We start from the raw sequence: 64,359 nt of genomic DNA on the forward strand, positions 1-64,359 counted from the left end.
GCCTGTTTTTGTCTTCCTTATCGTTTCCATGTTTGACATTTCATTCATAGTTTTTTTTTCCTTATTTTTTTTTTTACGCGCAAGGGCCTCTCTCTACTACGAGTGACGTAAGCGGAGTGACAGGAGCTGCTCAGAGGGATGGCTGTGGTGACTGCAGAGGTGGCAGACATATTGCTTGCCCCCCCCCCCCCCCCCCCCCCCCCCCGCCAACCAGAAAACGAAACGAAAAACCCTCCCCCCCCCCCCCCCCCCCCCCCCCCCCCCCCCCCCCACCACCCCCCGCCCCGACCTTGCGAACAAAAATCCATTAGCAGCTTACAATAGTTAACCTTAGGACCTTTGTGGCCAATGTCGAAAATTTGCTGACACAAAGTGAAAATTGCAAAACGACACACCCCAACTCTTTTCTGCCTCATTGGAAGAGTAGGAAAGGGTTGGGAAAATTCGGATCCAATACACTGCCTTGCTCTATGGGAGGTCTGTGCTTTCTGTGCACACATTCTTTTTTTTTTTTTAGTTTTTTTAAAGTAAGGCTCTTAAAAGACAAACATGTTTTATCTCATCCGTTAACCCTATGAGATCATGGCAAAAATTTTGTCCTTTAGTTTTTTTGTTTTCTTTGACTCTTGTGTTACGAATTTGAGGAGTATTTGTGTTGATCTGGCAATATATTTTTGAAAAAGTCATATTTATTAAATATTTTGTATGAAAAGAGAATTAAAGTGTCTGTTCTGGAGATTGAGTGAGAGTCTGTCTCCCATGCTTAGCGTCTAAACATGTCTCGACATTGCAACAAGGTTTTCCTCAGTCGCCGAAATCGCTGTGGGAACGGCGGCCTGCAGGAACTTCAGACCCAGAGAAGAACCCTCTGTCTAAATGTGTTTACAACTAATTGCGTTGCAGCAAAACAAGCTCCGCATTAATCTTCTGACTGCCAGAGACGAGACATTGTGACAAAAATACCCTTGCTCCTCATGATCCGCCAGACAATGGCGGTCTTGTTGCGCCCCGCTCGACCAGTTGGGCAGAGGAAAAACGAATCTCTCTCTCCCATGCTGCACAACCTGAGAAACCTCGGGTCTAAACGTGTCGTCCAACCAGGTTTCACAGCGTCGGCGACCGCGGGATCGCTTTAAAGGGATTACCACTTAATGCGACAGATTAACGACACCTTCCAGAATGGCTCGGAACACGTTAGGAGTTAAAACACCGGGATCACTTAGCGATAATCCACCATCTTGTCTCTTCCTTGATCAGGATGATGCAGTCGGATCAAGGGACCTCTGGGAAGGGGCCGCGAAGCTGCCGCGCTCGGGTTACACCGGCCTGCCACTTCACTTGAAGCACCGTGGAGCTAATGCACTACAGGGGCCTTTCCTTAACGGTGTCAGGAAGATTTTGCACTCTAGGCCTAGCGGTATTGTGTACCAAGGGTTGCTGTAAACAAATGGCAACGGTATGGGGATCCAGAAAGTCTCAGGGAATCCTTTTAGATGGAAAAACGTAATTATTCAAAACCTTGCAAAAATATTTTCCGTAAAAGAAATACCAAATGTATTGAAAAAAATGTTCACAGGCCCGCCGGGATGACTCATCTAGTGGAACGTCTTAGGTCTTGACTGGAGGCCCCCAGCCAGGACTGAAGTATGCCTTTCTGGCCCCTAGCGGTCCAATGTAGGATATCTTCCTGTGTATCCTTCCATGGGAGCATGGGTTCGCCTATGGAGTCAGTGGCTGTACCAAGGGCTACACCTTAACATCCAGCAGCAGAGCCATCCAGCCATTACCACAAAAACCCCAACTATTCCTTCGCTGCAACTCGCATTTTTGCTGTATTTTCTCGCAAAAAGGTTTCACGTTCTGCCGTTTAAAAAGATCCCCTCGCTCAAGAGTAGAAATAGTACATGAATAAATAAACCACGAAATACAAAAAGGATCGACACAATCCCTGAAAAACAAAGCGGGGTGATGAAGTAAAAAGTGGAAACAGGAATCCTTCTCCCACCACAACGTCAGCGAGGAAACTGGCGGCTTTTCAGACGCGTAGGAGCCAGTGTTTCAGGCGAGGAGCCATGACGCACTGCAGTGGCTCCTGCCTGTCTGTAAACCCCCATCTTTAACACAAAACCAAATACAAACTCCAATTAAAGGTTTTTATTCACTTTAATTCGTAAGCCCCTTCCTGACCACCGCTACATCTGGGTGGAGACAAGAAGCCGTTTCAACTATTTGACAAAAAGGCAAAACTCAGTCACGTATCGATATCCACAAGATGTTTAGCATTTTATTTGTCTGTTTGTGTGTGAGTGCATGTCTGGTTAAGTGTAGGGGCTGGAATGTGAGGAGGGGAGTGTGTCAAATATGTGCGTGTGTACGTGCATAAGAACAGTGATTAGAACAACATGGGAATAAGTGTGTCTGCATGTGTGTCTAAGTAAGTGGGTTCGGCACAAAGCACATGTGTAACGAAAACAAAAATGTAATTATGTCAAGTGTGTGTAGGCTGTGAGAGTTTAGATGTGTGTACACACACACACACACGGTGGAGATAACATCTAACCTGACACCATGTTAACTGCCACAACATACAGAATCAATCAGCGATCCTGTAACCCCACACTCAGGTCCTCTTCAGCCGTCGCAGTCTGGACGTTCGGGGCACATTCTCTCTCCCCTGCTCCCCCCGGAGCGTGGGTCTGGAACTAATAGTGGGGCCCGGGGACACGGGCCTGACAGATAGGCCCCTCAGACTTGCGGCCGGCCTGTTTTGGTCTGTCTGCTCCGTGCCGTTGCTGGTAAGGGGGAGCCTGGAGGTCGGTTTCCCTGGAGTAAGCAGCTCCGCTTCCCCTGTGGTTTCTTCGCTGCGCGCGGAGCCCGGGGAAGCCGTAGACGCTGCCTTGGCTTCCACCGCGGGAGGGGGGGGTGACGGCGGCGGGGGACACGGAGGAGGGAGCAGAGGAGGAGGCGGGAGATGATGGTCACGACTTGAGGTCTGGGAGGAGCCGGCGATGGCGAGCTGCGGTGGTGGAGACACACCTGGAGAGGCTCCAAGACACGTCCTCTTGGCGGTGGGCGTGAGGGGCTCCCCGGTGACGCTGCCGGCCTTGGCCCGTTTGCCGCCTCGGGTCTTCTGAGCTGGCTTCTGCTGGGAGGAGGAGAAGGAGACGGGGGCGCCGTGGGGTCTGGCCCGGGGCTCCTGCTGAGAGGGAGCGTTCCTCCTCTTCCTACTCCGCCTCTCCTCCACCTGGACCCGGGGGTCCACTGGGGAGGTGAGGCGGGTACGCTGCTCTAGGATGGAGATCTCTGCAGGACTGGAGACCTTCTCCTGAGGGACTGATTCAGGCTGGGCCGGCCCAGGACGCTCTACAAGCCCGGGGTGATGACCAGGGCCAGGGCGCTCTACCACCTCAGAGTTCCCACCAACTTCAGGGTGCTGTCCAGGGCGCTCTAGTACCCCAGGGTGCTCTACCACCTCAGGACATCCTCTCACCTCAGGGTTCCTGCCCACCTCAGGGTGCTGTCCCACCCCAGAATGTCCTCCCACATCAGGGTGCTGTCCAGGGCCACCTTCCACCTGAGGGTGCTCTACCACTGTGGGGGGCTTCCCAGGGCCAGGGTCCTCCATCTCCCCAGGATTCCCGCCCTGGCCTTCAGCGGTATCTCCTGTGTGAACCGTCCCCCACCTCCCCGTACCAGGGGTCTCTCTTCTGACACCAGCGTGTCTGGCCCTGAAAGAGAAACACGACAACACCAATGAGAAGAGCTTGAAGAAGGACCTACTAGTCTGTGACCCGATGCACATGCTTCCACTCGGACCGGTGGGGTGGGGGGGGGGGAGGGGGGGGGTTCTGCATTAGATCATTGCTCACATCTTTTGAAGTGCGCTCCTCTTTGTTTTCACGGAGCTGTTGAGGGGCTCTTGGGTTCCTCCCACTCTGGAAAAATACTCTGAGCGGCTTTGTTCGCCCCGTTCGGTCTGGAGAGGACGAGCACAGAATCAGTGTCAACAAAAAAATATTATTCCTGGCGGCCGCCGAGAAAGGTCTTGGCGCTGCAGTGGCCTTGTGTCATCGTCTTGGCTGCGGAGCCCAGAGTGCCACATTACTTGTAATACGACTTAATCTCAGAGAGAAGAAATATAACCGGCAAGATGATAACAATTATAGAATAACAAAGTACGACTGAGAGCCAGGGAACGGCTGGCTCTCAGCCACCTCCCTTTTCAATGACCGGCTACAGCATAGCTGCTCTTGCCCCCGAGTCCACGTCGCAAACCGAGCTACGTTACATGAACCGAGCTGCGCAGTTTAACCACTACACCGAGGCTACGATGAATTACACTGAAATACTTGGGTTCCGTCCTGTCTCCAAAGTCATGCAGCGACACCCCGCCTCTGGCAACAGAGGAGGAATCCTCTGCATGACTGACGTCGCTCTAGAACACCACTTCAAAGCCTCACAAGGGAACCGATCTCCAGACCATCCAGGGAAGGCTCTGTGCCTCAACACTCTCTGCTCTGGGAGTCTGAGAGGGATGTTGGCTCTTGGGGGGAAAAAGTTGCTGTTGACAAGTGAAAACTAAGATTAAGGAATGCACAACGACACATACGTAGTCAATGCAGGGGAAAGGACGCGTAGAAAGAAGGAAGGGGGACTCCATAATAACCACAAATGTAAAGGAGAGTAGGTGTGTGTGTGTGTGTGTGTGTGTGTGTGTGTGTGTGTGTGTGTGTGCGTATATAAACAGTGTTTGTATCCCTGGTCACTGTCATGGAAAGCACTGTTTTAGGTTAACTTTCCCAGTTAAAAGAGGCTAAAAGTTCACTAGACAGACACACATACTTTGAAGTCCCGTTAATATTGGGCCGGCCGGCCTCTGGAGCAGAACAGAGTTAGATTGGATCCCACCAATGTGTGCCTTCAACAGGCCACTAATAAAAGGTTAATCATGTCTCCTTCACTTGGCTGAACCCAAACAGACCGGGGCCTGAACACAGGGGAAGGCCTGCGTTTGTGTGCAAGTGCGTGTGTTTGCACATGCAAGTGTGTGTGTGTGTGTGTGTGTGTGTTTGTGTGTGTGTGTTAAGTAAAGCAAATGCAAATAAGCAGCTATAAAAGCCAATTAGGACTATAATGACGGAACTTAATGAGCACCAGTAAGCTTGGCAAATCAATATAATCCAGTAGCTTAACACTGTGGGAATAGGCTGTTACGGCTGCTATTTCTGTACTCTGGTAACACATTATCGTGTATTTACCAATTCCTACTCAACCGTCCTAACAGACTACTTATATAATAAACAATATGACTGGTAAACTTTACAAACGTCCAGCTCCCGTTACCAGTGCGGCCAGAGCAGTTAGTCCCATATGATGCTGATTAGGCAAAATAATATATCCTTTTGAATTATTTATGACAATACATCAGCACGTTTACAAGGAGCCTGAAGGAAGCGAATGACCCCCGCTCAAAGGCCAAGTTGGGTTACTGTGGCTTGGCAATGGGTGTGTGAACCCCGGGCCAGTACATCAACATGATCTGCAGAACGGAGGAATGGGCGGAGAGAGAGAGAGCGAGAGAGAGAGGCAGAGAGACAGAGAATAAGAGCGAAACTGAGGCTCAGTAAGAGGGCGAGAGAGAGAAAATGAGGGAGTAAGAGGGTGAGAGAGTGAAAGTGAGAGAGAGAAAGCGAGAAAGAGAGAGAGAACGAGAGAACGAGAGAACGAGAGAGAGAGAACGAGAGAACGATAGAGAGAGAGAGAGAGGGCGGGGGGGTTCAGCGTGCCCACAAACACAAGAATCCTTAACACAGGAAGTGTTCCACAGCCTCTCCTTTGTGTGGCAATGGAATCAATGTCAAGAGTGTGGGCTGAATGATCTGTCTCAACTCTGTCTCTTTCCTTACCCTTTCCCTAGCTCCCTCTCTCTCTCGTTTGAGAGAGACACACACACACTCACACACACACACACACCCACCCACCCTTTGTGGGTGCAATCATTAGCATGGTAATGGCCTGTATGTTTGTGAATATGAACTTCAAAGAAGAACCCGACAGCAGAAGAACATTAGGTTGCACTAACAGTTCCTGGCCGGTTCCTGTGCGCATTTCATCACAACACTGAGATGAGGAGAGGGGAGCAGAGGGAAAACAACCATCCATCTGTTTATTTTCCTTCTGCTCCACAACAAAGAGACGGAGCGAGAGGGACATAAAGAGACAGAGAGAGAGAGAAAGAGAGAAGAGAGAGACAGACAGACAGAGAGACAGAGAAAGATCATCTATGAAATGGCTGTGGGAACTGGCCGGCAGGTAAAGTGTGGGAACCGAGGTGGCCTCAGTGGTGTGGTGCAGTGGTGGCCTGTGGTGGTGTCGCCATGGCGATGGTGAATAAGAGTGGGCGGAGCCAAGGGGGCTGGTGGTGAATACAAACCCTGAGCCACCGCCGCAACCGCGTCTCCTTCGGCAACCACTCTTTAACCCCTCTCCTCCCTCCCTCGCTGTCTCCCCCCTCTCCCCCTACCCCACCCCACCCCAGACCCGGCCACCGCCAGCCAGTCTGCAGTCTACTCGCCCCCACACGGGGCTGTGAAACAGCTCTCGTGATGCAACACGTACAGTAGTCTAACCGTGCCCTCCTCCCCGGGCATTCAAACAACATCACGCCGACACACCGGAGACACCCCGGCGAGCACATCTGGACGTCAAATTATAAGGATAACGCTGGGAAATAAGGAATCGGTACTTCTTACAGCACATTGTTTATTCTCCTCTTATACGGCCAGAGATTAAGGGGTCGGTAAAAAATGATCTTCAGATCATATCGGGTTATCTTTCTTTCTAATGCTGCTGCTCTTTAACGTAATAGGGCGGCTCGGGCCTAATAGACCTTGACAGCATGGCACCGTTGAGGAGAGCTCTTGGCGTTCCTGGTTTTGGCTTTGGATACTTAACCTCTTCTCAGAATCTGAACAGTATGTACTTAAGTGTGGGCATATATTTGAGATAAGTAGTCTCCATGTCTACTCCTATATCCACCAGAATTATCCAACGTGTTGAAGAATCAAACGTACGTTCGTCGTTGCCTGCAGTCTGCTAGGGGCATGTTGGCCCCCAGCCTGGTTAGTTGGTTTACATGTCTGGCGTGGGCTCAAGCCACATTCGGACGATAATATTAGTTTCGCTGGGGGAGCTGTGGTCAATTGTATACAAGTGGTTGAGCGGTTATTGGTCGCTGGTGGTCTCACAGGATCAGACTGCATCCACAATCTCATCCCTGTCCCCAAACCCAAAGGAAATAAAATGGGGTATTTGTATTTTTATTGTCACTCTACCATGGGCATCTTAAAATGGTGCAACTGGGTATTTGTCTATTAGTGGTGCGCTATATTGGTTTTCTTTGGAAGGCATTGCAGGAGTTAATATACACTTTTACTATGAAAGTGTGTGTGATAAAAGAGAAACCCTGGAAAACATCCAGGTTCGTTCCATGAAGAAAAAAACTGGCAGACACTTAAGGTTTACCACAGATGAGATATGAACACATGTTATTCTATACAACCCCCCCTGCACACAAACCCACACCATCTGAACAGGGCTTGAAATGTTCCTTGATTGCATGAAGCTAAATCAAGAAGAAGAAGAAGCCATCCTACCTACCATTAGGACTTGCTGGATTTTCAAGTTTTGTAAATGGAATATTAAGTACTTAATTCCTGTATTTGGATTCTTGAGTTATTAAACCTAAGCTTAAGCACAATAGATACACACACGTTTAGTCATTTTACTGTCGGCACTTGCCCTCGTAAAAGGGCAAAAAACGCAAATATCTCTACGCTCCACACACGCCCACAGCAGAAACGAGCGCTATTTGTCTAAGCTCACCGCATCGCCCATGCAACAAAGCCCACAGACATGTAGGGGCACATACTGCTATAAAGAGGAGGAGTGTTATTATCCCTCACAATGAGAAAGTCCTGGCCCCGCCCTGGCTCCATCTATAAGCACCGAGACCGGCCAGCCCTGTAACTTTGCCCCCTCATGCTAAGTACAGCAACCAGGGTGTCAGGTAATAGAGTATAAAGGGAGTCTGAAGTACTGTGTACAGCCATCCATCACATTTTTCAATCTAGACACACACCAGACAGGGAATTTGTTTTATTTGCACGGTAATTTGAAAAGTAACCCAACACAACTATGTCTGGTGGCGGTGCCCAGCTTATTCAAATCCCTTTGTGACTGATCGGCTCATATCGGTGGATTCCAGTGTCTTTGCTGCTTGTGTTTGCAGTTTAATTGTGCTGTAGAGTTTCTTCTTAACACCGCAAAAACTGAACCGGGGGTGGAAGAGAGAAACGAGTAAAGATGTATTTTCTTCGGGGCCATTTTGAGTGAGCTGTTGCCGTGCTGTGGTAAACTGTTGTAGCAGCAGAGGCGTGCTGAGGTCATGAGCAAAAACAGAGTGTTCCAGGTGCCAGAGGGGGAGAGGGAAGTCAGGGTTGCAGCAAGGGAAGGGGGGACAGAATCACATCTGCTCTGCCTTTGATCCAGCCTTCTGCAGCCCAGCAGGGCCCTCACCTTGGCTGCCCACTCTACGCCCTACTACAAAACAACAGCCACAGTCTTTTCCCAACCCCCCCCCCCCCCCTCTCCCTCTTGTGCTGACTCATGAAAGGGGGCGGGTGCATCTCTTTATAAGTCCCTCACACGCTTTAAATGTCAATCGAAATACAAATAGGCTACATTGGGCGCACGGTCCAAAAGAGCTGCCTTTTGCTTTTCATTAGCTGGTTCTCACAGCATCATGCAAACAGTCCAACTATGAAGATTTGCCTTTCAAAAGGCTCTGTGCTGGCTGCTCTGAGTTTTACTGTAAATCCACGACATCCGCAGCCCTGAAGCAGGGCTCAGGATGTCACTAAACTGTACGCACACAATGCGAGAGCTGTTGGGCATGACAGATAAAGAGCTGCATGACTTTAAGAGCCGACTTTCACTGGACTGGGCAAAAGAAGAACCATGATGTCACCCTGGTTCCCTCACACCGTAACCCCCTGACCTTATGAAAAGTGCTAATTTGGTGAGTCTACGTTTCCACTGTGGTCTATGGATTTTGTTCAACAAATTACACACACACACCAAAAAAGTTAGAAAACAAGACATTTTTTTGGTCGGAGCCGGGCAAGGAGCAGCAATGGGCTCGCAATGTCAACAGCCATGGACTCAAAGACCCCCTCTTAAACTGTTGATTACTTCTGACATACATATTCAACGGACTCATTATCCAGATATTAGCCCACTGACAAACAGTTGTGAGTCAATCAGTCTTTTTGTTTTGTTCATTCATGACGTTCAGCTTTCAGACTTTCCTGGCAACGAGCAAAATCAACGAGCAAAAAAAAATACAAAATCTGACAAATGAGTGGAGGAAGTAAACAAATAATTATTTCTGTCATCCGAAATACTTTGAGTCTTGCCGTCTGGTATCTTTCCTCTGCAGACCGCAGCAGTGTGGAGGCTGGGCTGGCTATAGCCCTGCCACAGCACTCCCACCCCTCCAAATCCCTCTGCTCGCGCTGAGCGAGCCCGGAGAACCACATCCTGAGAGGAGGAACGCAATCGACAGCGGTGCCTCCTTGAACTGGAAAACTCAGTTACACCATCTGAACTCTTCACTGACGACTGCGCCGCTCCACTCAGAATATTACAATCGATGCTTTCATTGGACGCCAAATGGTGGATGGAGACTGCGGAGGACTTTCAAAGGGAAACAATAGCAAAAAGCCTCCATAGAAAAACAGAGGGCCACTGATCACGGGATGTGATGGGAGCGATGTCTGCCCTTGATCTCGGTGCCAAGGTGAGAGGCTCCACCATACTTTCCCAGAATACTCCTGGGAGGGAGTGGGTTTAGCCGAGCACTGGTCAACAGATACTTGCCCTTCACATGAATGGAGAGGGAAAAAAAACAAGAGAGCTGCAGTCTAAAGACCCATGACTTGGACATTAGTGCAACATGATATACACATTAAGAGGGGGAAAACACCCAGCGCCCCTCCACCTGAATCCAATCAATCATGGCGCATGATGCCGGACTGCAGACAATCATATCAACAGCCCAGACAAGAATGTACACGTAAACAGGAAGGACAGTTTGTAGGACTGAAGTGACACCGTAAACACTTTGCTTAACAAGCTATATTAGATTTTTAATCACATTAGAAGTGATCCATAAACAAATGCATGGTCAGATGATTAGATGCATGCTTCAATCGATTAGATGTCTGAATTGAAGTTGTAATGTGTAACATCACAACTTGCTCGAAACTTACAGTCAATGCCGATCGATTCAGTTATTTCAATAATGTTATCATTAAAATCCCATCCTATAAAACAGAATTCTGGCCAGCCCGCACCTCTCTTTGTTTGCAGGAATGGTGCTACGGACACTCCCTAGCCCCGCCCACTCACGCCACCCAGCCAGCCGCATTACGCTAGTTAGCGTCACACGGCTGCACGGCCAGAGGTTTTATTTTTTTATCTGAAAGTCTCCGGCATACATTCTGGCAGGCGCTCAACCTTACGCAACTTACGCAACCTAAACGGAGCTAACAGACCCACTCTGACGGATCTCTGCAGTTGTTCTTTTTATTATTACAATTCTAAGCTGCCCCCCCACCCATTCCATCCCGAATGGAAACAAATGAAATCACATTTATTTCACATTGTTACTTTTTATTGCTTCCATTTTTCACGCCACACGAGCGAAAAAATGTGAGATGTGAGATGTGAGATGATTGAAAATGTGACCCACCCACCCCCCGCCCCCCTTCCTCCTCCGTTTACATGCAGTCTGAACACAGCCTCTGACTGCACTGCTGGGCTGACAAGGCAGAATGTTCCCCCTTCCAGTGTGCAAGCGTATCTCCTGGCCGGCGCAGGGGGAGCGCTGGGGGAGCAGTGGGAGGCCTTCTTAAAGGGAAAATAACTTGCACATTTGATGTAATTTTAGATACGTCTGCCTGTTAAAGCCGTCCGCCATTCCCGCTAGGCCCGGGGAGCCAGGGCCTCTGTTGTCTTTAGAGACAAAAGGGGTTTCCGCCTTACCATGTGGAAACTATTCCGGGATGTTTTCCAAATAAGAAATCATTTGTTTTGTTTGTTTGTTTTTCCTGTGCATGTGGCCGGCATTACTGGAACCAAAACACTCAATCGAAATGCATTTTCCAGTTCCGTAAAGAAAAAGAAAAAATACAATATATGCACAAACCTGAACTGTGCAAACGTTGGGCGTAAGTTTCTCAAATCATCAAGTTCCACGCTGGCTGGACGAAGTTTATTATTGTGTAAGCAGATCCCCCGAGATAACACAAGAAGCTTATTTTGCTGACGAGAAGACGTCCTTGTCCTCAAATGTAACGTTGTGCAACCATCCTTGAATCCACGGTTTATTGTCTTTCACTGGTTCACACATCAAATAAAGATAACAACTCCTCCGGAGGAGCGCTTGGTGCCCTCTAACGACCCACTTGATTATTAATTTGCTTACTTATTAAACCCCAGTGAGAGTACCAGGGGCCACACTCCCATGGCGGCGGCGGCAGTGAAACGCAGACGACTCCCGGGGGGGGCCCTAGCTAATCCCTGGCTCTCCCAGCGATACCTTGGCTTCAGAGCCTTCTTCCCCCCTGCTTTTCCCCATGGCTGGGTTCAGGGGGCTTAGCCGCGCGTCATGCCCAGCAGGATGGGAGACCACCGTGTGTAAACAGGTCTAGCGTATATAACGTTGGTGTGGGGGGGGGTTTCGTACAACTTGGCGCGCGGCGTCTCCGTAATAACACACAGAAACCGTGCGGCCGGGTGTGTTTTGGGTTTTTTTTTTCTTTCCCTCTCGCTCTCTCTCTCTCTCTCTATACCAGGCGACTAAAAGAGGAAACGCCGGAGTATAAACAGCACTCACCGCCGCCTGGCTCGGGTTACCGGGCCGCGCCGAGGCATCCTCCGGACGGCTCACACACACCACGCCGCGCTCAGGAAACACACGCAGCTCTGCGGGCCGGGGAGGAGACACAAGACAGAGAGCAAAGCAGGGCTGGTTAATAAGTGCGGGCTCAGACTCCAGGAAGGGGGGTCCGACTTAAGACAGGCAAGGCGGGCGGGTGGGGGGGGGGGGGGTAGTTTTGCGGTGGAGGTTAGTGAGGCCATCGAATGAGCTCCAAGTCTTTACTAGACCTCAGACCGAGGAGAAGATGACAGTTTACAGACCGTTGGCGGCCTTTATGAGCCACGTGAACGGCGTGAATTATTGCAACGTTTTTGACGTTCGACAAAAATGGCCTCACAGGAAGCGATTCCGATGTTTTATCTGCTCCGGGGGTAGGACCGTAGAAGCACTAGGAACTATTTTTATTTTTATATCGTTCACGTCGGCAGCTTGATAATCTATTAGCGGAATAAATCCTTTTTCAGATGAACTAGTCCATATAATAAAAACATAACTTAACTACCCGATGACTGACTGAGATTTGTGACATTGAGAATTGGAACGGCTAATAACATCGTGTGTGGCCCCGATCGTTTCTCTCTAAATATTTGGTTGCCCCAATGTTGTTGTTACGTTGACACATAAATATTTACTAGCGTGAAACACCAGAGCCAAAAAGAGTGTTTTATTTAAGTTGAATTACAAATGGAACATTTATAATTATTTACAGTAGTTGACCGTGTGTCACTTAAAGCGAGGGGGACCTGCTCGCCGAGGTCAAGACCACAGCTCGCAGCAGGTCCGAGCGCTTGAACATCAACATCTCGTGAGAGCAGGAATTAACACCGTCAGGAAGGGGATCACCTTGGGCTCCGGAATAAGGTGGCCTAGGGTCAGTGGCTGTAGATGGACCGGAGAGATGGATTACTGCCCTCTGTAGACCATGGATCCGTCACGCCCCCCCCCCTTACAGAATCACTACACTGGAGAATCACTTAATGGTTGTCTGCTCGCTCCACAACACCCGAGCAGGTAAGGACAGGACGTGGAAATGACAAGGGGGAAGGGAGGTAAACATTCTGACCGTTGCGAGATCAGACAGCACTTTCTTGTGTGAGATGTGGCTAGGGGAGAGCCCGGAGGGAGGGCCCATTAAACAGACATATTGACGGTAAAAGAAAAGCTTAAGTGGTAGCATACCTCCATAGCGATCTTTTACAAGACATCGGAGGTTGAAATGTCTCTTCAGAAAATTTGCCACCAGGTTGAAGCTTGTACCTACGAAAATAAAGGGAAAATGTAGTTAAAAAAACAAGAAAAAAAGATCTTTGACCTACATAATATATCGAGAGCGTGGGACTTCCAATTTCTGCTCCCTTGTCAGATATTGCTACCTAGTGGTTCTGTGCATGCACATATTTATCCATGGTGTAGTATTGGTGTAAAATACACACAGTGTACCCCTGAAATCTCCAATAAAGACATTATAATACAGTATCAGAGTCTATCGAATCATGCTACCCTATCAAAGAGAGCTACCTTATGTGTTTGGTAGCGTATTTAATCTATAGAGCAATTGCCTCTATCAAAAGATGCTCCCACTACAGAATCACGTCATTTTACACCATTACTTGCCCCATGTACACTGTAAGAATATGGGGAGCATATTGTGATACTGTATTATAATGTCTTTATTGGAGATTTCAGGGGTACAGTATGTGTAATTTACACCAATACTCAATAGCGTCGTCATGCGCATGCGCAGAACCAACAAAAGAAAATTGTTGCTACCTACACTAGGTAAAAAACCTGACAAGGGAGCAGAAATTGGCAGAACACCGGATATTCTGTATGAATGGTTGGAATGCTTGCGATCTGATCCATTGCATGAGGCTGCAGTCAGAGAGAGCCTCCACTACTCTGCTGCTGCTGCTATTCAAATCGATGTGTGGCCCATGCAAAACAGGTGGACAAAGCAGATGAATAAAGGAGGCCAACGATGGGACGGGCCAACGCAAATATGATGGCTCCTGTGTAAGCAGGGAATGAGTTTCACTACTGGTTTCACTACTGGTGCACCGTGGCCTCCCATGATGGGAGACAGCCAGACTTGGCTGGAACCAGGAACACACACTTCCAGTTCAAACTGAACAGCAGAGGAGAGAAGCAAAATCTTGTGCTTTACTGTTTTTTTTTTAATTTACTTTATTGGTAATTTTCTGAAAATAAATCAGGGTCGATGTGTTTTTTTTGCATATGTACCATACTATCAAACTGCAACTAATTAAACCGATTACATTGGAAAGTTGCACAAAAGCTGTTGTTGCAGGGAGCCCAAGGATTAGCATTAGCATTAGCATTAGCATTAGCGAGTCCATCCCGCTCTGCGTTCGGCTGGACACCGGGCCGGGCCGTAAGCGGCGTCCTTGGCCTCTACTCTGTTTGTCATTATCTGCGGAATGTGCGATGCGCCGGGCAAAGACGCAGGCCTGTTGCTTAATCTGGTAGGAATTTGTTGACCGAAAGCGGGGCCCCAACGAACACACACAACACAGTTGTTCCTAATAAACAACACAACAGTCCCGGGGGGTAAACAAATCTGAAAGAGGCGCTGCTGCTGCTGCCCTATGGGTGTGCTCTGCTTCGGACGGTTCTAGGGGGCAGTCTGTGTCCGTCCACCTCTGTGGTGGTTCCAATCTGGCAGATGACCTGGAGTCGTGGAGGGTTGGAACCCACAGACTCAGCTATCATCTACACTCAGCCATCAGCTTCTGGAAACTCATTTATATCCAGGGGGCAGCTTTTAAAACCACTGATAATGGTCAGTAAGCCCCTAAATAAATCAGACGATAATGATCACATACCAAGATGGGGTAGCTTAGGAAGGGAGGACAAGATGTGTTGACTGTAATACGTTTAGTAGACAGGACGTGGTTGCATACTGGTCAATTTGGCGTATGTCAATGCCCTCCCTCCCTCCCTTTCACTGTTGGCTAGGGAATTCCCTGTTCAATTGTAGCATCTAATTATCATCTTCGAAGAGGCAGCCATTTTGGGGGGAACAGCAGATAATGACATGGTATTAGAGAAAACGGCTCGCCACAAAACTGTCACAGGTGGACAGAAAGCCCAATGGCTAATGATTGATGGCACCGTCTCTGTCTTTTTCTCTTGGCATGTGGATTGGGCTGCATGGTCAATATCTAAGTGGATGGAATAAACAGTAGCTACTTACCATGAGATATACAAATGTGACTATCAGCAAAAGTGAGATCAAAAGGCTGTGCCATTGTATCCTATAGTGCATTATGTCATACTTTCTTTCAAGTAGAAATAGCACATTATTTATGTTAGGTGAATAAAAGGAAAGATATTCATCCACTGATTAATAGATTTTCTGTCTTTAGTTTCTACACCCTTTGGTCGCATGTACAATCGAGAGGTTTAGGGTACACAGGATGTAATGTTTTAAGATATGTGAAAATAAGTGAGTGAAACAAACATGGGTAAAAAATAAGATCAACCTCTTGTCATCACTTCTTGTTGACCATCCCCTCAACATTACCGGTGCAAGTCTAGACACCTGGGAAACTGAGGCCAGAAATAACTGAAAAGGAAAACGCCTGACATCTCAATACACCTCACTCTAATATTTCATGAATAATACACTGAAGCTATTATCAGTGTGACAGGCTGCTGAACTTGCCGGTCTGGCTCCTGCTGAAGAATGTATTACCCTCCAGGGTGAATCTTTAAAGTGAAATACCACCCTTAAGAAAAACGCCTACTGTTTATTCCTACACTTGTTGACTGCCTATTAATGGTTTGTTAACATGCAAAGCTACAAAGTCTATAATAATGGGCCTAATCTGCGCTGTTGGTAAGGAGGTGAGTTTCGTTTTTTCTGGATGCTGCTACTCTCCTTTGAAGACGGATCGTTTTACAGGAGTGGGCATTCTGTGTGAGAAACTCACATACAGGTTGAAATGTATTCTATTATTGTACAGAGTGCATAACTAAAGCATTGCAAATGCAGGGACTTCAAAAGGCCTCCTGTGGTGCAACCTTATAATAGAGCCATGGTTCTCTGGAAACACTTCTTTATGGTTCCAAATGCGCTTTGATCAGCGGAACCAAATATGGACATCCTGTTCGAGGATAAGCTGTAACTGGTTCGGGTTTTAAGTGTAGGAGAGGACTTCCTCTATAGAAAAGTCCACGGTGCTCCGCGGTGGAGATGGTTGTAGGTGCATTCCATCCTGGTGGGGCCCCTGAGGCGAGGGGTCTCCCAGCAACAGGTGGGTCGTGTGGCAGCTTTGAATGGCTGATATACAGGACGTGTGTGGGGACTGGTTTTCTATAGGTAGCCTAGGTGTTTCTTTGCAGCTAACATATGGGAAAGTTGTTAAACAAGTGTTTAATTGTGCGTTTATGACAAGACACTGTTTTTGCTTCAAGGTACGCTTCTATTGTTTTTTTAGTCTATGCCATGTAAAAAAACATATTTTTCTTCCTTTCCTTCCAATACACTAATGAGTGTCAAATATGGGCCTTTCACCTCGTATTATAGTTCCACTGTTCCAGCTGTAACAATGCATGAATAAAATTCAAAGGACAGGACAGGGGGGCAGGATAGAAGACTTCAACTGGTTCTGATTCAGAACGTCCCAATCCGAAACAGTATGCCTCAATTATCTCCGGTCTGGTGGCATTTACACAACACCGTGGATCAAGCCATTTATTACGCAAAAGGATGTCGACAAACAAACCATACATTACTATAAATACAGATGGCAGGGCACCTTAATTGTCTGGGATCGTTCCTTTATGAGGAAAGAATCCAACGTTTCTCTTTTAGCAGGACGCCCCCACGGTCGTCTATTACCGTGCTAGATGCCTACTCAGAGAGGAATGCAGATCTGGAGAAGGGTACTGTTTTCCCTGCCCATTCTAGGGATGGTGGAGCCACCAGGAAACAAACATCTCTCATTGCCCATGGATGGCGCTCTGTGTTTTTGGAAGAGCTGTTATTCAGTCCATTACACTCTTTTGCCTCATGTCTGTGCTCGACAAGTATTCCAGTTGCCTTTTCCCCTGGTGGGTTGAGCTCGGCCAATTCCCAGGACAAAGTCTGACAGGGACGTCTGGACGAGGACTTGGTTCCCAACTCCATGACGGCCTGACTCAAGACATCAGCTGTTGCTTCAACTTTATAACGTCCTGTGCAGTGCAGAGTTGCTCTTGGCCCCTCGCCCGGGCTTTCTCGTGCTAAGCTTACATTCATGTCTCTCTCTCACAAACAGTTTTGCCGGTGCCTCCTCAGGGAATGGGTGGCCTCTCTCTCTGCGGCCACTCGAACCCGCAGTGCTGCGAGAGAGCGACCGCTGCTCTGTGTGGGGAGAGGACCTTGGAAGATCAGCTCTGATTTCCTGAGTTCCTCGAGGGCGGACGACCCGGCCAGTCTGCTGTTGTGTAAAAACCTGCCGCTGAACAATATTATGACGGATCGAACCGTACAGTAAACAAGCAATGTCACGCAATGGTCTCGGAGACATGCTAGGAAACGCAGAGGGCCTCTGAGCAGAGTTTGCCTCGGCCATCGAGAAACACAACCACAAAGACGACTGCGGAACAAGAACAAGATGCAGGAGAGTATGGGGTCGGCTGCCAAGGGTATTTTACTGTACTTGTGCAGTGAGGCGCGCACGCGCACACACACACACACACACACACACACACACACACACACACACACACACACACACACACACACACACACACACACACACACACACACACACACACACACATCCCCACAGCTTTCACCGCTTCCTGGGAAAACAATGAAGGGAAAGAAAAGTCAACAAACCAAAGGCACCCGGAGTAACTAGCACTGTAAAATGGAACAGAGAGGGGTGAGAGGTATTCAAGCCAGGGTCAAAGGTAAGCCCCCATGGTGCAGACTTCATTAACTCCAGTCATATCCTGAGGAGATCATTAAAAACAGCCACAGAACTGAAAGCCTGGCCCACTACTTTTTTTCTTCTTCTTGTCTCCCCCCCCCCACCCCCAACCAACGGCCCACTGCTGCTGTTGTTGTTCACCGCCCAATGCAATATCTGTGCATACATACGTATGTAGTCCTTTTCCAGAATCCTGTTCTGAGCACAACACAGTGACCCGCCTTGGGGGGGGGGGGGGGGGGGGGGGGGGGCATCTGGGAAAGCAACATCCTTGCTGTATTTGTCAGTGGGCCAGGGGAAGCAGAGTATCGCATTAAATGACACAGGACGAGAAATTGTCCGCCGGGCTGGGCAATATTGTCTAATCAAAAACTCTCCCCTCGTCTTTGACACTGTTGACTGCTCTTGCAGGGGGACGGGGCAGAGTTACATGAGAGCATGAGGAAGCTGCCCGCATGTACGGGAGGGTGGGTGGAAGTGGGGGAGAGGGGGAGTCGGGGGGGGGGGGGGGGGGGGGGGGGGGTTAAGGGGCTTTCCAGGAAGACCAGCGCTCTCCCCCGGTCTCTCCCTCTCCCTCTCCCTCTCTCTCAGCGTGTGTCGTGTCTGAGCGCAGTGCCTTATCATCTGGCTCAACGTCCACCTGAAACAATATTTGCACATGAGCGCTCAATTAAACATTTGGGTGAACCATTGCTCGCGGTTACGAAATGGGACGCAGCGTGTTAGCGTGGGGGCCAGCCCATAATACAGCATGTGACCATGGCAATCGGAGCAGGGGGGGAGGGAGGGGCGGGGGGGGGTTTCAGAGCAAAGGACAATCCTCTTGGGGAAAAATAGAAACATGGCCTGATAAAAGAATCACAAGCCCGTCGCCTTGATCAATCGTTAGGTCCTAATGAGCGCCGGCGGCCATAAAGATTCCTGCAGCAGAGCACCGACCAACAACACAACTCAGGCAAGCAAAACATGCCGCTAATGAAAGTGAGTGTGAAACCGTTCCCCTCTTTTCCTTCTAAGCTACTTTGTATAAATGTTGTCTGATGTTGTGTGTCTGAACCCCTGCCTGAACACCCCCCCCCACCCCCCCCCCCCCCCCCCCCACCCCCCGATCAAGGACCCAGAGTGCCTGTGATTGCCCGTTCCCCTTGAATATCAGCTCACCGGTGCTGATTGTTGACCTAGATGGACGAAGGCTCACAACAGAAAACATGGAGATTTGTTCTGTGTTAAGCCAACGTTGCTTAACAGAAGCAGACATGCCAGGTCACGCGAGGGGTTAAACAAGTGTATAGCCGGTATCCATAATTCATAAATGCTTTTATTTTATGTCTTAAGGGCTGTCGTGACCTTGTACCTGAAAATAAAAGCATAAAGGCCGAATTACACAGTCGGGCAGCTTCGCTTTGATGGAGCCATCTCAGAGCTCAGAGTTTCAGACGGCACAAGGTCGATTTGGCACACTGTGCAGCCATGACACCTGTTCCATTGAAACACACATAAAACACACACACACACACAAGCCCAGAGGAGATCCTATGATATGTAAGAGATATGGCATACTTCTCACTGAAGACATCAACGGACGTGCGTAGGAGGAAAACACAGCCAAACTCAGAGGAAGTTCTGAAACAGCTCTCACTCCGGTAGGACCGGGCGACCGAGCCCCGGTTCAGGAGAGCGAGGGCCGTCACCCTGACCAAGCTGCGGTTGAAATGGGGTGGGGGGGGGGGGAACAGTCACATGAATGTGATCCGTGCTCAGGCTACCATTCCTCTGCCCTAATTATATGGGAAAGAGTGTGGTGTGACAGCCATGACTGGGGCTGCGGTCATGTCCTAAGAGACTGCAGCTGACCCTGTGGGGAGAGGGAGAGAGAGAGAGAGAGAGAGAGAGAGAGAGAGAGAGAGAGAGAGAGAGAGAGAGAGAGAGAGAGAGAGAGAGAGAGAGAGGATAGAGGGAAGATAGACCTTAACAGCAGAACACCAGGAGAAGAGAGGCAGAAATGGAGCAGGAAGGCCAAGTGAATGGGATAGAAACAAAAATAATAGAGTAGATAATAGAGAATGTGTGTGTGTGTGTGTGTGTGTGTGTGTGTGTGTGTGTGTGTGTGTGTGTGTGTTGCAGGCCAGAATGGCGAGAGGGGGTTAGCGCTGGAGTCAGACTGTCCAATGTATAGCTGCTGAGTAAGGCCAGGGGCTTACAGGCAGGATTTGCAGGGCCACGGCAACACCACAAAGCACCAGGGGGCCTGGGTGTGGGGGGGGGGGGGGGTTTTGAATGGAGGTTGGGAGGGCGGGGCGAGTGGGGGGGTGTAAAAGGGGTGGATGGCAGAGGCTGGGGGAGGCTACTCCAATTGGTATCCATTTCCATCCAGGGCCTTGGAATTCCTTTGTTCCTGTCACAGGTCGCCCACCCCCTATCCTCCCACCCCCCTTCCTCCCATGCACCCCGTCCCCCCCCCCCCCCCCCCCCCGTCCCCCCCCACCCCCCCTGTCCACCCCACCCATCCACCCGCCTTGATCCCGGCCAGCCTTGCAGCCGGCAAGGCCGCAGCAAGGGGCAGGTAACCCTGCCACAGGCATGCCTCTCTATTTACAGCCTGCACTCTGCTCTGGGCAGGCAGGCCGCACAGCACACAACGGACACACACGTATTAATAGCAGGGGCTAGCGATGGGGGTGGGGGGGGGGTTGTGGGGGTCTAACCATACAGGTTGTCACACGACACAATACCTTCAGCCCCAGAGTCTCTCAGGCAGACCCACAGAGCGTGGACCCTTTCATCGCCATCAGGGGAGGGAGAATATGTCTTTTAGCGAAATGCCTCGCTGACCGAAACACTCTTGGACACACGTCAACACTGCAGGCCGTTTTTTACGAGCGCCCCGTCAAGAAAGGCAATAAGAAAAGGCAATAATTAACCCGCGCACACACACACACACACACACGCACACACACACACACGGACAGCCCGCCCCCTTCATTTCGGCTCTTCACACATCCTCCGCATTCTTGGTGGGTCATTCGTAAACACGTTCTCACACAAGTAAAGCAATCCGGCAACACTTGTGCTCCGTCCGCAGTGGCCCCGGCCAGGCAGCTTTAAGCCTCCTTGGTAGACGCTGCCAAGGGGAGTCAGTGGTACACTGTGCATGGCTCGCAAAGCTCTCTCCCACGGCTATTAGTGACCATTCATCTGGGGAGCCTGGGAAAATGCCTGCGCTGCCTGCAGTGGCCATGGGGGAACGGGTTGGCAGGTGCTCCCTCCCACTAAAGCCCCACCACCTGTGTGAGAGAGAGGGGAGAGCCAGAGAGAGAGAGGGGACCCGAGCTCTGGCCCTGGCCAGGAAGAGGGAGAGGAGGCTGGGTACCACGGTGGGATCTTTCGCCGTGGCGGCTGGAGGCCGGGGAGGGGTCGGCGCGACAGGGCCAGGGGGAACCGACGCCACAGACGAACCGATGGCGCGGTTGGACTCGCGTGGACGCGAGGCATCTGTTCACGTGTTCATCTGTTCATGTGTTCATGTGGAAGTTTGAAATGGCTGAATCTGTGTTGAATGGGACTCGTCTCGTTTTACGCCCCAATTGGGGACAAGGGAACTTGTCCCCAATCGATCGCTTCCAGACGAAACTAGAACTAGACTTAGAACAAAATAGGTAGTGATATCCTTGAGTCAACTACTTCAGTAAGATAAGATAAGATTAAACAATAAGTAAAGGCAAATAGTTGTTTTATTTCCGTCTACCTGATAATATGCTTTGGGACATTGTTACTCATGGTCCTGATCCGACAAAGAGGGGCTTCCCAGTCATTCCTGCAGGGGCAGATCAGGGCATCTTCACCAACAGAAAACGGGACAGTACGTTCAAACAGTGTAAACCACCAGCTTCCTCCCTTGAATGCCTCTCATATCAAATAACACACGCACGCGAAAAAAAAAAAAAAAAGAGTATTCCTCTAAACACAGAGAACCCACTACCCGCTCATTCTTCCATGTGTAATTACCCTGTAAAAATGTGGGTGTGCTGCAGTCCAGCAGAGAGAATGCAGCGAGCCTCTCCCAAGCTCTCCCCCCGGCTCCCCAGCCTTCTAGGGTCCAGCGTGTCCGTTTGTGCTCGGTCGGAGCCAAGAGGTTTTGGTGGGAAAAGTTCCCCATGTCCAGCACTCTCAAAACATAAATAAATCACATCACTATGAGCTAATCATGAATTCTCAAGTAGCATGCCTTCAAAAAAAAAAAAAAAAAAGGAAGATGAAGATGGAAGAGAAGGAGTGTGGGGGGGGGGGGGGAGGCTGTGGCTGACATTTAAAAAAAGAAATTGGCAGCTGAGATTTAGGGAAATTGGCTGGATTTATCTTCCCAAGAGATAAGGGACTAAACCTCTATGACATGGTCAATGGGTGTTATGTGTGCTGGACATGAAGACAGACACACACGCACGCACACACACACACACACACACACACACACACACACACGCACACACGCGCGCTAAAGCAAACACTGGCGCACAAAAACATGCAACTTAACTAAATAAACCCTGCCAAAAAAAAAAAAAAAAAAAACACAAAGTCCACAAATATCCCATTCCTCGGATGCCTTCAGGACGCGGACGTCGCAGCGCAGCGCGGTGGAATGCTCAGAGCTGTTGATGGCTCATTTGAAGAGCCAACAGCTGAGGCCGTTACGCGGTTCCGCGGGCCGGGTGTGCGGCGGGCGTGGGGCCTGGGGAGCCCACACTGGCACCAGCGTCCTCGCCGCCAACCACCTTACAGGCTGAACCCAGCTCCGCGCCGCCCCGGTCCTATTCCTGGAAGCCAGACATCAATAACGGAACCGCACTTGGCACCTTCGGCGTCAGGCCCCCGCGCGTGTGTGCACACCACGTGGAAAATATACAGACACACACACACGCACGCACACACAGACACACACACACACACGCACGCGCACGGCCTCACTGTGTCTCATCGTCTGACACACATCCTTCCCTCAGGTAGCTCGCAGAGCTCCATGAATAAACACGGGAGGCAAACAGCCAACGCGTTTATTGGGATACCGGCGGAAAGACAATCTTCCACCGGACGGTACGACCCCTATTGAACGTCTCAAAGTTCTGCGAGGATTAGCAGGTTAGCGTTTGACCCTGTCGGAGGAAAAAAAAGAATAAAAGAATGACCCCCATACTTAATACCCACCCTGAGGTCTGCCGGGCTTCCCTCCCAAAGCCAGGAGTCTGTGGTCCGTGTTTTATGGCTCCAACATGCCCGCCGCTCTGCTTCTCACAGGCTCTCTCTCTCTCTCTCTCTCTCTCCCCCTCCTCAGGCTCTGCTCTACCTCGCTCGCTCACGTGGGGCCACGACCGAAAAGCCAAGAATGTCAATACGTTCCCTTAAGACCTTTAAGAGGACCGGGAGCCCGTGGGTTGTGGCGAGGCCGTCGCTGAGGCGCTACTCTGGTTCGTGTCATGAGGAGAGGGAGGAGAGGGGAGGTGGAGAGAGTGAGGGGAGGGGGTGGGGGTGGGGGTGCTCCGATATTGGAATGGAGCTATGTTCCGATAGTTTTGTTCTTGGCAGAGCAGCAGGAAACCTAATCATCTTTGACATGCATATTTTACTATTGCTCATCTCGCCCTTGTTCACACAGATCAGTGTGTGTACGTGTATGTGAGTCATTGTGTGACTGTTGGTGTGCAGTTGAGCATGTGTGTATGCCTGCATGTTTCTAAATGTGTATTTTGTGTGCGACTTCACATGTGAATGTTGATGCGCATCAATGGGTTTCATTTATGCGAATGTGTGTCCGTCTGTATTTCTGTGTGTGGCGTGTGTGCCTGTATCTGTATGTGTGCGTTCGTCTGTGTGTGTGTGTGTGACTCCATGCACAGCATTGTCTGTCTAGCTCTCTTATCCGCCTGCCTGTCTGTCTGTCTGTCTGTCTCACTGTCTTGAGTACAGTCATCCCAACATGAGCCCGTCTGTCCTCAGTCTGTCACTGGGAATACATGTCAGGCTGTTCAGTAACCTTACCCTGTCAGCCTGTTCACACCTAGCCCAAGGGGAGGCTATAACCCAGCAGCACGGTGTCACTCCCTCACGGTCGCTCCCTGTGCGAGTATGTACACACACAATGATGCACAAAGCACCGACCACATACACAGAGAAAGTGTGCAAATAAACCTCGGCCTGTGCGCGCGGGGAGCTTGATGCTAGTGCAAATGCTGACAACATGTTTATACTGTGCCCATGCCGCGGCCTGCACCCTTGTGCATCTGCATACCAACGGGCAGGTGCACATATGCATGTGTGATCGTTTGTGTGTGTGGATAAACACACACACACACACACAAAGACACAGAGACGCAAACACGCAGACGCACATGTGCAGCTGAGGCTAAGGCGTAGCTGGAAAGGGTGTAGCGTGAGAGTCTTGTTCTTTTGCTACAGGAGAAACTTTATGGGGCTGGTTGCCCTGTAATCCCCCTCTGACAGTCAGGCCTGGCCTGCTGAGTGAGCTCTGGTTAACGGCCCTTAACTGCTAGCTGCTAAGGGCTGCTAGCTCCAAATGGTCTTCACTGTTTTTACTTGGACAGGTAATGGCCCAAGGTCAAGAGCTGCAAAGAACGATTAAAGAGCAGTCAAAGATGTGACATAACCATTCGGTAACACTGTGTTGTCCTGTCTTGTGCAACTGCGGTTTCTCAATTTGTTGACAATCCAGACAACGAGAAAATGGTTAACAGCGGCCCCAAATCTGGTTTGTTCTTTTCTTATGAACTGGCAAACGGTGACTATGGCTCCCGGGGGGCCCTCAGCCCTTCACGTGAGTGCTTGGTATGCCGTTCTCACTGGCTTTTGTGTTTTGATGAATTAATTATTTGCCTGACAATAACATTCTTCCTGTCTTTTTTTATTAGGCTGCCTGACAACTCATCAACAAAGGCGTGTCAAAAAAAACACGTTGAGAAGAGGTTAGCGCTGGCTGTGTTTAATGGCCTCCCAGCGTGCATGTGAAACCCTGATGCGAGATGTTCCAAAGCAAACACAGGGCAACACAATAGGAAAAGCACCGTATCAGTGCTAGTCTCCACGGGTCACACCCTGGTTGTCGAAAGCCAACCGTGCCTCAACTAGTCGGGTTGTTTTCTCCTCCCACACTCCTCTCCGGGGCAGTAGGTAGCCATGACACACATTGCTGAATGTTTTGAAACTCCCTTCCCACCCTTCTTGCGGATCTGTGTAACCTGCCCCTGTGTACAGTACAGTCATATCTCTGCAGCTGAGGTTAAATGGAACAAGTGGTGGCGCCGAACAAATAAAAGAGCCAAGTTCAACATGAAAAAAAGAGAAAATAAAAGTCCCTCCAGATCCAACGCCTGGTGACAGACACAGCGAGGAAAGATTGATGGAGGAATAGAAGAAAGGAGAATGAATGACTTGATTGTTGGAGGAATGAGCTGTGGCTTGAATTCAAAGCCGATAAATCATGTGTTCTAATTAGCGTCCTCTGAATATTTCAATGATCGCTATCTGCAATAAAAACAGAATCATCCATGTTCCCTACACTGCAGAACATTTGAGGAGATCTCCTTTTGTGGATGTAGATTACTGCTTTACTGGTGGGTGGGTGTGTGTTAGTGTATGTCGGTGGGTGTGCACGTGTGTGTGTGTGTGTGTGTGTGTGTGTGTGTGTGTGTGTGTGTGTGTGTGTGTGTGTGCGAGTGTCAATGGGTGTGTGTCGGTGGGTATGTGTCGGTTAGTGTATGCGCACACACATGTGCGCACGTACGTGCGTGTGTGTGTGCGTGTGTGTGCACATGTGTGTGCACGTGTGTGCACGTGTGTGTGTGTGTGTGTGTGTGTGTGTGTGTGTGTGTGTGTGTGTGTGTGTGTGCGTTGGTTGGTGTGCACGTGTGTTTCGGTTGGTGTGCACGTGTGCGTGTACACATGCGTGTGTGTGTGGGTGTGTGTGTGTGTGGACTATACCTGTGGCGCTAAAGGCCTTGGCGGGCGGCAGCTCCTTCCTGTGCTTGGCCGGCTTGTGGTGGTTCTCTGCATGCTGCTTCACCCTCTGCTCCACCGCGTCCTGAACCAGCACCGCTACCTCCTACAACACAGCACACAGGGACTCACAATCAGAGAACCGTCATCCCCTTTATCTGCATCAGACACCACTTTCAAATGAGGAACTGTCACTTACATATTTTTTGAGTACTGCTTCGACTGTAGTACGTAAACAGCTCAACTTCTCTGCACATAGTTAAAACGGTGTTGATGTTGCAGACCGCGGTTTGTTCCCCAACACGCGTCTGGAGAGACCAATACTCTCTCTTACGATATCAAATAACGAGGGAGATGGTTTCCCTTAAACGCAAACCCAATCAAAGTTAATCAATTTAATTAATTGATGTAATACTAAGGAAAAATTATGTGGGTATACTATACTACTTTGTCTTGTCAACTAAGGTGTTTTTTCACATGGGGTGTGTGGGGGTTGGGTGCTCCTGTAAAAGGAAAGAGTTTGCATTTCTCCCTGAGAATCCCCGAGAAGAAGAAAGAGAAGGCTTAAAGTCATTTCAGATTCCACGCTGCAGCTTCCTATTGTCAGCGCACCCCCACCCCCGGCCCCTTCCCTAACCCACCGGAACATGAGCTATACATCCACAACCACATTCTCCATCCAAGCCCTCCTCTCTCTCCCCCCCCCCTGCGTGCCCCGTACCTCAAGGTGCTCTGCAGTCAACCAGCTGGTGTCCTCTTCCCGGGAGCCCAGGGGCAGAGCGTGCACGTCCACCAGCACCGCGACGTTCCCACACTGCAACACAAAGACGTGCCGGCGCAGCCACAGGTTGCTGAGGGGCATGTTGGGGGGGGGGGGGGCTCCAGACAACAAAGGGAAATCAGAGTGCGCGTGATTGACAGGGGGAAGACACAAAACCCCACCGACGACCCCCTGCGCGGTATCACCCGAGGGCCTCCCCCTGCCTGCCTCCCTGCCTCCCTTCCTTCCTCTCTCTCTCTCTCTCTCTCTCTCTCGGGGCCCGTCTAGCCGAGTTGATACCTCATCTCTCTCTCTGGTCGCAAAACAATAACGTGAGGCCTAACCGGTTTCCTCTCTTTTACCATCGTAATTACAACAACAGCAACAACAACAAATGATCGTGAGGTCAGGTAGTCGCTCTATGCGGCCCGGGCCCATCACAGAGCCCAGACACGGCCCGCTCTCTGCACACTGGTGACAGCAACACACGCACACGCACACACACACGCACACACACACACACACCGCACATCTGTCCTGACGCATCACACCGCCGCAAGCGTTACACGGCGGTTCCGTAGCAGACCAGGGGTTGTAAATTCCTAGTCTTGCAGAAAGCCCGGCCGGGGGGCCCCCAGCGAGTCGGATTCCCGGCGCTCTACGTCATCATGTCATCGACCACGGGCCACGCGGGACCGACAGGGGGCCCCCCTCCAGACGCCACGGCTGGTTAGGCTGCCGTTACATCTCGTCCGCGGGCGGCCCTGATTATGGTTTACATGAGTACAAAGTGGCGAGAAGCTTCCCGCCCCCCCCCCCCCCCACCCCAACCGCCGTCTCCAGGTCCCCTGGTGCCGAGTACAGGGTGGCGGAGGGGCTCTCTCGTGTGAGCCCTGCGTCCCGCCGGACCCGGAAGTGATGGATGGCGGCGGAGGACCTCCTGCCAAGTGACAACACCTGGCGCGGAGCGACGAGCGGTTCCTTCCCGGGCCGCAGAAGGCGACGACACAGACCCCCCCCCCCCCAACCCCACCCCAACCCCCGGACGGGTACGGGACATGCGGAGAGGCACATATGAAGACAATACCAGACGCACGCACACACACACACACACACACACACATATGGGCTTTCAAGGTCACGGTTCCGGAAGCGGAACGGAGGCCGGACGCTGCGGCCGGGGGGGCGGGCTGTAGTCACTTCATAACAGTGAGTGTTCAGGCCTCATCACAGCAAGGTCTCCACTGAGATGTTATTTCAATCAGGACCACAATACAAACCCAAGCCTTGTATAGACAAGAACGTTCTTTATAGAAGTATTTTCAAACCAAGCCCCTCCATTGTCCACGACATTAACTTTCCTGGCATTCCTGGATAAATTATCGTAAAAAATATGAACGATCCATACGTTTATTAATGATGAATTACGTATTCTAGACACAAGGCTACTTGTTGCAAGATAAGGATATTTTTACCACCTTTGATATTCGTATCTTGGGGAGGGAGGTAGGCAGATACACATACAATACACACTGAAATACACAACATGGGGATGCGATCAGTCCAACTGACATGGCAATTGCTTCAACACTGTCAGTGTTCCCTTGAAGGGGAATATCAACACGGCGGTTGTCTTTATCCAGTGTTTAATGTTCTCTAAAGGCGAGACGCTGTGGAGTGGAGAGAGCGCCCTCACATGGTCAACATTGAACGTTTATTAAACAGTGTGTAGGAATAGTCGGCCTGCAACTCTTTAACATGTGGGACAGTTTGTAATCAATTACTAATGCAAATACAGCCAAACATTCAACTACTGACTGGATCCGGACAGTTTACCCCTTTTTTTGATTTACTAAACCCCAAAAGGGTCTTTGGTATTATAGCTGTCAAACAGCATGGAACATGCATCTCAAAAATGGTAAAATGGTGTCCCCACCCCCAGCACCACCCCAACCCACCCCACCACCCCTAAGCAATGAAACTCTGGTGTGGCCCCTGATTCAAAAGGCTCATTCAACCCCACTCAATGGTTGCAATGTCATTGTGGAGATGTAACCACGGCAACCCTCTGTCTGTTTATTCAAGGTTAACATTGTACCGGTGAATTAAAAGGGAATCAAGTTCTCATTTTAATAATGGACACATTTGTTCTTATTTATGAACTGTTACTAATCCACTCATACGTACAATGTTTCTGTGTAAACTGACAGGACAAAAACGGCCAGCGATTAATGACCTTAAAGACAATGTGCCTGACAATTGTATAACTTTAAGTTTTATGTCCGTCCTCTCGGACTTGGTCACATTCAAAATGTTGTTAAAACTCAACAACAACAGGGGGAGGCCTCATTCTCGAGTCACTTTAAATATTAAATTCCCCATCAACTCCCCATCATCATCATACTCCAGCATAGATTAGAGCAGGGGATCGAGCCATCATAAAAGCTATTTTTAAATACTCGTTCTTCCAGGGACATAAAAATCAATGGGTCGGAGCGCGGCTCTGCATATGAGGGTGGTTCTCACGTATAGAACGGGATGTGTGCGTCTGTGTGTGGCCGTGTGGGGACCGCTTCCCCCTAAAGATCTTCCCTTTTGTCTCATGGCGAGCTAAGGACGGTCGGTGGCTTCAGCTGACTGCTTTCAACAATTACCAGTGCGTGGGAAACCCTGGTCGTGGCGAACGGGCCCCTGTCAATCAGGCCGTGAAGCCCCCCGACGGCATGCAGAGTCCCAGGCTGGCTCGCCGAGTTGAATGCAGGGACGACAACGGTGTCCGGATCCTAGCATGACATTCTTTTGGGGCCTAAAATGTCAACACACGGTTGCGGTTAGCCATCTATTACGGAGCTTTATTGTTTTCCGATGTGTAAGGAGTAGGGGTGTAACGATGCACTAAAGTCACGGTTCGGTACGTACCTCGGTTTTTAAGTCACGGTTCGGTATGTTTTTCGGTACAGCAGTTTTTATTATTTTATCAAACAATTTGATTTTGATTTGCTTTATTAAATTGTATCAAACAAATGCCTTACACAAATGAAAAGACATCAATATAAATACAATTGAGGATAAAAACACAATAAAGTCCAGGACTTATTTCCATTGTGGTCCTCAACACAAAACAGCAGGACAAGACAAGACACTCACAGAGTGTGTGATAATCAATAAAAACATAATTCTAATTTTTTTTATTTAATTTTATTTTTTTCTCGGTACGTACCGAAATGAAACATGCATCGAACCGTTAGACCCGTACCGAAATATTTTGGTTTGGATACACGTATCGTTACACCCCTAGTAAGGAGATAGTGTCACTCAAGGCTGGGAGTGTTATTGACGAGTGAACACTGAATCCGAGCCATCGATCCCTTGATGGTCAGAGCAGGATTCACTAACGGGTGAATCCACTGGGCTTCGTTGCTTACAATTACAACTAATGTGATCAATATCCCGAGGTAGGGGAAGGCATCTGGTGGTCGCTCTAGAGTAGCATATAGCTATAGGGGAGAGAGAGAGTGAGAAAGGGAGAGGGAGAGAGAGAGAAAAGAGAAAGAAAGAGAGAAAGAAGGGAAGGCAAAAGAGAGCAAGAAAAAGAGAGCAAGAAAAGAAGAGCGAGAAAGAGAAGGAGAAAGAGAGCGAAATAGTTTGGTGAGTTTATTAAGTTTGTCTTCTTTTTTTTTGCACACAGAGCCAGACACGCTCGCCTGGTCCTCCTTTATCACATTACAGGCCTCAGACAAGATAAGCCTGGGAACTTGCCATCAACGATAACATTTCTCTACCACTCACACGAACAAACAACATGTGATTTTCAGGGTTTTTCGAATGGTGGGCTTCATTAATTCCAAGAACACAACCTAACAAAATCACACTAACCAGAATGTATTAGTTCACCTAGCGCATTTCAGGATTCAGTGAAGGCCCTGCATTCCTGGGTTGCTTCGTTTTTTTTCGTCATAAGACTGCAACATTTAATCTCTCTAACCTGAAGTTTAAGAAAGTGGTTTTGGTGGAATCCAACCGCGCACAAAGGCTCCAACTACAATCCTATCGGGTGATTATATTGACCATCTTAGAACACAAAGAGGGTCCTGTGAGGTGAACCCTGGCTATGACCCCTGACCCCCATGTGATGAGCCTTCCAAACCAAGCTGCCGTCTCTATTTGATGCAAAACTTCACAAGCAGCAAAAAAAAAGAAATCCCTTTGTGGACTCATTCATGGAAACCAAATGAACCGTGTATCCCAGAGATGAGGAGCTCTGAAAAGAAGAAACAACTAAAAAGGTTCCTGGTGCACACAACTTAAAAGCAAGTCAGCTTGATCTTCTGTTTACCATCAAAGGCACAAATGTAACATTCCACGACCCATCACTCTAACCTAAATACATAAACAGGGGGCTTTTTCTGCTCTAAAGTTTATGTTTTGACTCTGACATCTTTGAAATCTACAATACAAAAGTTTTGCAAAACACCAACGAAGAAGAAGATTGAACTTTCATCTGCCATTTCCATGTAATAGGTAATCATTCAGACAGGGCCGAGTATGTTAGATGTTGCTGTGTACCATATCGGTTAACATGAAATTCGTCCCCGCACTTCCTCCTCTGCTTTCATTGTTATGCCCTACAGACAGTAGCGTATCTTGAGCTCTTCAATGACCTCATTTTTCAATTGACACAACCAAAACCATTGATTCAGTGCAGCACGTTGATATCTGCAGATAAGAATTAATAATTGATGCACCATCTTTGTACACACTATATCATTTTACAGGCAGACAATCCAGGCTCCGTCTAGATTTAAAGTCAGATTATCACGTGTTGTTGAGAGGCTGATAATGATCTCAACACCCAGTGTGGCAGTGTTATGGATCACACTGTTTTTTTAACATCATGTTAAACATCGGTGCTCCAGTGGAGCAGCATGGGAATCGCGAGTAGAGGGCTTGTGTTGTTGTTGTTGTTGTGTACAACAGCCAGCTCGTGGCATGGTACAGACAGGAATCGCAGGATAATACGTTGCCGATCCCTTTAACGCTGTGCTGAGAAAGTTCCACAGGAAGTTACCCTTCACAGAGAAGAGAGAGCTAAAGTGGGCCAGCGGTGTTTTGTTCTCTTCCAGCCACCGTTTTTTTATGATAAACTGGGAGCGGGGGGGGATGAATGAGCGCACCAAAAAGTGATATTTAATACCCCTCTCCTTTATTGTGCCATCCTTTGTGAACCGTCACACAGTAAATGAATAGAAACGAGTCGTCCTGCGGGCTAAGCCCAACTTCCCCTACTAATAGTTCCCTGCTGCCCATAATCCACTGCGTGGCGTGCCATAGCCATCGAGGAGGGGATAGAAAACACATCAGGAAGATTACAGCGACGACCCCAATAACTGACCATAGTTCAAATTCAAGCACGATAAACTAGTCTATTTTTGGCCGGCAACCAGTAAATAAACAAACAGCCAATCAATCCACACTGAACCCCGCTTTTGCTTTTTCTGATGTTGAAGGCTTCTGGCCTACATCAACTCTCAGTTCCCCCCCGAAAAACACTCTTTACCTTTTCCTTATCGCCCTCCCAGACCATGCACCAAATCCTCCCAACGGCGTTGCTCAGAGTTGGGCACGGGGCCCAAAGCGCAGTGAGCGAGGCGGAGCGTCCCCCCACCTCGCTGCCCTTTGCCATTGCTATCACACTGTACAAGAACCAGAGCCCCTTGGTCTGCACTTAGCCCAGGGGCTAACACTAACCAGCCACAGATGTTTACATTGGGATAGAAGGGGCAGCAGATGCAGTCTCACTCAATAAAACTTGCATCTCTCTCTCTCTCTCTCTCTCTCTCTCTTTCTTTCTCTCTCTCTCCCTCTCTTTCTTTCCCTGCCCTGGGGGGAGTATTTACATCTGTGAGATGTGACGACCGTGTTTTAAAGCCACATTCACGTCGTTTTAAGTCCACTCCTGCAGTCTTTGTTCTCGGGCTCAACGGTCATTCCTCTTAAGATAATTACCAGCGCCTGTCCTATCATTGTTGTTGCTGAGACATCATTTAATGAATGGTTTTGCTTTGTTTCCCTTAAGCATTGCACACTGAAGCGAATTTTACCTAAAAGGACACCTGAGTGTTTTACATATGATGATAAGAAAAAAAAAAAAAAAAAAAAAAGAGCTCAGCCCAGGAGAGAAATTCCAAGAGCAAGAACAGACAGGATTTTTTTCCGGCTAACATTCAACATGCAAAGCAAGGTCAGAGCCATCCTTGATTTACTGTGGAGGAGATAGGCACATGAAGGAAGGCCATGGTGCTCATTCCCAGAGAAGAGCAACAGATTAGGGGATCAAAGAGGAACCGGGTCAGCCACCTAATCTACCCTAATCACAGCTCGAATAAAAAAAGAAAGAAGAGTTTCTGCTCACGGCGCAGCAGGGCTTAATGTGAGGTCCGCTATGAGCTCACCCACAGTAACACTCAACAGCACTTCCCAACCTCTGATGCAGTACAGTGCTGGGATCCCTCAAGGCCTCTCCCCCTCAAACCCAATCTGAAACCCCCCCCCTGGTCCGCCCGCTACATCAGAAAAGAGGGTCCCTGTGGTACCTGGACACTACTAAAAGGCAGATGGTGGTCCGCAGCAGACCAGCACGGCCCCCTGCCAGATCATGAGTCCCGGAGAGGATCTGTTCTCCATGTCCGGGGGCTCTTTGCGAAGGTCTGAGTGGTGGGTCACACAGGCTCAGGGCGATGTGAGTAAGGGAGGTTTCCAGCACCCCCTGCGGCTCGGCGGCCTCAACCAAGGGAGCCGCTCTTGAAAACATGCCAGGAGCCTAGATCGTAAAGCCCAGTGGAGGCCGGACCACCTCAAACACAACCCCCTTGGAAATTGAGGAGATAACTTGTACATTAGATAGCCGCAGACTACAAAGTATGATTCTTTGCCTGTGTGTGTGTGTGTCTGTGGGGGGGGGGGGGGGGGGTCTGTGTGGGGGTCTGTGTGTCTGTGTGTGTGTTAGCTGGTGTGTATCGGCTGGAGTAGAGTATGATTAAAGTTTATTTGTGTGTCTGTACGTTGGCTAGAGTGTAGGAGAGGGAGTCTGTGTGTGTGTGTGTGTGTGTGTGTGTGTGTGTGTGTGTGTGTGTGTGTGTGTGTGTGTGTGTGTGTGTGTGTGTGTGTGTGTGTGTGTGTGTGTGTGTGCGTGCGTGCGTGCGTGTGTGTGTGCATAGAAGAGGCGGGCAAACTGTTGTTTCCCATTGGTTCGTTTTTTTTGTCATTCATTAAACCACATGTTGGTGGCGGTTTGCTTAGTGAAAGGGAAGCCCTGGGTTGCGCCTTAAATGCTATTGTTTGGACAGATCCCTTCCCTTATGCTTGTTTGTGGTCAGCTGGTGTAGCACAGTGCGTAGACTCTCGACATTTTCTCAGGCAGAGCCACATAACAGTGTTTTTATAAGCCCGCTGGGAAGCAACCTTAAGTGAAACAAGGGCTTTAGTCTCCCACATCCAAACTGAATGAGTTGTGGGGGTGAGGGGGGGGGGGGCATGCAGGCATGCATAGGAAACAAATGGACTGAATAAACGCAATATCTGGTCAAACTAGGCACAGGAGGAATTACGGAGGATGTGGGAGATCAGTGAGAAGGTCCACTGCACTCATCCACACGGTTCAATAAATGAAACATCAACAAGGGGAGGGGGCTGTCAGCTTTACCTGCACTTAGTGGGAACATCTGATGTGAATTATTGCAGACGGAGCATGGAGGTTCAATAGAGAGGGTTTCTCCTCGCCCAATATCGTTGCTACATTCAGGGGCAAGTCAGCCTTGAGACTTCCCATTGTGACTTTAAACGCATCTTCCAACTATCTGATGAGTGGTACGGGTCTATAGCTCCCCCTTGTGGCTAAATAATATTAAAATCAAACCATGATTTAAACCGTACATTCATTAAATTCTGAATAAAAAACAAATGTACATTCGAAAAAAAAAATATTCATAAATGTATTCTTTTGAAGTTAATTTTGGGGAGTTTTTCTTTGAACCTTATTGCTCATAATCAAAATAGATCGAGTAAAATGCATCACGATTCAGTTATAGTAAAGTTATAAATTGACAATGGATTACCTTATTTCGGCACTGAAGGAACATTTTTGAACATTGAGAACAGAACAGAACTGAATGACCTACGACGATGTATCCTGATCTGTGATGTCCCACTTACCTTGATGACAAGCTTTTGAGGAGCCATTCTAGTCGACAACTCAGTTAAGATCAGTCAGTAGGGGGCCAGAGTGATCTGAAATGAGTGGATAAGGAGTTAAAAGGTAGTCACTACATTCGACCATGAAAAATCAACCATAACGTTACTAGAATGAGCTAAGTGACTCCAGTGTTACATTATTGTGTTGCAATTGCAACTGCGCTATTATGGCTGAACAAAAGATGACGAACATTGAAATAGTTATCCATATCGTATATGACTTTTATATACATAGCAATGACATAGCGTACCACATAATATTAAAGTTTTACAATTCAGTCCACTGCCGCCCTTCGTTTGAAACGCTGCGACGTGACTTTATTATTGATGACGTCAGAGTCTCGCACCTCGTCAGGGTCAGTGTTGCCAGATCGGGCCAATATATTATCAACAAACGCCTGCTGTTACGTAAGATAATTGCATTCTTTGTACACTAGTAGACTAGTTAACAGCACCTTTATTCAACAAGGTTTAAAACAGGGGGAAAGTTAAGAGATTTTCAGCAACTAACCGCTTCGCGCGAAAGGACCCCCCCAGAACCCGTTTTCGTTGCAGAAACCGCTCGCCGAGCTAGAAAGTGTGTTTATATTGACGGATTATCTGAGTAAATATAACACAATAGCCTTATTTTTATGTATCATGATTAATATACTAATTTTATTTGAAAAAAGATCCACGCCAATGCAAATGTATCTCTGTTATTGTTTTTTTTCTTCAGGCAATATCGCAGCCCCCACTATCGATGGGTCCCTACTGTAGGCGCTTTTATCCCTGACTAGTCGGAAGCCGGTGGTAACACGGAGCGAGCTGTAAGGTTACGACATATCCCCGACTAGTTGTAGAGAACTTGCATATATAATGCTGTTTTTTACCTGACGGAATACAAGTCCGAATAGCCGTGCATACTCTGTTAGTATGGCTCGTGGTTACAGAAGCCTATTGTCGACCATTATTTAGGACTAAGTCATGTCTCGTCTCTCAAAGAAATCGCAAGCGTTGTGCACTGATTTGCCTCTTGAAAACCCTGATGTTTGTCAGAAGCTGAACGTCTTCAATCAGCTCTTAACGTCTTGTTTTGGACCGAATGGCAAACTTAAGCAAGTCCATAACAACATAGGGGGTCACTCTGTTACTACATCCACTTCCCAGGTTCTCCTCCAGTCTGTGTCCCCATCACACCCTCTCCTCAAGTTCATTTCCGCTTCTGTCCTTGGTCATGTGGGTCGTTTCAGTGACTGTGGTTTGTTTGCAGCAATCCTTTGTTTTGCACTCATCGACCAGGCAAAGCTGTCTGGCCTCAGAAGAAACTTGTCAATCAGTATAAACAAATATCTGTTGGACATATGCACTGCATACCTCCACCAAGATGACTGTGGCTGTAAAGTGAAGTTGGACTTTAGCAGCAGCAAGAACTTGATCACATTAGCTCGGAGTGTCATCTCCAGCAAGCCAGCATGCATGCTAACAGAACAAGAAGCACTGCACATAAGCATGCTGGCTGTGCAAGCCTTTTTGCTAACAGTCCCATGTGAAACTCCTGGCAATGTCAGGCTAGGTAGCACAGTGACTGTGTCTGTCGAAGGCCCTCCTGTGGCACAATCTGCGGTGTTCCCTGGGCTGACGGTGGAGATACCAGATCATTTCAAACTTTCCAACAAGCATAACTTCCAATCCCAGCCAACGAAAATGGTGTTGTTCAGTGTGTCTCTCTCTGGGGACTTGTTTGAAACGGACGAGGGGATGTTGGAGGTGTACCATGGGGTAGACGTAGAGTCCCAGATCGTGGATCAGCTGCTGGTTCTGGGGCGGTGTGCGGTGGAGGACCAGGTGAAGCTGTTTGTGTGTCAGAAGGTCATCCACCCGGTCCTGCAGCAGTACCTGAATCAGCATGGCGTCGTGGTGTTGGAGAGGCTTGGGGCTGCTCTTGTTGAACCCCTTGCTGAACTTACAGGTGGGACCCATATCTATAATATATGCATGTGTGTAGTCCTAATATGATTCATATAATATAAAGAATCTGATGACATGCAAAATAACGGTTACAAACTGCTTAATGGATAAAATGAGAAGACATTGCTATGTACATACTGTATTGCATGATCAATATATTATATCGAAAGTCTTCCATACATATCTATTGTGTCTCTCATCAGGTTCACAACCTTTGGCTAGTTTAGTGACCACGATACCACCAGAGGCATACGGGCTTGCAAGAGGCTTGAACGTTAAGAACTTTGGATCTAAGAGGATGCTACATCTAGAAGCCCCCGGTGAAGCAGTGATCTGCACCATGGTCCTCTGCCACAGGAACCAGACCCTGTTGAGCGAACTGAAGGTAAATGTAGGGGAATAATAGTCAAACCTTTTAGAATGTTAGTTGTCTTTTCAATGTTAACAGAAAGTTCACTTCGCATTTTAAATTATCTCCATGAAGAGCAGTTTAAAATTCCCACTTTACATTGGACCAAAGCACCACCGTATGGCAATAGTTATGTACTACATTTTAGCTATATATTAGTTACATTTAATTATCTAGGCTATATATAAGCTATGTGATCTGGTCTCGGGACTCTGGCAGAAGAACCAGTTATTCATTCATAAAGTTATCGTCATTTAGTGGCGTTCAATTCCTACATAATCCATTCCTGCTAGTCCGTAACACGTTAACTATTTATATTTGTATACGTGTGTGTGTGTGTGTGTACACGTATATAGGTATTTATATATTTCGTAAGATAGATATTCATCTGTAATGATAGATAACCACAACATAGACACATATCACTAAGGCTTGCTTCTTACCATGCAGCGGTTACTGTAACCATACAATAAGAGCTGATGATGAAAACAGGGTGATACATGTGCTGGTTTTATAGGTGGTGGTTCAGAAGGCGGAGCATGTGTTGAGGCTCACCCTGAGGGAGCCATCTGCCCTGCTGGGAGGAGGGTGCACTGAGACCCACCTGGCCGCCTACGTCCGCTACGAGGTCCTGATCCCTCTCCCCCCCCCCCCATTCCTGACCCCTCCTGACACAGCACATCCCACGCCGCCTTTTCATGAGTCCTGATATAAGCTGCGATAAGAATTAAAACAAGAATTAAACAATATGGACACTTGGTAGAGCGTGTACCATTAAAGGCTTAGTCCTTACCGCCGCGGCCCGGGTTTGATTCCTGCCCGTGGTCTAATTGCTGCATGCCTCCCCCTCTCTCTCCCAAAGCTTCCTGTCCATCTCACTCAATAATTAACCAAAAAGACAGCAAAAAAATATTTGGTCACTGGACAACACTTAAGTCAATCCTACTTTTTTTGATCCATTTCTTCCTTTGATTCTCACAAGTCTGACCTGTGAGCCTACCTCAACACTAATCACCTTCTATACCCTCCCCGTCACAGGGTATCAATAAAGCGGCCGAGGCTACGTCGTCACTCGGCTGCTCACACACAGAGTACCTGCTGGGCGCCGAGGCCTTCGCCCGCTCGCTGGAGTCCGTCGCCCGGGCTCTGGAGCACGACGGGGGGACCCCCATGGTGGACCTGACCCATGGTCACCACTGGACCGTCCCCGTAGATGAGGCCCCGGCCCTGGAGGAGAAGCCCCCGGCTCACTGCGGCTGTGGGCTGGTGAGGAGCTCCTCCGTGGAGAGGTGGACCTTCCTGAACACTAAGTACGCTGAGTTCTCTCCTGCCACACCCCCTGGAGGTCCTGCCGTGGCGCAGCCGGCCGTACTGGACTGCTTCGCCGCCAAGATGAACGCACTGCAGGTTGCTGTGGAAACGGCTGATCTTTTGCAAGATATTCGATATATAGTTCAAGATGGAAACTAGACCTGGTTGATGCGTAGATAATGATTATATTTTAGCATTGTGTGTTATTCCAAAGCGAATATAGTTATTTATTTATTTTTGCAGTTTATAATCACAACACTAGGTGTGAGTATTGTGCTCTGAAGTAACCTGTAATGGCTGATAAACGTGTTCTCTAAGTTACTGATAAGTTATCAAGCCACAGTAGTCATCAAGTCTTGAGTGTCAATCATATCATTCTAAAACATTTCTTGCCACATTTTAAGTGGCCGCAGCCTTTAACTGGAAGTGAAGTTGCCCTCAGTTTTATTCGATTTATACCAGATACTTATATAAAGGTCTAGGGCAAAGATTATTTGGTCAATATCCTTTGTGGTACACTTGTTGTTTAACACATGATGCATCACATGACAAATCAATCATTATTGATGACTTTCCTCACCATAGTGATACTTGGGGTCAAAACACAGCTCTTTTATAGAAGATAGTTTATAAATATAAGTATACAAATATGAAGCCTTAAATAAAGTAATGAAATCATTCCCATATGTGTTGCGTGTTACTGCCATAAAGTTATGTAACTACGCAATACTTATTAGTGTTGAGCAGAAGGTCAACCATGTGTCTGCTTGAGGACTTCCTGTGTGTGTGTGTGTGTGTGTGTGTGTGTGTGTGTGTGTGTGTGTGTAGCATTTCTGTGTATGCGCACATCACATCTGTTTGTCTCTACTTCAAAACCATGTCTCTTTACGGTCATCTGATAGACATTACCACACACTAATATATAGTTATTAACTGTCATGAAATGTTCTCGTTCAATGAGGAGGTATTTCAGTCCCTAGTTATCTCCCTAGCCAGACAGCAGAAACAGACCTGAATCCTTATCCTTAATATTAAACCGTTGATCTCCTTCTTCTTGGATCTATGGACCTTTGAAATACAAATAAGGAATGGCTTTCTCACCAGAAAGGGACAGGATGCACCTTGTTACGCTTTGAAATCTTGGAGGATACTTCCGGTTTCTCCTCTCCCCCTGCACACACCAGGCAAGTTTTCGTAATAGTAACAATATTTTCAGCTTATTGACCAGGCAAAGCTGTCAGGTCTCAGAGTAAATGCGTCCATTAGTGCAAACAAATATGTCTGACAAATGCAACAATAACAATGAGTGCCAAAAGCATTATTGGTGGAGTGCAGTGGAAATATTGGCAGGCTCTAGGCATCTAAGTGGTGTCACCTCTTCATTCAGGGCAGCTGCTCATTATCTCAATCATACAGAGATGAGCTATGAATACATGCCATTTGGTGGAACGCTTTCATCTAGAGCATCTTAATCGTAATAGCATCCAAGTAATACAGTCTAAATACCATGAGTGCATGCATTCTTAGCATGGGGTAGTGGGAATTGAAGCCCTAACCCGTATTGAATTGGTATTTGTGGCTGTTCTGTCCAATGAAACATACCTTTAAGGTTTTCAATTTGAATTAACTTTTGGCTATTCAATGTCCTCCCTATAAGAGCACAACCATTTCCCTTGATGCTGTTGCAACTTCAAAATACATTTCCCCAATTGACAGAATAGGCCTTTCTATATCAGACCGATCAAGGACCTGTAGCTAGGCCTATAAGGGAGTATAAAACCCTGATAAAACTTGACACTCCAGTTGCGCTCCATTACCTTGGGAAGTAGTGCATGCCGGCTGACACAAACAGCAGGTACGTCCCCATGCTGCTGCCGCTGTACGCTGTCAGAAACCGGAGTGGTGGAACCTGGATTGGGCAGGGCGCTCCTGGGGGAACTAGGCCTGGCACGGTAGACTGACTGCAACCAGTTCTGCCAGAATCCCCAGCTAGCTTACACAGCTTATCAGGTTTGCATTTGGGTTTCATAGGGAAACACCATGTTCTGAGGGATTTGCCTCTCTCAACAGAGGATCGGTAAGGAAAAGACAGCGTTGCTAACTCCTTCCCAAAATAGGAGGGAGTGCGGCAAGTCAGGCAAGAAATAGGATGCCACCTCTTAAACTTGAGGAAACAAACGCAAGAATAGTTTGGGCCAAGTTAACCACTTTTGCAAGTAAACAATGCTGCTTATTTTGCAATATCAAAAAGTAATATCACAGCTGAGCAGACAACTGATAGTATTCTTCAAGCATTGTTGAACATTGTTGCAGATTTTGTTGCTAGAATAACAAACTAGAGTTGTTATGCTACTGGAGGGCATGTGATCAAGACTAAGTAGTTTGTATGGTTTTCCATTGATTAAGGGAGGCACCAGTCGCTGTAAGAAAGGCATCTTAAGCTGCATGCTCATCATTAGACAGGATGTATTTTGTACTGCTTCACACTACTGTAAAAAGACATGTAAATAAAAACAGTTCTGCTCGACGACTAAGTGCAGCCCAGGGGTTGGCTGAATATGCAGAGGTGGTTGGCGCCAAGAGCGAAGGCTACCATCACCCTCGCTACTAACCGCCCACTTCTACGTCCCTCTTTCAGAAGTAAGGAACCAGAAACTCATATAAAAGTGGTTATATGGACCCCGCCAACACATTGCCCCGGCAGGAGTCAGACTCAGGGCTCATAATGAATCACTGACTGGCAACCAGTGTGCTTTTGGATTGCCAGTTGGGAGGAAAACTGCAGTGCGACAGCATTTGGGTGGCCTGGAAGTTTGGGAAATGTCCTCTCTGACCTCAACCCTGGAAGGTCTCACCCATTTCTCAGCGCTAAGGAGCCACCGTTGGCACGGAGAGAGACGACCACCATTACAGTAAATGACAACTGCTTGGTTACAGCAACAGGAAAATCAACGGACCCATTTTAAAACAAGTTGTTTTTAATGGGTCAGCGGTCAGATCGAATCGGGTTATTCAGAGTCCAACGTGTCAAGCTTCAACAGAAAAGGGGATGGAGGACGAAGAGTAACCCAACTCTTTGATTTGAAAAAGGTGGAGAGAAATGTGAACATTTGAAAGTCAGTTTCTTGTATGTGCAGTTTGGACATCTGCAGAAGTAAGTGTTCTCAAACAGTAAGGCTGAAAGGTAGGGATACAAGGTCTGTCACTGTAAGATTACACATAATCCTACATGAATGCCAGTACTAGTGAACTCAATCACCCTTTTTAAAGAAATAGGGAACAATAGATTTCCTTATGCATGCATGCTGAGAGCAAACACAATACTGGCAGGGTCAAATGTCATCATTCATTGAGGTAAGAAGCTTGGTGAACATAAGCAAAAAGGAATAGTTTACACCCTTATACATCCTGTTTTACTGGGATGGAGTTTAATGGCAAGACCCAATTCATAATTGTACAATTGAACTTAAAATGTATACAAAATATATTGGATGGTTAACATTGGTGGGTGAGAATTACCAACAAAAAACGTCGGTAGAGGGATGTTCAGACGAGGTAAGAACCACAATGCCACGAAAGGGAAAACGTCGACTAAGAAATTAAGTTGACTTAATTCATCATTCACTATAGCTCCCTCTGGTGGTAATATCGAGATTGTATGCATATCGCATTAATATGGACCCACAAAGCTGTCTACATACATTATATTGTATACACCACTGTTTACTGTACTTGTACCATGGGCATTTCATACATCCATATTGAGAGAAACTTGAATGATAATCTCTCAAATAAGTAACTTTTTTCGTTGTTAAATGTTAAAGCAACACATAACCATTGTTTTAATAAAGACACATGAGAGGACATCCTTTTCAATATATTTTTACTTTTTTTGTAACATGAATCTTAAGCCTTGACTGTATTTTGGGATTTGTTTCCTCTGTGGAACCTGAGATTAGAAACAGCTCCTTTGCAGGAGTATTTAAGCAGTATATTTTGGAGGTGTTGTGACTTGTGAATTTCCATTCTCTATGCAAGAGAGATAATACAAAAAATGAAAACACATCTAACAATTAAACAGCAGAAAACAAACTCAAAATGACGCCGTGCTGAGGTTCAGCGTCAGGCTTTGGGGGGGGCACTCCCTACTGTAGGAAGGAGATGACTCCAAGACAACACAGGGTGCTAAAAAAAAGAAGATACAGATAGAGATAAACAAACCAGGGCTAACGTTGTTAAATAAGATGAGGAAAAGTATGGTTTTCAGTGTGCAGCAGTGATCCAAAGGCACAATAGCACAGTGTGTCATGCTTTATCGGTGTTCTTCACTGATTGGATGAGTCACAGCTGACTCGCTTTTTCAGTTGTGCGGTCAATCGATTTTGACCGGTGAGATAGCTTAATATTAACAAAACCAATTCCCATGTTGACAACGAAACCCAAGGTTCTTATTTTCTAAAAGAGGGGGGCTGGGAGTGCATTCTTTTTAATCAGTAAACACTTGACTTCAGCAGAAGGGATCCACCAGTTAGAGAATAGCTTCAGTGAGGCACACAGAAAATGTGTTGCAACGCTACATTTGACTGAATCCTTGAGTCGGTTGCACAGAAGACTATTTGTAATGTTGACTAAATTACAGGTTCAAATTGTTTTAATCATATTGTTTGTAAGGTCTGTAGAACGTTCAGGATTCAAATTAGTAGTTGTACGTATACACAGCATGAAGACAGCAGTCAGACACCGCTAATACATCTATTCAGTGCTACTAGGGCATCGCTGGATAACTGGGTACAGCTAAACAATGGGGAGCATAAACGACAACACTTTCTCGTTCAATTGCACCGCCACACTGCTTGTAAATACTAGTAAATCTAATAAAAACTACCAAAAGTGGATTAAATAAAGAAAACGAATTATGCATAAAGGATTATTTTTAGTCGACTAGTATAAGTATAATAGTAGTAAATGTATTTGGTATGTACAGCAGTGGGTTAGTGAACTGGGTTGAATGCAGCCCTTTGTTAGCAACTACACCAATAAGCAGGTTTGTACAAACTGTGGTAGTAGCAACCCCTATTATCAGGTAGCATAATGCTTGAAGATGTCAGTCAAACCCATAACTTCCAGGTGACCTCGAAATGCTCTTGATTCATTTATAAGTTTCTCTTTTATCATACTTTCTCAGGGGAAAAAAACACGAGCACACTGGAGGAGTCGCAAAAATGAAATTTACATTTCAACTTGTATCCTTTGTCCTATTTAGTGGAGGAAAAAAGACCGGACCAACCCTAGTCCTTACGAGATCCAAAATACCCCCTCCTCCTCCTACCCTAGGCACCCCAAAATACCCAGCATGCCCCCCTACGCTACTGAACCATAGGCTCCTACAAACCAGCAAAACTGCAATCCCAGCAAAACGGTCCACCCCACCCAAGAGATCTCCCCCCAACACACCGAGGGGAGATCGGTGGGAGCGCTAAGGGAGGGTGGTGGAGGGAAGTCATTGGCATTCTAGGTTTTCTAGGTCCTTCCTGCAGATGGTGGGTGCTCAGTGGGTGATGGTGGTGGGGGGTTTGGATCAGGTTATGGCAATAGGCAGTAGTCCCCTCCCCCTCCTCCACGGGGCGGACCTCAATGAACGATGAGGGCCCCGGCGGCGTAGCTCACAGAGCTGTCCTGCCAGTTCCGGCACTCGCTAGATTGGGCATAGTTCAGGAAGGAGAAGTTCATTTCTAAACCGTTCTTCCTCAGCTCCGCCACCGCCTGCAAAGCAACGAATCAAAAAATCGGACACATTGAAAATCAAAGTCGTCCAAAAGGAACATGCAGTGTGGAACAAAACCTCCAGCTCGTCTTCCAGAACAAGATCATTATTATTCCTTACAGCTGTCCTTACTAATGTTAAGGCCTAAACATAGTTCATAATTTGAGGGATGTTTTGAGTTTAGGCGGGAGCACTTACGTTTAGTAGCACTCCAATGGGGTGACGGCCACAGATGGTGTTGTGGTATTTCTTCAAGTAGTTGGTGAACGACATTGGGTCCAGCTGCTCTATAATGCCCATTCCCTTCAGAGGCAGAACAGATATTTTAGGATCACTATCAACTAACTTTCTAACACATTCTATGTTAGACACGGTGTAGATCTGGACCCACCATTTTATCAAGGTTCTCAATGGATCTGTAGATCTCCCCTTGGGATTCATCGTAATATGTGTATCGAAACCGCTGACCTAAAGAGGTAGAAGGAAGGTCAGATCACCACCAGCTAGTAGAGAACAACATACACGTGATTAAGGTTTTCAATAGCTGGACATAAAGGAGGCGGCACCCACCCCAGTGGCAGAAGTCGGATGAGATGATGAACAGATTGGAGGGGTCCGCCAGGTACTTGCTGAACAGTGCTCCGTACTCCTGTTCCTTAGTCTCGCTCAGTGCACCCACCAGCACAGGGACGATGCTAAACTCATCTTTGTGGCTGCAGATGGGATGGTGGCATACTTTTACTATGTGTCCTACACTGCATATGTTGTGGGGTGTGTGCGGGACAATTAAGAGTTCATTGATAAGTCAATGTACAAATAAGACAACAATTGTGACTCCTCCACTAAGGTCTCCTATGGAACTCTTTTTGAACCTATTGGAAGGTGTGCACCCCTGGCCGCTGACATTTTAGGCGCACACGCTATGACAGTAGATGCTCGACTCATTCCGTTACCTGCTCCCAGCATTTCAGTAGCTAGAAACGGCCTTTGAACTGCTGCCCACTACACAGAAGGCTATATCGATTATGCATGTCAAACACATGCCATGGTTGAGCTGGCACTTTGTAGCAGTACTTTGGAGGATATGTATCAAAATCTGATTTAATTTCAAGTGGAAGAAGAAAACAAAAGATATGGTTATTAGCTCCCGGTATATCGGTGCCAAGTGCTGACACCTTGGCACACAGGAAGCAAGGTATGCCGTGCGTTTTCTTATACCATGGGCTCTAGAGTACGGTAGCCTGCTTACCTCTCCATGGCTTTCGCAGTGTAAGGCAAGTGCATTTCAATACTGTGCTCATCCTCGTCCGTCTGCAGACTCATCCGCTCAAACATGCCCGTTTTCCAGAGGTCAGCATAAACTGGAAGACAAGTGGGGGGGGTGGTACTTCAGTGTGCGTATATAACCTTGTTCAATTCTCTCAGGGTTGGATTGCTTTTGTTTCAACAGTGAGGAAGAAGGTACTTCAAAAGACATCTCTGTAGGTGCTCTGCAGCACTCCAGACCTTGTAATTAATCACACCATCGCCCTCTGAGCAAGGGAGACGTCTGGTCTCTCCAAGCACTATATAAAGCCTGCGTGGCACAACTTTCTTGACGAGAATATGAACACATAATCAAGGGTACCGTTTTTTTCTCCTTTTCTATAACACCTGGCAGCATATAGGATTATACAACATGACTATAGCAAAACAAATAGGCGCAGTGTGGCTCTGTTTGTTATTCCCCCATGCCGTTTGTAAGTGAAGCTGTGACATATCATCCAATACCAATTTAATGAGACACAGTGAATACCCTTCTGGTCGATCCTCAGGTCATAGAGGGGTGTTTTGTAGACCTCGGCAGGGGAGAGGGCACAGCGGGACAGGGGCACGTGGTGCGAGGGTCCCAGAATAAACACCCTACGACTGGAGCAACAACAGGACTTTACCTCACTGAATCCAAGACACATGCCCCCCACCACTGGCCATCACAGATTGTCACTCTCTACCGACTATTGCAATCTATCATGCATGAGGCGTTTCACTAGGGTGTGAGGCAGTTGCAGCAAATGACTCACGTAACAGAGGGGTCCACTTGTTTGTATGCATGTGCTGCGCAGGCACCACAATAGGTGTAGCCGGCATGGCTGGAAAACAAAGATGCATTATTAGCAGTGGACACCGTGGCATTAATCATTGCGGTGAGTCATTTTTCCAGTTCTGCTTACGGTGCAATGATGGCTCTTGCAGGTCCAATGCTGGACTGTGCCTGAGACAACCAGTTATCTAGTTGTGCATTCAGCTGTGATCCTGGGAAATAAACAGAAAATACATGGATGCATTTAGTAATTCATTCGTCGTCAGCTTTCCATTCAAATAAAACCAGGTACAACTTGAGTTTATTAGTAACCAGAGAGATTGCTTATACATATGAATCTTTACATTCTAGTCAAGTGTTGTACAAGAATATTTGGTACCAGGATGGTTTGGTTTATACATCCAATTGGAATGAGAAGTAAACGAGAGTATGGCTGCCATCTATGACCCATCAACATACATGATGGATAAAGGGGTTGGCTAGGTTAAATAGTCTGGAAAAACAAGCAGGAGGGGCATGGATGACGCTAGAGCAGGGTTGATTTTGCAGAGAAGCTATATGGTCGGTACGGTGGGGGAGGGGGTCGTTGTGGCAATATGAACCTTCAATGTTTTGCACAGCCATTCTCAATCCTTTGTTCACACAGCGGGACGAACTATACGTGTTGTGTGTGCTCAGCAATCCCGATATATCTCCGTAAATCAAACATATTCAAAATGACTACATTATGACATCTCCAGTCGGCCAGCCTAGCTGGCTCTGGGCCGGATAGTCCTACAATACAAGACAAGCTGACTGTTCTTCCATGCATACAACACCCTGATCTAAAAAATAAAATAAATAACGGCAGAAGTAAAATACGAGAATTGATATCCTCCGTCCGAGACACATTGCTTAAAGGCATCCAGACCACCAATGCAGCAAATGCAATAATGGAGAAGCACAGTGGACTGCAGCTAGCTCAGATCAGTAGCTGGATTAGTTGAAGCTAACCCCTCTGAAGTGTCAAACCATAACCACAGATGTCACTCTCACTACTACCACTATAGAGAAAAGGTTAGGAAAGGCGAGCAGGAGAGAGGTCAAGGGTGGAGGACCGCCGACCTGTGGGTTAAAGCCCTGTCTGTAGCGGACGTGGTGTGCTAGCGCTGCGGGCGGAGCTCGGCGGACAAGTTACCCGAGGAGGAGTACCAGCTGCCGGCGTGACTTGCTTCTCTGCACACCACTCGGTTCGACATCTTGGATCCAAAGCTGCCTATCTTGGTTCTCTGGTCGGGTTGAAAAAACACCACCACGGAATCGTTTTTTAGATTAAAAAAAGGGTGCTTTGTCTCGTTGGTTTGAGTTCAGGGGGAAGCTCAGTCAGAAAGCTACCGCCGGACTAGCAGCCTTGTACAGTCTGCCTGTCGTTCTTTTATCTTATTTTTTTAACCGGTTATACCAAGTTATAAAAAGGAACGACTAGGTAATCGACTACCTTTATAATCAAGCAAAAAAAAGTCCTGCAACGGTCTTTGTAACGAGGGTTTAGTGGGCAATTGCAGGCTTGTCAGAGTAGTGTTGTTCTGGGGCAGAATACTGATCGTGGAGGATATGGAGGCAGGTAACGAGGCGTGTCTGAAACTCAGACGCGTCAGTGTGGTCGTTTCCTAACCAATCAACGACGAGTGTAAAATGAGACGCCAGTCCTATGGGCGTGGTTATCGTCCAGTTCAGCCCGGGTGCAATTTGTTCTCGCGAGTTTACAACAATGTGTAGCTGTCTACACAATTATGGACTCCAATATTCAAAGATGAATAAAAAAACTAATTGAATATATTCCCAATATCGCTCAATCATAAATGAAGGAGATCTAATCGAGATTCAATGTTCTAACTTCCATCCGTTAAAACTCCTAAGCAATCCATTCCTTTACGTTTTTCCTTTTTCTTTTTGTAACAACATTTTACGAAGTTGTTTATTTTCCACAGCACGGAGGTAACATCATATGTCAAACAAAAGTCTACAAAAGACTATCACCAATGTTCTGGTCCTAGTGCTCTGATTGGTCCAGTGCTGATGACCAAGGCGGAAGTAGTGACTTTGTGATGTTTACGTTTTCCTCAGTGAGCAGGAAACCCTTCTGTCGCGGTCAGCCGTTATATGCCCGTATCCCAAATATTTCGGCTTAATTCATTGTGAAAAAGCTTATTATAAGTTCAGGTTCAAGGTAGAGCTAAAAACTATATGTCACGTCTACAAGCAAACTTGTGCAGCGATGGCGTCCAGAATGAATAACAGCAAAGGCAAAAGCAATAGCGACATTATTAAAGGCTATCATAAACAGGCATTCGAGTACATATCCATAGCATTAAGGATCGACGAGGATGATACAGGTTTGTTTATTGTATTTGAACACGTGTCTGTCATGATGTGTAGCAGTGGCTCATCGACGTGTCCCCCTGTCTCTTTCAAATGACAGGAGTCAAAGAGGAGGCTGTCCAGTGGTATAAGAAAGGCATTGAGGACCTTCAACGTGGAATTGCCGTAGAAGTCACAGGAGAGGGTAGGGTCGCACCCCGAGCCCATGTTGTGTATGCGTTTAGACATGCCCCTGCTGACTTCACGGTTCACTCTCTTTCTGTTAAAGGAGACCAGTATGAACGGACAAAGAGACTCCAGGATAAAATGGTAACCAATCTCAACATGGCAAAAGAACGGCTCTCACTTTTGGGCAAGTAATAATTATGAATTTCAATAAGTGATGTGATAGTTACGGGTTAGTGAATTTGAATATTAGTTGACCGCCCGTCCCACTTAAGCAATCGGCTACAGCAGATGTTCCATTTTTTAAAACTGCTTTTTAATTTGGTTTGTCCTGTCATGTTTCTAGAGTAACGAACGACAAATGGGGTTGACAATAGTTGTGTTGTGGTCTAAGAATACGTTCACAGATAGGACCAGGAAGAGTGACACATGATGGAAACATTAAAACAATGTGACACATCCTGTGGAGCAGATAGACGGTAGTGATGGATTTCATGATTATTTTCCTTGATTCAGTTTGCGTTGGTCAGTTCGCCAAGAAGAAACGTTCAGAATCGTTCGTTCGTTCATTCGTTCGTTCGTTCAGTCGCGTTTCCGGTACAACGTCTATAGCGGTGAATCATGGAATCCACGGTTCTCAGCTCCTCGTTCTCAAACGATCGTGGTCACGAACGGTCAGCACAACACAGTAGTTCAAGGCAAAAACATAGCTGCAAATTCATGATTATGTGTACTTTTAGACAAAACAACAGTGGCTAATGTGTATATTCACCTTGAGCAGAGCCATAAACACTCTGGGCTACAGCCGTCAAGCCAAGAATAAGTGACTGACTGAACGAGAAGTCAGCTGTGACCTTTACAACTTGCTATGCATTCCCGTCTTTCATTGGCTAAAATTCGACGAGAGCATCCTAGACTCAACAGACAACAGCAAACAATTGTATGGCTCCCATCTCTGTCCCTCTTCACCACTCTGCTAACTTAACAGTGAACACAGCGACTAGTCTACTCTGTGGGAGAACAAAAGAACAAACGAGAGAGAAGTGAAACGAGGAATCAGGTCGGTTCGTTCTTGTTAAAGAGTCGCTCCTTCAAACTGATTCGGTCGCAAAAGACACATCACTAGTAGATGGTCGGACATGCCTAATCCCAACTCAAAACAAAAGTAGTGGAGTTGCTAAACTAAAACATGAATGCTATTATGTTTTATACATAGCGTTTTTCAAATTCTACAGAGGCCACTTTGGCATCTACAAGAGGCTTCCCAGCTCCCAGAAGTCCCCAGAATAGTGGAAGCCAGCCTGCCCCACAACCCAAGCCTGCCCCTAAAGGCCCGGCCGCAGCTGGTGGCGCCTCTGGTCAGGTCAGGCCCTCCCCACCCGGCAGGCCCGCACCAAGAGCCAACAACCCAAAGGTGAACGCCACAGAAAGTCTAGCGTGTTTATGAACAGTAGACCAAAGTTTCTAACGCTTGTGTTGTTTCGAACGGAAAATGTTTTGCCTGCAAGTATGTAAATGATGGCACCCATTGCACTCCTGGCCATCCCTAGAAGGAGGGATCCCCCACTTTGCGTTCCTTCTCACGATTTCCTCCTTGCTAATTAAGGGAGTTTTTTCTTGCCTTCTGGGTGGCATTGAATTCCTGTTTTGTGAATTTAAATTCCCCAAGGTTACCCCACAGGCAGGCCGAGGCCCGAATGTTAAAGGAGCGGCAGCGTCGAAGCAACCGCGCAAGAGAGATATGAAAAACTTCAAAAATGTGGACAGCAAACTGGCCAACATGATCCTAAATGAAATTGTTGACAGGTAAAAATAGTTTACTTAAGTTTACTTCTTCTTCCACTGCTTTTAATCTAGAACTTGAACAACGATGAATATGAGGTTGCTTTGTGTGTTCATTGCAGTGGACCAGCCATATCTTTCGAGGACATTGCCGGACAGGAACTAGCGAAACAAGCGCTTCAAGAAATTGTTATCCTACCAGCATTGAGGCCAGAGGTACATCACCTGTATTGAAGCACATGCATGTGGTCTTAGGTTTAGTGGTCAGGTTCTTTATTTTGTGTAAAGCAAACTCCACAGATACACCAATGACCATTGAATCTTACCCCGTTCAGCTCTTCACCGGCTTGAGGGCTCCAGCCCGAGGGATGCTTTTGTTTGGTCCCCCTGGGAATGGAAAGACCATGTTGGTGAGTTACCTTACATTGCACTTTCTAAAATGCTTTTTAACTTTGCCTTTATTTTCTATCTATTTTACTTTTTTTCTTTTAGTTATCTATTATTTTCTTTTTATTGTATGACAATGTTTATATGTGAAGCACTTTGAGTCTGCCTTGTGTATGAAAAGTATAAATAAATAAAGTTAAAGTATAAATAAATAAAGGCAAATAAAGTTGCCTTGCCTTGCCTACCTTGACAGAGGTTACTGTGTAAAATATTGCAGGGCGTATATTATTTGTGGTTCCTATTCTCAACAAAAACAAATGGCAGATGTTTATCCAGCAGTATTGCCTTACTTCTTCTGTTGTCTGTCCTCCTACCAGGCCAAAGCAGTCGCAAGGGAGTCAGACTCTACCTTCTTCAACATCAGTGCTTCTACCCTGACCTCTAAATATGTGAGTTCAGCCATTTTATTTACCTGGCAAGTTTCAACAAGATCAGAGGTATCTCATTGCTGTGTGTTATTAAAGGACAACCTTTCTAGGTTGTCTAGGATGAAATAGAGTGGTTGACACCGAAATTTTGACTATTGGTCCTGTCTCGGGTATTTGGCTCATTTAGAATCGCCCCTGCCTGCTTCAGAATGGCTGGGTATAGGATGCACAAACCTGTCCTTAAAAAAAAAACTCTAAACGTATGTTTTCAGAAATATGCAACTCACGAGTGGTTGGTGGTCTTCGTTCGTATCGTAGCCAAATACAGTTTTGTGTTTTATTTGGCATTTTGATTTCTGTTGGAAGACTCATTGCTCGTTGAACGGAAACGTAAAGGGGGGCTGTTTACATTTGGTTGTAGTCTTTTCGCTCGGTTCTCCGTCACAACAGTAGGGCTAGAACTGAGCGAAAAGACTACAACCAAACGTAAACGGCCCCCCTTTCTGTTTCCGGAAGAAATCAATGGGATTTACAAAATGCCAAATACAACATGACAGAAACTGTATTTGGCTACGATACTTGATTTGGAACATCAACAAACACCACTAACTCGTGAGTTGCACATTTCTGAAAACAAACGTTTAGAGTTGTTTTAAGAACAGGTTTGTGCATGCCTGTTCCCAGCCGTTCTGAAGCAGGCAGGGGCGATTCTAATGGAGCCAAATACCCGAGACAGGACCAATAGTCAAAATTTCGGTGACAACCACTCTATTTCATCCTAGACAACCCAGAAAGGGGGCTCAATGTTCAAAATACCGGAATTCTCCTTTAAAGCCATTGTTGAATTGCTCAATTTCTGTCCAAGGTGGGAGAGGGTGAGAAGCTTGTGCGAGCTTTGTTTGCTGTCGCCCGGGAACTACAACCATCCATCATCTTCATTGGTGGGTCTTTATGTATTGTGAAACGTTGTAAACAAGTGTCTCATGTTCAAATGTACAGCCTGACAATGGCTGGTTTGGACAGCCTTTTGCATCAGCTTTAACATATTGATCATACTGGGCACCTGAACATGTATAGACATTCTTTGGTCAGTTGTACATTCCATTTACATTACCTACATTTAAGGTACATATTCATCGGCGCACCTCTGCTTTATATTATAATATATTTAAAGTATTTATTGTTCATTATTACTCTCCCTATATCTATAACCACCAGGATATATGCTATGTTCCCTATTTTTATATTCTCTGGAATTGGGCTAGTGTTTTATTTGTATTATGTATATTTTTGCTAGTCCTACCATATTTTTGGTCCTATTTGTGACTTGTGGATTTGTTGCTTGCCGTGTCACAAGGAAGTTCACTGTTCAGAATGGCCCTGAGTTATATGGGGACCAATGACAAACAAGAGACTTACACTGTGATGTTCTCTGTGGTTCAGACGAGGTGGACAGCCTGCTCTGTGAGAGGAGCGAGAGAGAGCACGAGGCCAGCCGTCGCCTGAAGACGGAGTTCCTCCTCCAGTTTGATGGCGTAAGACAAGCTTTGGTTTTCTTCACTCTCAAGAGAAACTGAAAATCTGCACATGTGCTCAATTGTAGAAGTGCAGACATTTCCTGAATACCAGTTTTTTCCTGGTTCAGGTGCAGTCAGGGGGGGATGACAGAGTGCTAGTCATGGGAGCAACGAACCGGCCCCAGGAGCTGGATGAAGCAGCACTGCGGTACGCACACACACACACACACACACACACACACACACACACACACACACACACACACACACACACACACACACACACACACACACACACACACACACACACCTGTTTTCTGTTAAGAGTGATCGACTACAATTGAGCTATAACTTGATCTGTCCTAGTCTGTCAAGTGTGCTAACCACAAAATGTGTCTGAATATTAACCTTATTAACATCTGTGCTTTTCTCTGTTAGACGCTTTGTCAAAAGGATATATGTGGCCTTGCCGGATGAAGAGGTAAGCACTATGTTTATGTGTTGTTTATCTGTCGATTGTCTTTTCTAAAAGTCCTTTCTTTCTTTTTGTCTTTGAGAAAGCAGTGAATGTCAATGTGTCTATGCGTCTCTTCTAACTTCCAGACTAGAGTCAAGCTGCTCACACACCTCCTAGGAAAACAAGGGGAGCTCCTGAACCAAAAAGAGCTCGCACATCTTGCCAAGTGGGTACATTTCTATCCTCTAAGACCTCAAACTGTTCCCCTCCCACGGTCATGAATCTATTAAGTCGGCCATGACATCACCCTTAATACCATGGTGTGCATTTTCAAAAGGGTGACAGCTGGTTACTCAGGAAGTGACCTCACCTCATTAGCCAAAGACGCCGCTCTGGGACCCATCAGGGGTAAGGATGTTCCCGGTTCTATATTAACTGCCATTTTATTACTACTACCACTTTGTTCTGAAACAAGCTGATAAAAACATGTTTCCCACACAGAACTGGGACCGGAACAGGTGAAGAGCGTGGCGATTAGTGAGGTGAGGTATCTCATTCAACACGTAGAGAACATGTTTGGTCACACATGTGAACTCAGTTAGGGTTCATTTACATTACATTTGGGTCATTTAGCAGACGCTTTTATCCAAAGCGACTTACAATAAGTACATTTGTCAGAAGAAAGAGAAATAATATATTGCTGTCGGTACAGTAGGTTCTTAGAACCGAGTGGCAAGCACTAACAGTTGATAGGTTAACCCCTTCCCCCTAAACAAAAAGCTAGGATAAGACGGTACACAATGCTAAGTACTATTTTAAGGGAAGTACAACATACGATAAGTGTGTACATTAAGTGCCAGGACGTACATTAGAACATACAATTGGTGTGGGGGGGTAAGGGGGGAGGCTATGTAGAGTCTAGGTGAACTCGGCAGCCAATAAACCGTCTCCTTTCCTTTACCTTCAGATGCGGCGCATGAGGCTAAAGGACTTTGAGGATTCCCTGAAGCGAATCAAGCCCAGCATCAGCCCACAGACCCTGGGTCTGTATGTGAAATGGAATAAAGACTTTGGAGACACCACAGCTTTCTAAATGCATGGCATTTGCTTCGGTTGGCACTGTAAAAAAACATTGGCTACTAATTTTAATGTATTGGCACTGACTGCCATGCAGTTTGTCCCCAATGCCAGATTTTTGTTTTTTTTCTTGAAATTCTACCTCTGGTACTTGGCACAATGTGAGGTAGATAAAGTAACAAAAAGTATTTCATTTGTGCATCATATTTAAATTATATAAACAACAATAACCTGATAACCTAGGACTGACAGCAAGTTTGAGCTTTGTTTGAAATCAAATTTAGACCTTTAGAAAACAATTAAGGGCTATTGAGTCAGAAAGTGAGAGAGAGTGAGAAAAACAACTCTAAGATGTGTATTGTACAATATCGCTGCTCCCGGCAATGCAGTTTATTTGTTTTATCCCCATACAAATACCATAAATCAATTGAGGACATATTTATGTATGTGAAAAATTAGAGTTTTCAGGGGCTTTATTTGTAGAATTGGGTTTATTTGCTCCATTGTTTGTCCATGTTTTTACTGCTTTACTGTAATATTCCCTGCCCTCCTGAAGGGGGCAGCAAACTTCTCCATACCACATCGCGCTTTACTCTGTACTAAGTAAAGTGTTGATGAATTAATTACAGCTTTTGAATTTTGTGTTTATTTGCAAATACATAATATTAACATACAATAAATAAAAACCATATACAACTGACTTACAGAAGTAATGTCTTTATTTTTTGCTAGATTATCGCATTTCTTTTGTTTCACTCTTTTTTACAACCTGATTGATTATAAAATCGTTTTACTTGGGTTACCTGTGCTTGTCAGTTAGTGTGCATGTCTGTGTAATAATACAACTGAAATAGCATGCAGCGGTTTAGCTCCCGTTACCCCAACCGTCATCAAATCACACACAGAGGGAGGCCAGAGGCCTAGTTTAGTGACAGGCTTTACGTGTGTTTTTTATTAAAGTTGTAGTCCATACCGGGACACAAGGTCTCCTCCCTCTGCACCAGTGACGTTAGCTGTGGGTCCACTGGTCTGCCCGCCCTGTCGCCCCAGCTTCTCACTTTATGTGTGTCTGGAAATGTCAGTGTCAATGTCAGTAGCGTGTTGCTGTTGAGAAGGAACACAAACACCCACACATGACCTCACAAGTACGTACGCACACTCCCAGGCGTCACTCTCACACGCACTCATCCATGAGTACATACTTATGCACCGCCACACACACACACACACACACACACAGCTAGGCATACACTGACACATGCGCTTAACCATGGATGCATTTAAACATGTTCAACCACATAGAGCTCGTCAACCACAGTCTTCCTCGCTCCTCAACCCTGATAGTCTCTCTCTTCGTGCTAGACACCCCGAGTGATGTCATGCTCGGAGCGCCGTGAAGATGCCTCCTTTAGCGTTGTCATGGTGTAAGTCAGCAGCACCATTGTACTTCGGTTCAATGGCTTCCGTTTCACACGTGGGGAGTTCCCACACAGATATACAATGGACAGGTCAGCCTCCTAGCTATCTTTGTTGTATACGTGGAATGGGTCAACCTAACGATTGTTAGTGCTTGGCACTTGGTTCTATGAACATCCTTACTGTAGCGACGGAGATATATTATTGTTTCTCTTTCTTCTGACAAATGGACTTATTGTAAGTTGCTTTGGATAAAAGAGTCTGCTAAATGCCCTGAATGTAAATGTCAGCCTACCCAGGGGCCTGCAACCAACCGGTGAGCTGGTCTATTCCAGCCTTCTGGGTGGACACGCCCATGTGTGATGTCACTTTGGGATCGGTTTTTCAAATTGACCTAGGGGCCTTTAAAATGTCGAAGGCCTACTCCATTCACAATCACACAAACAATGTTTTCTGCTCTCTGATAGGAGTAGACAATACTTTTTTTGTCCACTAAATTCAAAACAAATGATAATGCCACACCCACCCTGGGGAAGGGGACATTGACGTGAATTGAAAGTGATAATTGGACAGGTCCCGTGAAGGCGCCCACCCTGTTGTGAGCAGAATAACAGTCAACCCCCCAACTGAGCAAACACACAGAGTGTTTCTTCAAGTGGTCTGCTATCAAAACTGTGTGTGTGGACTCGCTGAGGGCCTGTTTGTTGTGTTTGGTTCCGGGCCCATCGTGTGTGTGTGTGTGTGTGTGTGTGTGTGTGTGTGTGTGTGTGTGTGTGTGTGTGTGTGTGTGTGTGTGTGTGTGTGTGTGTGGCTACATGACTACCTCGCTTCTTAGGGGTTTTGTTACTGAAAGTGTACTTTGTACTTGTTTGGTTTCGTTTGTCAATCAACAGCTTGCCCCCTAGAGTACTAGATGGGAGAGTGTCACACACACACATATTACACACACACACACACACACACACACACACACACACACTTTTTTCCGTTTACCTTCAGTTTAAAAGGTGTGTTTCGGGTTGTCACAACGGTCCTCTTTCAGCTCCCAGCGTGTCCATTCTTCATAACTGGTTGCTTCTGTTGCACGTTGCCTACAGAGTCAAAACAGCATCTCATTTACCCTGCACGTGTTATCCTTCTCTCTCACGGGAGGCCCGCAGCCAAATCTGATCTCACATTCAACCGCCGCATCTGTCTTTTATGAGCAAATTTATTTTTCTAGCTCACTATTTATGTATGGATTGTGTGTGTGTGTGTGTGTGTGTGTGGGTATGTGTGTGTGTGTGTGTGTGTGTGTGTGTGTGTGTGTGTGTGTGTGTGTGTATCCGTAGGGGTTGCTTTGTGTGTAGATCGTTGTGTAAAACTAGGGAGGTTAGTACATATGTAGGAACCGCACATTTTTTTCTCGCTTTGCCAATTTCTCGCTTCGGGGGCCAAAATATAATCAGGCGCCAGTTATGCTATCAATTTTCAAATTCCTCTATTTGATTTGTTGTTCAACCAACCCCAACACCAGCTACAAAGTGATCCAAGACAGATGTGTGTGATTCATTAAGGGACGAGACAACGGTGTGAACACAGGCGCTTAAAAGGCTTCTTTTCCAGTATTGTTTCTAGTTTGGTAGCCTCTCCATTTCCCACCTTTTGAGGGATGCCAGGGAAGCGCTTCTCTTTGCTGTCAGTGGACGGCCCTTTAGAGACTTGTCTAAGGTAACCTAAAGTAAGTGACATTTCCATCTTTAATCCCCCTGAGAGTAATGTGCTCGTGGCAGGCTTTCAACCTCAATACCTGCCTGGGGACACGCTCTTATAAATGAAGGTGGACATGTACGGCATGGGTAATTAAGAGACAGGGTGCTTTTACGGAGAGATTAGGGTTTGTGGCCCATGATTTTAACGATAGGGTGGTTTACGGGACACCGCCGCGTTTCAGAGTGAGCACGTTCACGTCTGCATGCCCCAGAGTGAGCCGAGGTAGCAGCATGTGTTTTCCTTTTAACTATCGCCTGCGGCCGCAAAGCTATAAAAAATGACAGTGGGCTAGACCTGGGAAGAGAGCTCTCTGGAGTCAGAGGAGAGATGCCTCAGAGATATGGAGCCTGCAGTCGCATTCAAAGGCAAAGAAACTGTGTCAATGTGTAAAAGAGTTGCAGTCCGTTGGAGTGGACCCTCTCAGACATGTTTTGTTTTGAGTCAGAACTTTGAACATCAAAGTAACTCATGTTGAGCACATGGGGATCCTTTTTTAGGGGTTGTTGTCACGGGACATAAATGTTAAGGACAAGCTAGGCGTTTCTTAGTGCCGTCATCTCCAATTAAATGTTTAACTCTTGTTTATATCCGGCTGAAAGAATACAGTCTGCCATACAGCTCCCTCGTTGTTGTTGTTGTTGTTGTCGAAAGTACATCCAGACAGACATTTCAGACTTGCACAGTTGCATTGGCCTGCAGCATCCATCCACAGTATTTCCGTATCATATTGAGAACTGAATCAGGTTTGAAGGAGGCGGACTTCCGCTGCCTCCCTGATTATGCTGCTCTGAGACGTATTAAGGACATTTCTTCATTGTGCCTTTTGTGCTTTGGCGGACGCTCCGAGTCCCCGTACACCGAAGCAGTACCTGGCTCCGGGTGGGACACCAGGGGCGTGAGGGGGCGGGCGGGTGGGCGGGTGAGGAGGCGGTGTAGGGGAGGGGGCGCTGGTTCATCATCGGGTGAGCTGCGGGTCGCCCTGTGGCGCATTCCTTTCGGCTGCGCGCAGCCAAAACACTTGACGAAAAGCGAAAGTGAGGCGTGCTGAGCTTTCACGAGAGCGATGGTCTGTCCTTCTGCGATCACCGCTCCCGCTCACCTCTTGTTTTTCTCTCTCTGTCTCTCATTATCTTTGTTGCTCTCTCTCCGCCGCCCACGGTCCTACATGCAGGGACAGGAGGGCTCCACCTCCACCTTTGGCCCCTGTCAGGTTCGACTCCCAGCGATGGCCGGCCGTTAAACTCCTACTTCACACTTGCCGGTCAACGAGAGACGTGACCCCCCCCCCCCCCCCCCAGATCAGAATTGTGACCTCCTAGGTTGAACTGCGGCCAATTAACACCTCTTACCCTTTTATCCCTTCTCTTCGTACTTTCTCCCCCCAAAAAAAGGGTCGTGATTTGGACTGTTTCCCCCCCCTGCTGTTTTATAACTCGCCACTAATGTGAGCCGGAAGCTACAGCGTGTTTACCCCTGTTGCTGTCAGCTGACGAATGGCAGTGATGACAGATGTGTGTGCATCCTTTACGGTCAGACCAAAGCACTTATCTTAGCTCCAGTGACACCTCTCCACAAGCAGCTGTGTCTGGTTCTGTGAATGCTATTCATCAACAGAGAACCAAACTAAAAGGCGTTTTTCGCCTGCCCCTCTTGTCAGTGGCGTTGAAATTGAAATCTTCTTTGACATGATTTATTTTGTTAGGTCAATGTTTGTTTAGGAAATCTCCCTGAAGACTAATGAGAGGGCCACAAAGTCATTGTTTACCTAAAAAACAATTACACATGATTATTGATTATGCATCCGACCCCTGACAACAACTCTATTTTTCTCTCTCTAACCCCAGGCTAACATCATGCAGACAGACATTAGCCCAGGGCCACTCCCAGCATCCCCAATCCATTTGAGCTGATAAAGAACTACTGACTCTTTAGAGAATAGCAGAATGCTTTCATCTTATTGGTCTTCAACAAGCTGTGCTTCAAAAATCATATTTTCAAAGATGTGGTTTAAATTAAGGATTACGTTCACCTTCAGTCTATTAATAGGTTATTGAAGACATATTTAGCATATTAACATATAATGTAAAAATAACATCAATCTACATTTTCCAAGGCAGTAAACCACTGCCAGGACTAATTCGAGAAAAACAAAAGCAGAACTGAAAAAACCTTCCCAGACACGGCGCTCACCACTCAACACTTGACATGACCAATTAACCACTAATGGGACGCAGAGCAACCACACCAAGAGTAACCACTCGGACCCTCCAAGCTGGAAACCAAACAGCGGGTTCATCAGGGCTGACCGTCGGCCACTATAACCAGTGGGCTTAACTTGGATCACTGGGAAGCTGAGGCTCCTCCCTTCACCCACCCACCCAGACAATGCAGAATGACCTTTGGGAAGAGGTATGTGGACGATGCTGTGGAGAGGATCAGAGCAGTGCTGGTGGTGGATGGGGTGTCCAACTCGCATGCACGCACGCACAAACAAAATGATTATAAGGGCTTCTTTGGGTGTCTTGAAAAGGGCCATTTAAATGCAATGAAATATTGAGCATAGCCCAACGTTAGGTTTACTATAATCACAGAATACCATAAATCAATACCATGAATGTATAATGCATAATGAAAATAGAAGTAACATTGGTAGCAGTAAAGTAGAACCTGGGATGTTGGTTTGATTCTCTGATCATTTCTGGCTGCTCGCTATGGAGGCGTTCCTGAGCCATACACTCAACCCTAACCGGCTGGATGTGGCCCTGCATGTTTGGGTTTCCATTGGTGTGTGAATGTATGTACAAATGGGTCAATGTGTGGCGTTAATTGTAAAGTGCTTCACAGGGCAGGCTATACAACTGTAGTCCGTTCAACACAAAATCCTGTGTCCATGGTCTAGGTTCTTCCAGGCCGGACATCTATAACAGACTAAACACAGACAGAGAGAAGAATAAGGCCTTTAATATCTGACAGCACAACCTCCAAAAACTGATCATGTTCTCACCTGCATAACCACATACAAATTGGTTTCAATAAATTGCACACTGAACCAGGTGTGTTTGAGTCTTTTGTACAAGATATAAACACATGCGGGAATGTGTCAGAGATTACCAGAATATTCTCCTAAAACAAACTCGTACAAAATAAAACCGCACAATCAACCTACGGCAGGGTGGAGAACCACCCCATCGGATCGGACAAGAATACTCACCTGTCAGAGAATAACATACCAGCCACGCTTCCGTAGGTCTCCTGACATGCAGAAACAAGGCCGGATGGCATCCTAAATATCCAAATATCTCAAACCTCAAATACCACCCTTAAAGGGCTGCCAGCCAACAGCAGGTGCCCCCGTCTTGCCGTTTGTGAGCAGACTGAGCAGCAGATTACATCAGCTGGCAGCACTCGTCGTTTTGTCACTTGACACTTTTGTCACTTTGACATGTGTGCGCTCTGCTGTTGAAAAGATGAGGAGCTCCAGGCTGAGGCCGTCACTTCCAGCTATTCCACCCTAGTCTTTCCGTACGGACCTCGTCTCACCAGGTATTTCAGCCTGGTCCATCCATAGGGATCAGACATGTATCTGACATACTGACTTGTTGAGACACAGTTTTTTTCACAGCCACGTTTATTGTGGCATGTTTAAAAGTGGGTATAGAAAGGTTATCGTAGTAGATATAATTGAAAGCAATTACCCCACCTTGGCATTACCTATAGACCACAGAACTCAACAGGTGCAGAGTTAATGAGCAGCGGAGTGATCGGGACGGATCGGAACATGTTGATGTGCAGCTGTGTGATGCTGCCTGTCTTTACAATGTCATTATCGTTACAGAGCCAAACATTACATCAAATAGACAACCTATTTTATAACGATATGTTTTCCTTACATGGTTAGGCTGGTAAGTGCTTCAACTTGACAGTTATGTCAAAGAACCCTTCTTTTTTTTCTAACTCTTTGCATTAGAGACTTTAATGTTTACTTTGGACTTTAATTTACTAGAAAATCAAGCTGTGTGTCCATTTTATTGCAACCATGTTTGCAGACAAAAATAATATATGAGTTCCCTGTTTCCAGAAACCTTGACTGCAACATTAGAGAAAGTGGTCTTAAATCTTCAAATTCAGTTCAACCTAAATGTTCCTACTCATCATCATCATCATCATCCTCCACTGGAAGATGGAGTCACCTCCGTGTGTGAGATCATACACCAGGGCTTAGCGTTGTTTTTATATCGTTCCCCGGTGCCTTCTTTTATCTCACCCAAAAAAGACATAAACAACTTTAATTGCGGGAGACATGTCACATGGTACTCATGTCTTCTGGAGGAGCCCGGGCCGGGATGGTGAACACATGTGTTCCACGGGGGACATCAAAGCGGGCTGACGCCACGGCGCAGGCACACACACTGCAGAGTGCTCCTATCAGGATGATGTCTCAGAGCGGGGCCGTCCTGGCCAGGTGCCCAGACCCAGTCCCCGGCACCCCATTCATCTCTGGAGCATCAGTGTCTCACCACACACGCACACGCACACACACACACACACACACGTACGTACACACGCACGTACACACGTACATGTACGCACACACGTACGCACACGTAGACGCAAACACGCGCGTACACACACATGTACGTACACACACACACGTACATACACACTCACACACTTTTGGTGCACCACTGAATTGTCACCCAGACCTTACGCAGACCACCTTATATGCAAAAAAAAACAAAAATAGCTAAATGCACATGCAGTGGCTCAGCAACACATTGAGATTTAAAGGAGTGCCTACGGCCCCTTTACTCAACATTGTTACTGCAAGGCCATGGCCAGTGGGAAACAGGAGAAATATACAGTCGACAACGTTGTTTATGCTCCCAGATTGATTATTTAGCAAACAAATGAAATCACACATCAAGGGAAAACGTACCTAATAGAAAACATATGATATCTAATGTCAAAGGTTGACACTATGTCTGAAACAAGCCATTATTGCGTTTATACTAAACAATATTCATCATGTATTTACTTTGAATGATATTCATTATCTTTTTATTGTACATTTGTCTATTTCAAGATTAAAATCCCAAGTCCCACCTGCAGTACCCCCTCATACCACAGGTTGAAGCACACTTGGCTAGTAAGGCACAAGGGCTCTGGATCTGAGCGAAACGCCTCGGGAAAAGAATGATGTATTTCCTTCTATTTTCCTCTCTTCCCCTCTGTTGCCATGGAAAGTAGGTGTCGTAAGATGGCCCTGCATCACAAGACGTCCCCTCGCCCCCACACTCCTCCCGTCAGACAGAGGACTCCTTATCCCCGTCGTTCCACCCAGTGCTTCACCTTACTGGGGGAGGTTACGGGTGAGGCTGACACTGGTTTCCTGAAGGTGTTTCAGTATGTCTCGGGCTAATTCGCCCAGAACCTCTTTAACAACGGTGCAAAGGTCACGGAAGACCATGAACACGATTACAATGTCATGGTAAAAAACACAATTACAATGTCATGGCGAAAAACCAACACATGTCAGAGGGTTGAGAGTAGATGCTCAGTGCTGATGCACTCCCGTAACGGCTAGCTGGTTAAAAAGAGGAAAAGAGATAATCCGAGGTAATGTTGAATACGGGAAGTATCATGGCAACTATTTATAACGCCACGCCCTTGGAGAATCCTGTTCTGAGCGCCTCTGTAATTACTGATAAGCATTCGTTCGCTCTGCATGGTAATTGGCGTGGTGTCCGTGCCCGTCGGTCATCTGTGGCCCGAGACAACCCTGTGTTTAGAAACCTCAATTAAAAAGGGAATCTGTGAGGCCTTCCAGACATTTTCTTTTTCCACCATGAAGAAGAATCAAGTAAATATAACTGCTGTTGATTCTGGAAAGGTGTTTCAACCGAATGCGCGGGGATTGGACTCAAATGGCTCTGTACACTGTCTGCAACACAATTTGGCTTGGCTAGCCATCACAGTTAGATGATGTTATGGGTCTATATCAGACTGCTACCCTGGGAATTCTTAAAGAATAAGTCAAAATTCTTCACTCCCTGTCTTAGGCCCAGTCATGCCGTGCAGTCATTGTGGATTTGTGTCTGTTCTGTGTTTGTTCTGTGTCTGTTCTAGTTTTTAGTATGTGTTGCCTTTGTGATAAACATGGCGGCCCAAAATAGGCTCTGTGGTGAACACAGCTTTGCATTTCATTGGTGATAAATACTTTTTAAATCTTTAGCACCCACCTGTTCTGTAAAGCCCACTCAAATGCTCACTCACATAACTTAAACACAGAATACAGTGTGGCAGGTTTTTTAACAGTGAAACCTGTCCATGCCAGATGTGCTCCAGCTGGGTGGTGAACAAGGGTGTGACCTCTTTCTCTCTGAGTTATCCAGCAGGAAAGAGGGTGCGCTCTTAAGTCTGACCTGACTTAAATTAACTTATATCATCTTAGGACCAGGAAAACAACTGAAACGAAAATAAAACAATAGAAACAGACTTGATACACTTTCATCAAGACATTCATTTTAAAGCAGGAAAGAAATGTGT

General features: G+C 46.9%; 4 protein-coding genes across 4 annotated transcripts; 2 read left to right on the top strand and 2 right to left on the bottom strand.

Annotated features, from left to right (window-relative positions):
- Positions 1-2,392: 2,392 nt before the first annotated feature.
- slx4ip (SLX4 interacting protein) lies at positions 2,393-35,343 on the bottom strand. Its single transcript, XM_084471047.1, has 8 exons — positions 35,209-35,343; positions 34,919-34,993; positions 26,669-26,761; positions 25,933-26,053; positions 13,184-13,261; positions 11,960-12,048; positions 3,870-3,976; positions 2,393-3,728 (listed from the first exon to the last, which is right to left on the bottom strand). Exons 2-8 carry the CDS (start codon positions 34,943-34,945, stop codon positions 2,621-2,623), a joined length of 1,623 nt encoding a protein of 540 aa, XP_084327173.1. The 5' UTR covers positions 34,946-34,993; positions 35,209-35,343; the 3' UTR covers positions 2,393-2,620.
- A 416-nt stretch (positions 35,344-35,759) lies between these two features.
- On the top strand, positions 35,760-38,969 carry mkks (MKKS centrosomal shuttling protein). The gene is made up of 4 exons (XM_084470441.1): positions 35,760-36,908; positions 37,111-37,292; positions 37,834-37,944; positions 38,355-38,969. The coding sequence occupies exons 1-4, from the start codon at positions 35,924-35,926 to the stop codon at positions 38,784-38,786; spliced, it is 1,710 nt and encodes a 569-aa protein (XP_084326567.1). The 5' UTR covers positions 35,760-35,923; the 3' UTR covers positions 38,787-38,969.
- A 3,524-nt stretch (positions 38,970-42,493) lies between these two features.
- Positions 42,494-48,036, bottom strand: memo1 (mediator of cell motility 1). Its single transcript, XM_084470389.1, has 9 exons — positions 47,649-48,036; positions 46,602-46,683; positions 46,452-46,520; positions 46,187-46,299; positions 45,641-45,752; positions 44,962-45,104; positions 44,783-44,859; positions 44,590-44,694; positions 42,494-44,390 (listed from the first exon to the last, which is right to left on the bottom strand). Exons 1-9 carry the CDS (start codon positions 47,707-47,709, stop codon positions 44,259-44,261), a joined length of 894 nt encoding a protein of 297 aa, XP_084326515.1. The 5' UTR covers positions 47,710-48,036; the 3' UTR covers positions 42,494-44,258.
- A 553-nt stretch (positions 48,037-48,589) lies between these two features.
- LOC311350444 (spastin-like) lies at positions 48,590-55,345 on the top strand. The gene is made up of 16 exons (XM_084470464.1): positions 48,590-48,846; positions 48,933-49,016; positions 49,101-49,184; positions 50,233-50,411; positions 50,667-50,803; positions 50,902-50,995; positions 51,115-51,189; positions 51,544-51,615; positions 52,460-52,535; positions 53,038-53,129; positions 53,240-53,319; positions 53,550-53,592; positions 53,715-53,794; positions 53,906-53,976; positions 54,070-54,110; positions 54,536-55,345. The coding sequence occupies exons 1-16, from the start codon at positions 48,729-48,731 to the stop codon at positions 54,659-54,661; spliced, it is 1,452 nt and encodes a 483-aa protein (XP_084326590.1). The 5' UTR covers positions 48,590-48,728; the 3' UTR covers positions 54,662-55,345.
- Positions 55,346-64,359: the final 9,014 nt, after the last annotated feature.

Source organism: Micromesistius poutassou, assembly GCF_964030765.1.
Source record: "Micromesistius poutassou genome assembly, chromosome: 7".
NCBI classification, from domain to species: Eukaryota; Metazoa; Chordata; class Actinopteri; order Gadiformes; family Gadidae; genus Micromesistius; species Micromesistius poutassou.

Bases quoted from the DNA above. Each gene is read 5' to 3' on its own strand.
- memo1 (XM_084470389.1), bottom strand. From the start codon at position 47,709: ATGTCGAACCGAGTGGTGTGCAGAGAAGCAAGTCACGCCGGCAGCTGG. The intron at 44,695-44,782 runs GTGGGTCCAGAT...CTGCCTCTGAAG, and splicing joins TTGAGAACCTTGATAAAATG to GGAATGGGCATTATAGAGCA. The intron at 44,391-44,589 runs GTAAGTGCTCCC...GTTGCTTTGCAG, and splicing joins CCATTGGAGTGCTACTAAAC to GCGGTGGCGGAGCTGAGGAA.
- mkks (XM_084470441.1), top strand. From the start codon at position 35,924: ATGTCTCGTCTCTCAAAGAAATCGCAAGCGTTGTGCACTGATTTGCCT. The intron at 37,293-37,833 runs GTAAATGTAGGG...CTGGTTTTATAG, and splicing joins CCCTGTTGAGCGAACTGAAG to GTGGTGGTTCAGAAGGCGGA. The intron at 37,945-38,354 runs GTCCTGATCCCT...TCCCCGTCACAG, and splicing joins CCGCCTACGTCCGCTACGAG to GGTATCAATAAAGCGGCCGA.
- slx4ip (XM_084471047.1), bottom strand. From the start codon at position 34,945: ATGGCTCCTCAAAAGCTTGTCATCAAG. The intron at 26,054-26,668 runs GTACGGGGCACG...GCTGTGTTGTAG, and splicing joins TGACTGCAGAGCACCTTGAG to GAGGTAGCGGTGCTGGTTCA. The intron at 12,049-13,183 runs GTATGCTACCAC...CCCGGCCCGCAG, and splicing joins TGTAAAAGATCGCTATGGAG to AGCTGCGTGTGTTTCCTGAG.
- LOC311350444 (XM_084470464.1), top strand. From the start codon at position 48,729: ATGGCGTCCAGAATGAATAACAGCAAAGGCAAAAGCAATAGCGACATT. The intron at 50,412-50,666 runs GTGAACGCCACA...AAATTCCCCAAG, and splicing joins CAAGAGCCAACAACCCAAAG to GTTACCCCACAGGCAGGCCG. The intron at 50,996-51,114 runs GTACATCACCTG...TACCCCGTTCAG, and splicing joins TACCAGCATTGAGGCCAGAG to CTCTTCACCGGCTTGAGGGC.